We start from the raw sequence: 72,089 nt of genomic DNA on the forward strand, positions 1-72,089 counted from the left end.
GCGACGAACGTGCTCGGCACTCGGTTGTCCTTTTTGTCGGCGCAGCAAGTCTGGCCACCACAATAACCGGTAAAAAAAGGGCAAGAAAAGCTATTCGCTGTAAAGTTGTTTTCTCCCACTACTTAATTTTTGCTTTGAAAAGATAGAAACGTGGATACAGTTGACACGCTGGATATGAATCCCTTAACCAACCCGCATATGTGCTTTCACAACTGCGCAGGAAAATTACTTTCCAGAGAGTGGCACCAGCTGTACTGCCATTACACGTATCCGGCGTTACTATCTCTCGACGTGAAGCGTTGTTTCATATTATTTGGGTGCATGAGCTACATTTGCGCTGTAGCACCTTAACTGTGCAAGGTATTTGCTGTGCCTTGTGAAGACGACTGTACACACGTGTGAGTATGATAAATTTGGTGTCACTCTTATCTAACCCGTTGTCCCTTGCATACTAAAATTCTGCCGCTTTCGTGCTGATTTTTTTAGCTGTTTCGGTAATATCGCCGGTTATTGCCTTGGGAATATTAGCTATGGCGTGTAGAGCGTTTTCTGGTCATCGGACACCGTATAAAGTCATAACCAACGAAACCGTAGGCCAAGATGAGGATGCGGCTATTCCTTAGCACTGTAGTAGACACGGACTCATTTATTGTAAGATTCACTCATTGGCCAGTACGTTGTCTGCTGAAAGCTTATTAAAATATACAGCCGTCACAAATTCGGTCTTTCATAACAACATCGTGCTTTTTTTAAAAAAGCTACGGTATTGAAACAAAAGTGTTATCAACGTGCCAAAAATGACGTTATTTACTCTCACGGTTGAAAAAAAAAAAAGCCACAGTTTCGCCTGAAGGCGTAACATTGATTGCGATAGCATATTATTAGATTTCTGAAAGTAAAGGTACAATTTTTATCGACCGCATATATTACAGGAAAAACTCGCTTCCTAACTTAAAAAAACGGAAGACACTTCGTCGAGACTAAAGTGTAAAGTGTCGTCGGAAACATCACGGAGGCACCCAACTCGTACACAGTTATGTGAATGTTTGTTTGTTTATTAAATGCCTGCAACCTCGTTCTGGACGAATTGTCTGTTAAAGTAGTTTATGGCCGCCTGGAACTGTTGCAGCGCCGTTTGTGGATCAGGAGGAGACGTGTCTTCCATGGCGGTGTCGGGGTGTAGTTGGCCATCCTCATCATCCACTTCGCTCGATTGACTTGTACTTGCTCGGCTAGCCGCGGTAAGATGGCGGTCACGGCGCTTCCGAGCTTCATTTGCCTTGGTACCCGGAGATGCAGCAAGTCGCTTCAAACGCATTGCCTCTCTTCCGTTGGCCCGTTGCGTCCCTGGACTCTGTGGTGTCAGATGCGCCTCGCTGCCCTGATGCATGCGACGTATACGCTCAGCCTCTTTTGAGCGCCGCTTGCGTTCAGCGGCTGCCACGCGTCGCGTGTTGGGAGGCGCTGGTTTGGCGAGACGAGGCGTCCTTCCCACACGACACGGCAAACTGCCGTCACCGCCACCGCCTCACCACACCCAAGTAGATGGCCGCACCGCGCGCCTCGCGACAGTGACGTCAGGCCACACAGCCCCCAATCGGGAGGCCAACTCAAGCGCCTGACGACAGTGACGCCAGGGCGCACCGGCCAACACACGGCCGCCACGTGTGCTGATGTGATGAGTCATCCCGCGCGGCGCTGAACCACCCCGACACACGCACCTGACGACAGTGACGTCACGCACGCGAGCCAATCAGGAGGCGCACACCTGTGCCTAGCGACAGTGACATCACGACACAGAGGAGACCAATCAGGAGGCCGGAAAGCTGTGACCGTTTCTGCTAACGGCAAATGACCACTGACAATGAGCCATCAAAGGCTTCCGCCTTAATAACGAGCATGGTCTTACAATCGCACAAGCGAACTTGAGCACATCACACTCGAAGACCGCGGATACTTGCCGTCAAAACGCTGGCGCGATGAAGAATGCGAGCCACGGCGAGCCAACGCTTCATGGTGCCTCTAGCTTCAATGCATCTCCGAAATTTGAGGTTAGCGACCTCCAACGCCACAGGCGCGCTAGAACACGGGGCATAGGAAGCCACCAGCCATCTCTATCTCAGCTATCTCGAATGCAAAGCGCACTCGGGTGAAAGCGCATATTAAGAGTGCCCCGCATTTTAGCCCGCGCTAGTTTAGGCTAGGGAAGACAAAGCATAAACCCCTTGTCAGCAACAGTTAAATAAGACAGAACACACCACTTATTTGCTTATTTGCGGCTTTTCCATTCCGCGTCTCGGCCTCTTTGGCCTCTTTGAAGTCCTTGGGCTCAGCGAGAGCCGTGTAAAAGTAAACATGTACGCGATAGAGATTAGCAACAGGCGATTTGAAGATTAGTGGAAGAAAAGTAGGGAAACGACAGAAGAACGGAGACGTACAAAAGCAAAGTTCGCAATAGGGCATCAGAAAATTGGGTTGTAAGAGTTCATAGTTTTCTTTTTTCTTTTCTTTAGCCTAGGTAGGACATTAGGCAGTATAATAGCGAGAGCTTGGTGGCGGAACCCACCGCCCCGTTCCAACGGGGACGCTCATGACATCCATCCACATCCATCCATCCATCTAGCCGCACACTACGAACTGAAGTCCTGGCTAGAGAGGAAGAGTGATTGTGAAGTGGAAGGAGCGCTATTTTCGGCATCCCCTTACGAAGCATGGCTCTGCGACTAAAGGTCGAGCTAGAAGACGACACCCTCGCTCATCTGCCTTGTTCGTGGGCACGTGCTCAACTCATTTTCGTAATACCTCTGTGCGAAAAGATAGGTTGGGATGATGAGTGGAGGCCCCTATTCGCATGGCACAAATGCTTAATGGGAAGTATTTTAAAAATTCAGGAGGAACAGTAAGCATGTAATTGGTTGCTGAGTTTTGTTAGGAAGAAAAGGTAATTGCACTAACACAATAGGAATTTGAAAAAAAGAGGTATAGGGAGAATTTGGTGCTCCTTCTCGCATTCCGCAGCCAAAATGAAGGGACAGCCAGCGAAATTTTATTTGAGTTTTACATATATATTTTTTATCAGCACAGCCTATGCGGTGGTGGGCGATGTATTCTGTGCTGGTAAAATATTCTTCATATACAAGGTATCTCCAGGATCGTCTGGTCAGTTTGATCGTCTATCTTTAGAGTTCACGACTCATTGTGGAACTTCCTCTGCTCCCATGTTTCCAAAAGCTTTATTCTGGGAAATAAAAACGTGCATGTTTCATAACACGTCTCGGTAACCCAGTATGGCTTATGTGGTTGACTTGGCAGCCTGGACAAAGAAACTTTTTGCTGAAACTATTTTAAACTGCTTATAGCACACGTTTTTCCCGAAATGGCTGTAACATCCTGCTCAAGCAGTACAGGCACGGTGCGAGGTTCAATGGCTGAAATGCGATATGACTACCGGCCCTTCGAGCGCTGCCGGTGGTCGCTGGGGACGCATAGCTGGTGCACTGTGGTATACCACGAAAGTGATTGACGTAGTAGTTCTGCGGAAACCCGCAGGTGGAGAAAAGTAATGAATGAAGGACCAGGACGAATTTTTCTTCAACTATGAGGCGTTTTCTTTCGAGGAACCCGTGTGGGTTTCCTTTGTAGCAATTGCTACGAACGGGTGGATGTCTGATTTTCCCTTTATTCACCACGAAAGTGAGAGCCTCTGCGGCAGTGTGGGTGCATTTTCCACCCCCAGCGGTCACCAAATGACGAAAGATGCGCCAGTCGCCATGTAGACTGATAATTGCGTTTGAATCGTTGTGCAGTACACATGTCTGGCAAGGATATTAGTGCAGTCAATATAAGCGTGACAAGTAGCATTGTTCCGACTAAATAAGTATTATATTCGGACTAGGCTTGAAACTCCACCAGTTACAATATATAGACAACAGATCTCGTAAGCAGACATATCATGGGCAAATATTTTTCTATTTTACACTAAGGTTACTACCCATGGCCACAAAGTAGCTTTTTTGTATTTCTGTCATTGAAGTAGGATAAAGTTCACCAGATATTTTATTGGCGTAGGAAGTAGTGAAAAAGACGATAGTTGTTTTCCAGAATTCGTTGCAGACTCGAGCTTAGAAAAAATATGAGCAACAATTGTCACAAAGCAAGGGCAGCTGAACGGATAAAAAGAAAGTTGACAGGTACTATAAAGTTTGTAGAATGCCATGCCGGTGTATTTTATGAAGTTTACTTTAGCTGTAGTCGTTATTATGTGGGACATACAGGTGGTCGCCTCAATTGGAGACAAAATGAACACAAGTGGTCGCTGACCGTTGTCTCCAGAGTAAATGAGCGCCAATTTCTAAAGTGGCCGAAGCGTGCCTGCTCAATATAGCTGTCGTAGCACGTGCTTTGGCCAGTCTTCGATTATATTTCGTGAAGTAGAACCGTCATGCCTGAACCAATATCTGTCGAAAGTGCTCAAGCTCCATGCTTGAAGAGTTGGCGCCATCGTATCCAAAGCATGCGCAGACAATGTTTTTAGCTCTCTTTCTTGTCCACCTCCTTGCACGCTTTCATTTTATAAACGGCGAACGTGATGCTAGGTACTTTATTTCCATTCCTTCCTTGTTTTTGAAGCCTAACTTTTCAAACAATTTGCTGGAATGTGTTCCAGATGTTCTAGTGAAACGTACTAGAGCTAAGGACGGCAGACAGCCCTGTAAATGGTTCACGATGCTAGAATTTTTTTTATAGTCGCCGCAAACTACAGTGCACAGAATGCGAGGACCATATCGCCTCGGACGCTGTAATGTTGAGAGAGAAGCCCAGGTTGCTCCGTTGTCTGAAATTCTGCGCATATTTTATCTTACCGCGAAGTTTGCCATCCATATTTCAGCAATTTTGCCTTTGCGTGTTTTTACACTGAGTAGATTTCAGAATCTGTTTTCCAAGCCGCATGTCGTGTGCACGTTGAATGGCGAATGAGGACATAGTCGTCCCCGTGGTACTGCACTGCCCTTCTATAGCACTGCTCCCTTATAGCACAGCACAGGCAAAAGCTGCTTTGAAAGACACGCGTTAGTGATTGGTCCACCTTTTTTTCCCTTTTGTCGTAGGTGTGTGCACGTGCTAAGGTGTCCTTTCTATAACGTCCTACGGGAGAGGAAGCCCGTTGCACAAATGCGACACCGTTTAGTTCAGAAAGGAGACCAGGGACACGTACTACAAGCATTATGTAATACATAAAATACGTGAAACACCCTTCCAGCATTTCTTTCAAGTGCACATAATTGTGCCCCTCTAACCTTCAACGCACATCACAAATACCGCGCCCCCAATACCATCAAAATATAAACCTGCGGCAAGCATTGTTTTTCACAGTGCAACGGGGAAATCATGTAAGTGTTTCAAATCACACATTTAAAGGCTTCATTACTTTTCATGTTGCTTCTACTGCCACACAAACTTCAATATATTCCGCCACATCACTCATAATATTCCCCCTGTTTCCTTTCAACACAAACTCAACGCAGTAAGTAGTCCACTTCATGCAGCACACTATTAAACCCTTTTCAAATGCGTCTAGTCGCACTACCAGTTTTGCTGTGAAACTCTTCACACTGCAAAAGCAAATGTCAGGAATTTTTCCTAAGTTACCTTCTGATACTCGTAGCACACACATTTATGAGCAGATTAGTGCGCTGCCTGTAACAGAACTACTTTATCGAAGATTTTAGTGTTTCTATAAAATGAAAGTTGCTACAAAGGGTTCCTGCTTGTCGAATATTGAACGCTTTTGCGCAGGAGAAATCTTGACAAGACCATAATTCGGAAAGCTTTTCTGCTGCCTCAGCGTAGACCTATGGTTCTGGATGGATAAAATATAGGATACACGACTTCCTTCATGTGTCGCCGCTTCTGATATGCCTACGCGTGGAACTTACCTAATATATTGTCGTAGTGCTACCCTAATTTTACCTCCTCCAATTTTTATACATAATTCGGTGTTTTTATTGTCGCTGTATTTAATTATGCTCTATCATCTATATTTACCATAGCGGTATCCTTTCAGACTAACACTCAGTGGCTGGCTTTTCGTATAACAACCCAGTGAGGTGCCGTCTTATAACGCTGGCATACAGAGTGGACCACAACAAGGTATCCAGAAACAACGCTTCAAACACCTGGACATCGGGATCGTTGCGAAAACATTACAGCACACAGCTTTCCAGATGCCAAAGACGCTTGTGGCAACTTTCAGCTGAAGTATCTACAGGTGTGCGAAGTTAACCTGGACATCGGCATTGAAAACCATGCTGGAAGCCCTGATACTGACCTTCGTCGTCACGCTTACGACATGGTTCATTATGTAAGTGGAATTTTCCTAACCTCTTGAGCAGGCATATTCGACGAAGTTATGACCCCGCCAAGCAGAGCGTGCGTTAGATTCGGTAATGTGAATAACATACATAAAACCACTAAATTACACTGCAGCTGTTGTAATAGATCGAAATATCCAGTCGAAGAATGCAATAACTACACAGTCTACAGTCCAGGCACCTTTGTGAGGAATAGGACTGTCACTAGAGCTGTTCTTTCACAATATTAAAGATCTCGTATACGTCGACTTTTGCCACTTGTTCGGACTATAAACAAAATCGAACAGTTTGCGTGACTGTACTTCAGCAGATATCTACACTGAACTGAAAGTGATGTATTTCCTCCAAAGTTTTGTCGTCATTACGTACTGGTCTAAACTAGTTAAAACTGTCCATGTAGCATTGTTTACAGCGTACGAAATTGCGTGCGTTACAGACAACGAAAGAGACGCCTGTCGTTCTTCAAAGATCTCGGCATCACGGGACCTCCTCCAGGCTTCCTTACCGGAAACCTGTCTGAACTTGTAGAAAAGGTAAAGCTTTACTGACAAAAGCATGACGTGAAAATTTATTTATTTATATATTTATTTATTTATTTATTTATTTATTTATTCAGATTCATCACATGTTCCTATAGGAACATTATGTAAAGTGGGTCATACAAAAACTTGTCAGATCAATGGCATGGAGCGAATGTTTTCGAGTTTTCGAATATAAGTAACCCGTACATTATCAACAAAGACAACAGAACTAGTGAATGCACTGGTCATGTTGGGTTAGTATTGACGAGGGCGGTAAATTCAGATAGAAAAATTTTGCTCAATGCGAGTGCTAAAGTAAGACCAGCAAAAGCGAGACGTCTAGTAGCCATCAAAGATCGTTATACAATGGCTATATAGTTCATTAAAAAAAAGAAGAAGAAGACCACATGAGATAAGCTACGAAAACAGGACGCAGCACTTGGTAAAGCCGATAAACTAAATATTTTGTTCGGCCGAACAGGTGTTGCCAGCTTCGCTGACTATGGCGACGAAGATAAGTACGACGTGCATGAGCAAGCTGCAGCGCAGAACTGTGATGACCGTAAATTATTTTATGTAGGAGGCAGATGGGGGAGCGGAACATTTCGACGCGACTTGAGAGACGGAATGACAGTTTTGACTTCATTTCGGTCACGCTTGAGGGTCGTTTGTAATCACTAACGATAAAACATCGTTAACGTGGAAATAAGTTAGTTCACACATTCTTTGATAACCGCTGGCTAACTAAATTTACAGTATTCTCGTGAGAAAAGTTTTTTCCAGTATCTTCAACGCTTTGGCGATGCAACCTTGGGGCATTTAGTAATTAGCGTGTGGAAACTGTTCAGCAGTGACAACTGTTCTGTAAATGCACACTGTGTCTTTACAAGTACGTCCTGTGTAACAGTGCACGTCTGACAGTGAGACATAGTGTCCTTTCATTTCTTGTCGTTCTTTGCATTGTGCTGCTGATACTACAACAACCACGGCTTTTGTGTGACAGAAATCGAGGCAAGGCGGCGGTAAGATTCTTAGCGAGTGCAGTGGACGTCTCTGCTGGCTAACATTGAAGCTAGCTTAGATCACTGCCAACACATCTTTTTTTTCATGCTTAGACTATTACGCCCTGAAAATTTTCTTACGGAATTGTTAGAAACTGCGCGCAGATTACTTTTTCTTTAAACCGTCACAATTGTAACACCAGCGACTGAACACAAATACCGGCAAATTAAGTACGGCACTTTACGTTAACAGGATCTATGATGGACCAAAAGAACTTTCTTTCTACTGAACTCATTTACGTTATAATGGAACGCCAACACAAAACAGCGTCTTGAGTCCTAGTTGGACTAATATGCTTTCCATTGCCTGCAAACTGTGACTGCAGATGGATTAGAACTTCAATGTCTTTTTAGCAGCTGTAGTGTCAAAAAACTTGTGTTAGTTACTATATATACTCTGCTTCATACAAACAATAAACAAAGGCAGCTTTCTTTTTTTCATTGTTGCTACGCCACGAACAAATATAACTTGCTATGTATAGCAGTTTCCTATCGTTGCTCTATTTCAGGGAGCGCTATTGTCATTCAAGCAGTGGCTAGAGAAATATGGAGACATCGTCGGGTGCGTGTTCATTGCTATTTTTTTACTCAACCAATAAAAAGAAGAGAAATTTTAGCAACGGCAATACTCCCATCACCTATACCAACACGCCTTTAACTTAAAAAGCTTCTCTACGTCACTTACATTCGTCCGTCACTTGAATACGCATCCTATACCGGTGGTACCGCACTGACAAACGAACTTGAGAGAATGCAAAATGGTTACATTCGCTTCATGTTATCCAATATGACCCCACAACCAGTGTGGCCGTCATGGAGTCTCTAGTCAAGCTTCCAAGGCTTCCCCTTCAGCGTAAAATAGCCTGGCTCACTCTTTTACATAAAATTTACTGTCACGACAATCATCTTCGTGAACGGTCCAATAAATGTCCTCGTTTCATGTGATCTAGAATCCACCTCATCCAAAAAGTTCATCGCCGTTGTGGAGCTGTCACCTATTCACACGCATTTCTACCTCGAACCACCTATACGAGAGGAATCAGCTGCCACATGCAGCTACCGTTATTACGGATACATGGCGCTTTGAGAATCTTTCGGATAACATGCTGACCTTGCCGCATTATTTGTACTCAATTTCTTCTTCTCTTTTAGACAGCTTGTTTGTTTGCTTTCACTTTTAGATATTGAAATTACTCTGCTTTTTCTTAGTGGCAGCTCTACAATCTGTATTAATTTGTTGATTGTTCATGCTCTTTATTCTAACTGTATCAACTCTCCTTTTTTCAATCTTAGCCTGTAATACGCCCCTCCCCTCTCTAGTGTACAAACTCTAGCTGAGGGTAAAATAAATAAATAAATAAATAAATAAATAAATAAATAAATAAATAAATGCATTTTATAATGTTTAATAACAGCGCTAAAGGCGTACACCGGACAATAGAATAGAGGATGGGACACACACGGTGCAGAACTTACAACTGCGCTTATTGGAAAAAAACACGATGGCTTAAAGCCTTACATCAAGTGGACGCGCATGCTCGATGTCAACAAAAGCATTAGTCGTTCCCAAAACATTGCCTCGTGCTCGCGGGTGAGATTAACGCCGTTGTGCACCCCATTCTCTTCAAAGATAAGGCTACCGAAGGCTAACACACCCACTACCTTTTCTCGTTATGTGAAATGCTTCCGCCGCTTCCCTTGTAATGCTATCAGTGGGCACAACCAGCGTTTTTGTGTCATCAAAGAACGGCGCACGCTCGGATTCGAAACAGTGCTTTGCCAGGTTTCTAGATTTCTTGTCTGAGGAATTCTGATGCACCGATAGCCTCATATTAATGCATCAGCCTGTCTGCCCCATGTACGTAAGGCTGCAAGACAAAGGGATTTGGTTAACAACAGCAATCTTACAGGGCACGGGCTTTCTTTTCCTTCGTTTATTTTACAGCGTATGTTCTTTCCTATTCCTACTCTTTTTCTTTGGTCAGCTGCTCCCACCTTACCATTTATTAGGATCTGAAAACAAACTTTGACACCATATCTGGCAGCTATGAAGCGTAATGAAAGAGGAATGAAGCTCGGCCTTTTCAGTTTCACCTCTATATTTCTCATTAATATAGAAAAGCAAGCTGCAGCCACACAAAAGCTGATGAACTCAGTCGTTTCGTGCAGTGGCTGCCGCACGATTTTCTAATAGCATTCAGCAAAACAAGGCTCTATATATTATTTTGAACAGACATTAAAGCTATCCGCATAAATAAAACTAATAAATAACAAGAAGCCACAATAACACTGTTTGAAGAAACAGAACGCTTAACATATTAAAGAATGTAAGCATTCGCGCTTTTTTCAGTATTCAGCTTATGGAAAAGCTGTAAACACACAAGAAATGACAAACAATATAAAATTCTAGATTAAAAACCAAATCTACAATGCATATGCACTATGCATAATATGTCACCTTAAATACAATCAAGCTTCATCTATAGGCGGTGACACATTTCTAAAGTGGTGTTAAAGTAAACCTATATATTACATTGTGCCTCTCAATTTATCAAGCTGAACAGTCAGTCTAAGGGATGATGCCCCCATTTCGCTTCGTTTTACACTATGCCTTCTGAAAATAAACTTCCTTAATATCGTTTTGCTTCACAGTTTCTACAATGGGGCTCACCCATTCCTTCTCGTCAAAGACAAAGAGCTTGCCAAGATGATCCAGATAAAAGACTTCCACAATTTCCACAGCCGAGGAGTGAGTATAACTATTTGCCCTCCCTTATGCTATTTAGAGACAGTTTTGCAATTGCTCCTGACACGGCCGCAGAGGTAAGCTTGGATTTCATTGTTGAATAAAGCAAGTGGCTTTTGGACAGTTGTTCAGCGCAAGAATGAGAAAAAAATAAAGGGATTACAGAGTACATATCTACTGAAAAGGTTTTGGCGCGTGGTGACACATCGCAAAATATATCTGCATTTTTCTAAGAGCTCCTTGTGCAGAGGGAGATATCCGAACTCCGCTACGGGCCTATATGTGTAGCCTCATGCGCAGATATCCTTCATCATCATTATCACTATTAGTTATTACACCCTTAAAAGCCATTTGTGCGGTATAACGTAAGGAGCGGGGTCGATGTTCGAAAATGTTGGCGCTCATGAGTCACGTGAGATATCACATAAAATAATGCATTAGATAAACAATCTTTGACTTAATAAATAACCATAAAGAGTAGTGAATAAAGCACAGCATAATGTAAAAATCAGTTTATCTAAACAACGTAAGGAAAGGAAAGAAATATATTTGGTGTTACTACATTGAGTGTGGATTAACAAGTCACGCACGCCTGACCTGTCACCCTACTTGACAGAATTAATGCTCGGATGCAAGGGACTGTCAACGAAACAAACTTTATTGCTTCACAAACACAAGCTCACAGCATAGAAATACCGTTATAGAAGAGAAGGTAATTAAACGCAGCAGATCATTTACAATTATTTTACGTTATTGGCCGATAGCAGAAGGTTCACTTTTAATACTGCATGCATGAGAATACAATTCTTTCACTGAGCCTGATCAAGTCTCGTATGTTGCTAGCAAGCAAACCAAATCTGAGCCATCTGTGGTAAGTACACAGTATTCTGCCTTGTACATTCGCTGACGTGACACGTGGACATCTGACACTTAGCGCTTGTCTGTTGTGGAAGCGGCCAGATGGGAAGCCGAGCCCTCGTCCTTGCTGTCCACCGTGGTGCCTCACCAAGTCATGATCTTGGGCACACCTCGGTCTTGGATGACAGGGGTAGAGACAGATAAATTCTGCAGTGACCCTGCCACCTGTGCACAGTTCATGTAGTAATGCACATGCCTGTATATAATATGTTAAGCAATACACACTTGAGGGCAGCTATAATGAGGGTAGCTATAATAGAGCTACAAGAATACTTGACAGAACACGATGGTACCGTGTCATTACTGTCATGCTTGCCAACCTAATTTGTACGTAGCAATGGCGCATTTTTTTTCTGACAGCGAAATTTTACTTCAGCACTGCTCTCAAACCATATCAGCAGCTCTCAGAATCGTGATCGTCATTCTATATCATTTGGCCTTTGGCTGCTTCGTCTGTAGCTTTACATGTGGCTTTACAAAGGGCTGCCGTATGATTCACTTGTTTCTAGCTCTTTCAGAGTTCGGGAGCACCGTATGCATTCTTAGCTTCATGTCTGCTGACAGTTCAACTCAGCGTGTCCTATAATAGCGTGAACTCAGCTGCACCGCGGGAAACGCTATTGAACGCGCTCGCGGAACGCTCGTTCCGATACCATAAGGCAGAACCAGCCGGGAAAAACGCGTTCCTTGTTCAGCTGCCGAGCTGATTTAACTCTAAAAGCGAAGCTCAATGAGCGCCGCCAACGTATGAGATACGCACGGTGACATGCGTAAACTAAACGGTAGTTTCGCACTGCCAAAGCAAGGTAACTGTAGGCCGAGTGGACTATGAGTAATCGCTCACCTTGAGACTGTGTAATGATGTGACAAAATAAAACTTATTCGATCCTTTTTTTCTGTTTGCATACTGCAGATAGAATATTTTTGTGCATTTGGTCGGTTTCAGTAAAAAGAGTAGTGCCAATACGTTTTACCGAGTCTCTTAGTGCAAACATTAAGATGGCACCCTTCCATATGTCAGCGGCAAAAGTGTTTTTGGTATAAAGTATTCTTCCGCGTGTAAGAAAGAGTTCTTGTGTAAAGGTTCTTAGCCATTGCAGGGGGTACAAAAAAGTGAAAGGCTATCGGCTGATGGTAGAATGAAGTTGGCTGCCCTTCCCGCAGCAATTCCTCTTCTCATTCGCCTCGACGATTGTTCTCCTCTGCCGTCGTTGCTGATGGCTGATGTCCCAGTTACGCCAATAGCGCCCCTCCCCCTCCTTTTTTCATGTGCTGGTCCTCTTGTTTTTTATGCTGTTAATATACATGAATGACCTACCCCTGCACGTGTCATGCAACGTTCGTTAGTTCGCAGACGACTGCGTTATTTATCGTACAATTAATAGCACATCTAATCAGGACTTACTTCAGGATGACATTAACTGTTCACAGCAATGGTGTGATCTTTGGTTAATGGAACTTAATCCTAAGAAATGCAACTTGATGGTATGTTCGCGACGGCGCGACCTATTTCCTTCATCATCAGCCTGGTTACGCCCACTGCAGGGCAAAGGCCTCTCCCATACTTCTCCAACTACCCCGGTCATGTACTAATTGTAGCCATGTTGTCTCTGCAAACTTCTTAATCTTATCCGCCCACCTATCTTTCTGCCACCCCTGCTACGCTTCCTTTCCCTTGGAACCGAGTCCGTAACCCTTAATGACAATTCGGTTATCTTCCCTCCTCACTATATGTTCTGCCCATGCCCATTTTTTCTTGATTTCAACTAAGATGTCATTAACTCCCTCACCCAATCTGCTCTTTTCTTATCCCTTAACGTTACACCCATCATTCTTCTTTCCATAGCTCGTTGCGTCATTCTCAATTTAAGTAAAACCCTTTTCGTAAGCCTCTAGGTTTCTGCCCCATACGTGAGTACTGGTAAGACACAGCTGTTATACACTCTTGAGGGATAATGGCAACCTGCTCTTCATAATTTGAGAATGCCTGCCAAACGCACCTCAGCCCATTCTTATTCTTCTGATTATTTCAGTCTCATGATCCGGATCCGCGGTCACTACCTGCCCTAAGTAGATGTACTCTGTTACCGCTTCCAGTGCCTCGCTACCTATCGTAAACGTCTGTTCTCTTCCAAGACTTTAAACATTACTTTAGTTTTCTGCAGATTAATTTTTAGACCCACCCTTCTGCTTTGCCTCTCCAGGCCAGTGAGCACGCGTTGCAATCGGTCCCCTGAGTTACTAAGCACGGCAATATTATCAGCGAATCGCAAGTTACGTAGGTATTCTCTATTAACTCTTATCCCCAATTCTTCGCAATCCAGGTCTCTGAATACCTCCTGTAAACACGCTGTGAATAGCATTGGAGAGATCGTACCTACCTGCCTGACGCCTTTCTTTATTGGAATTTTGTTGCTTTTATTTACTTAACCATTTCCTTTTCCATTTCCTTAACAATACACAATAAATATAAATAGCATTCCCGTGTGTGCTGCGCAGTCTTATAAGTGCCTAGGTGTTATATATCTAACGACTTATCCTGGCGCACACCACGTCAGTATCATCATTTCATCTGTTAAAAAAGCGCTGGGTTTTCTCACGCGTCATCTAAAACGTGCCCCCAAACCTGTTAAACTGCTGGCCTACCAGTCAATAGTCCGACCGAATCTGGAATATGCATGCGCCATATGGAATCCACACCAAACATATCTCATCAACGCATTCGAAGCCGTTCAAAACCGCGCCGCAAGGTTCATCCATTCTAATTATTCAAATGACGTGAGCATATCTTACTTAAAGAAAGAATTGAATTTACTTCCCCTTTGAACACGCCGGCTCACTGCAACCCTTTCACCTCTCCATAAGTCTCATCACACCTCACTTAATCAATCAGCCTATATCCTCCCCGCAGTCCGAACATCTCATCGTACACGGCAAACTTTTCGAGTGGGCCGCCCTCGCATGCGTACTGTAACCTTTTCCGCCTCATTTTTTTCCGTGCCGCTACAGATTGGAACAACCTGCCCCACCAAATCGCCGCCATCATTTGCCCTTGTACGTTCATGGACAGTGTCACTGCGCACTTTTCACGGTGAAAATGACTTGTGTTAACAGAATTATATGCTCATGCAAATTTAGTTTGTATTATTTAGGTTTATGTATTTACGCTGACGTATGTAACACTTTAGCACGTGCAGCTTTTTGTTGTTGATTGCCTGTTCAGTGATGTATTATGCAAATTGTGTACTAATGTATCCCCACCCCTTATGTAGTACCCCTATCAAGAGGTCCTTAAGGTATTAAATTGAAGAGTGAAAAAGCGAAATTTGTTTCGTTATTAGTTCTATATGCAAAATAAATTCCGCGATTCACAGTTCTGCAAGGAAAGCTGTGGTCACATCTATTTACAGATGTCGTCAAGCTTCGCACGGAGCCACCCTATCAACAAGCATAGCCTGACTAACTCGGAGGCCGACCGATGGAAGCAAACGCGCAGCCTGATTTCGCTAGCCTTTACGACGAGAAACATGAAGAAGGTAGGCAGCTATGAATTGGGAGGAGGCTCGAGCTTGAGCATTTCTTAGCTCAAGCTCTCTTGATCACTTCAGGTCTTTGTTTTTTCCGTCAACCGATTGTACTCTTTGGACTCGATGAGAGCACAACACAAGTAAAGAGCCCACTCGCAGCTATTTGTTCTTACATTTTGTTGTTGTTATATTTAAACAGATGTAAACGTTGCTGAGATCAGTTTGAGGACACGTGATGTCACCAGGGATTGTTATTCTGCGATTAAAGAAGCAGTCCGCAGTAAACAGGCACAGTTGCGATGATATGTTAGTTGTGTAATCACTGCATACATAAAAATATTAGCAGGCCGAGTACAAAAGGCCTTGCTGCACTCCCGAGTGAATCGGCATAGTATGTGAGTGATAGCTATCGACTCATACAGACTGTTTGCGATTGGCGAGGAAGACGCGAATCCAGATAGAGATACCTTTGCGAGATACCTGTGCTTTCACAGCGTCTCGTAAGGTTTCACTCGAAATAGAGAGGCAAAGGTTTTAGATAGCAGTAGTTGTGAGGGGTGAATAAAATATGCTGCATTCTTTCTGTAATTTTATGAGTGACTGTTACGGCAAGTTCAGAAAATGTGCTTTATTCCCTGAAAAATTGTTCATATCGCCTCCTGTTGTTATGCCTCGATCACTGATCAATTTATTTTTTGTGGAAAAGCCGGTGGCGCAATCGGTGCGATTATTTTCAACTTCATCACACATGCACAACGTTCTACGCACAGATGGTGAACTTAATGGATGACAGCACCGATGATTTTCTCAGTGTCGTCGAGGACATGCGGTCGAAGCATAAAGCCATAGAGTTTCGGCAGCTCTTCCAGAGGCTTGCGGCCGAAGTCATGATTCGATCAGCGTTTGGCCTCAGATCGAACCTGCTGAAGAAAGATCAAACAAACAGCACTGCAGAATCACTCTTTCAGGAGAGTTTGGAGGCTTTTCAACAATTTCGTCACGCATGGATAAACTTTCTTACGGGTAAGTTAACAGATGGTAACTAAAGCTTTTAGACGGGCGTGTTGATTGGCGTGTTCGCGATGCGCGTAAAAGACAATACGTGGCACAAAGTATATAGGCACCATCAGCATTTGTGGTCTTTCTGTCTACTCTGTGTGCCATTTGGTTTCGCGCTGGCAATGTGATGGCGGACGATGGCGAACGCTTGTTCGAGGAATCACCACAAGGCATGGACGTACGTTTACTTAATTTAATTGATCATCGCTTCGTATTTTGACATGTCGCACCGTTGAGCGCTAATATCCGATAATTAGGTAGGGCTATAAACATAGTAAAGCCGCCTTCGCATCAGAATTATTGTATGTGTTCCCACGGCGAACTGACTTGCACATTTCGGTTGATATGCGTACTTATTGATTCACCTAATAAAGGCAGACTGCGTATTTCCGGACAATCCGAGAACAAACGAGAAACCACCGCTTTAGCCGGAAAGTTTCGCGTATTTGTGCAGTGTATATAGAAAACTGTGTAGCTTTGAACCAATGATTGCGTTAAGGTACTGTTACCGAATTCAGTTCCTTTCAAAACACTAAGATGGCATTAAGTGTTTATTTTTTTGTTGGAAAGCATTCTTACTTCATTCCAAGCACTTTTCTGTTGGTAGGTAGGCTTTTTCCTCGCCTCATTCGGACCTCTTCAAGAAACGTCAATGCTCGACCAATTAACGGCGGGATCTAACGTATGATATCCAGCACATCGACCCAGAGCTATAACCATAGGCCACGCCTGGACATTTATTCCTCTCACGCTACAGTCGAGTAACTCTCTATGACATTTGGGGACCTGAGTCACGTGCCAGTTTCTGACATTCTTCCCTCGTGTCAATCCAAGCTTTACGACGCTATGTTCGACTGCATACCTTCTGGATCGGCCCTTATTGTCCAGAAAATGTATCACTATCACACTGTCGTCCCAAGTCAGACAGGTTTTATTGTTTCGTCACTGTAGAGGCATACCATAGTCGCTACAAGATAGGCTAAATAGTAGATATAGGTATGCAGGATTGTGTAACCCCTAGTCGCAGTTGACGTCAAAATCCATGGTTCTCTCGTTCGTGTTCGCCCAGTATTTATGCAGAAACCAGCAATTCACAATACGTGAGCAGGCGGAGTAGAAATCATGCCTTCATCGTCACCGTCGCTTCGCTGCTGTCGCCAAACACACGTTCCCGTCAGACGCATAAAAGCTTGCCTTGCATAAAGACATTGGTCCAATTGGTAACACTTTGTGCAACTCAAAACGTTGCTCCGTAGCCAGCTACCCGGGAAATGCTTCGAATAACTTCGATTTTATATAAGAATCCATGGGACCTGCGACATTCCTTAACTTCTAATGGCGAAACACCGTCCCTGGCCAATGAAAGTTGGAATGAACTAATCACATATATTTATGGCAACGGAGTGTACATTTGTGAAAAAAATATTACAAAGAAGTATATTTTTTTCAATTATAATCTAATTGCTGTAGTACAAAAGTGATTACTAATTTGTTTGCTAACCTATCTACCACTGAAACTCCAGCATATCAAAACGCGACTACGGCTTCGCATTAAATTTCGCGAACTTCAATAGGCACCTTCAGGCACCAAACTCAGCGTAGTGTATATGAGACATTTAGCATCCCAGCATCACATCGCCAGTGATTCTAACAGTGTCCTTAGATTTTGATACAACCAGAGTTTACGGACTATGTGCATGAGTTATTGGCTATTCACCTAGGCGAAAACACACTCCATGTGAGGCCATAATAATATATTACTAGAAAACTCATCAAGGCATAACTGAGCAACGATTGTGACATACCGAAAAATTGTTTGGATCCGTCGTTACTCATGGTTACTTTTCTGTGCAAATGAGGGGGGGAGGTGTACCTGCAATCACATGTGAATAATGCCCACCATTCGCCATAAGAACGCGCAAATCTGCAACAGAGCAATAAAATAAGGTGTATTTCACAGGTTATACGCCTGGAAGATAGACCTCTCCTTTACTTGACAAACAAGGAAACACATCAAATGGACTCGCGCAGGAAGAACACTGCCAAGAACAAGTAAACAAGCGAAAGTGTACAATAATGATTTCTAGTACTATATGTTTGCGGAACCATCACGGTTCTTTTGTATCCCTAGTTGATTGCTCTACCAAGTTATGTGCCAAAACTGACTCATATTGTTATTTTGGAAGTTGCGTAAAGATGCTTGGCTGCCAGTCCTGTACAGCTGCGTAGAGCGCAGGACGCTGTGGTTCTAGACGTACTGCGCCCACCGCGGAAGGTTAGAAAAACTCCAACATAAGCATAGCAGAGAAGTGGTTACGTCAGGTGGTTAAACTGTTAACGGTAGAAGCGTCATTCAAAACACATGGAATCCTTCTCCACTTCTGGCGGTGTTTTCTCTACTTCGTTTGAAAATAAAAAGATGTTGATCCGTAAATAGTCTCACAAGCAAAGACTAACTTTGTTATTTTCGTTTTTCGTTCCTGTTTGGCTGTTGCTTCGGTTCTCTCCCTTAGTAGATTGCTTAATTTCTCAACTCCTTGCGACTCTTTTTTTCCAGTTGCCAACTTTGCATGAAAAGTGCTGTACAATTAGAGAAAAACCAGACGAGGTAACGGGCGACAATCATATTCCTTATGGGTTGAACAGTTATTGCAGGGTGTGATCGTGGACGCTGTCTCACATTAATTTTATTTTCTACTTTATCTAACCTAAACACCGGTATATGGTTCCGAGGATATCCCAGCGTCGCGGTAAGCAGTCACTCGAGGAAATAATGAAGCAGAAGGAAAAGTTCATTCATTCATTTATTCATTCATTCATTCATTTAAATACCTTCAGGGCCCGTGGGCATTACAGAAAACAAAAAACAACAGTCAACTATGCCGTAGCAAAATGCAGATTACTCAAAACAAACAATAACTTCCATAAGAGATTTAAATAAGTCCGTGTCGATAATTTCGGCAATTGAGGTGGGCAGCAGGTGGTTCGAATTGAGAAAACGGCACACCTACTTTATGAAGGCGATTTCTACGGGATGAAATGTACTCTGGCTCAGATAGAAGGATTTAATTAAGATGGCGATGATGATAAATCTTGTGAAAGAGTCACCGAGACACATTCCTTCGTAAGGAAAGAAGAGAAAGGTTCAAAGTAGCTTTCATGGTGGACACACTAGGCAGACGAGAGTAGTTGTGAAGTATGAATCTTGCAATGCCATTTTGCTGTTGTTGTTGTTGAGTTTAATGGCGCATAAGCAACTAAGGCTATCATGCGCCAACTACAAGGTATAAAAATTTTGCACCGATTCCAAAGTTTGAATCAGACACTCAAGAACGGGATCCCACACCGAGCCTGCGTATTCCAGTTTTGGGCGTACGAGCGATTTATAGAGTAAAAGTTTTAATGAGGATAGTGCCATAGAGAAATTGCGCCTTAAGCAACCAAGCATGGGATTGGCATTGTCGGCAACGCAACTCGCGTTGTCTCGGGCTGCAACTCGTTCCACGAGCATACAGACCAGCTTACTATGAAGTTAATCCCTTTCCTGGTCCCTGGATCAGTCTAAACAAAGAAGGTTGAACTAACAAAGTAACAGTGATGCGCGTGACCGTTGCAATAGATGGTGACAACTGAACACATCTCGAGTTAATCGCGTGGGCACCAAATCGATGAGAAAACTGGCCGTAACGCCCTAAGGGATGCCGATAACTACCGCCATCCAAAAGTAGCGAAAGAGGCAGCAAAATGTTAAACGCCGATTAGCTGTCAAATGCAAAGCTTGATTTGGCGGCGCTTTAGGAGTGTGTGAGGAGTGGTGGTAGTGGGGAGGGGGAGGGGTATGCCACGTGCCTGGGCGTAAAGCCCACAGAAAAATATCCAAAGTGTCCCACCTATCATCCACCAAGATTTCAAAATTCGCATATGCCACGTAACTTCGAGATACTGCAGGGATTATTTTGAATTGCGCCGAATTTTATAATATATATGTGTATATATATAATTGGATGAAAAGTGGGAAAGAGAAAATTGTAGAGCTACATGAAGAACTGCGGATACAGCTCTCTTTTGCTGAATACGTGTCACTTAACTGCATTTTTCCGCGTGTGAAAGCCCGCGAATACACGCAAAATTGCCGTAATGAGCAATCGAAAGCAGTGTGGGGAGTTTTTCATGTTGCTCCACAATTTTGTGATTGACATTTTTCATCCAGTTATGTTATTTGAGAAGTTTATTAATAATGAAGGCTGATTATGTAGTTAGGCAGAATGCGAGAAGGCGCGGCAATTTTCGGTGTAATCACGGGCTTTGGTGATGACTGCTTAAAGCGTTAGAGCTTTATTCGTCTGACATGTAGATTCTTGGTTACACCTTTTCTAAGTAGATTACAGTTCAATGTCACGGAACAAGTGAACGACCTCTTAAATGTAAAGTGGAGGATAGAGGCCTGTGTAATTTGTACAATTCACTGAAGTATTTTCGTCTTTGTGTTGTGATTATGAAATTGTAATCAAAATATGCATGAACTGTACAGATGCCTGGCGTTTGTGGCATGTTGGCTGCTTTCTTTTTGTGTGTGTGTGTGTGAAACAATTTGTGCGGGAGATGAATCGTGAACTTTCACGACGAAACCAGTTTGTTTTTTAATAAGCATTAGGGCAAGGCACGTTTTGCTTGCTTTTAGTATTAATTTTCTAACACCTAGTGGCTGCGCACGACATCCCCTAGACGCTAACGCGCCGTTAACTCAATTAATAATATAGCAGCTGAGCGTCGCCTTCCACACTCGATGTATCGCAGTCTTAAAGGAGGTCAGCTCACTCTTTGCCGCATTCGTATTTCACGCCGATGATCATAACCGTTCTCTTCCAGCGTGCTTTCCAGAGTTTTCAATTTTGTGGAGGGCGATCATATCATACTGCTCTCGGCATAACAAGACTGCCGCAGACAAAACTTTTGACGAAATCACACCTATCATACAGTTCCGTCGTGAAAACCCTGAGGTAGGTTCGAATGGCTATCACGACTGATGTTTTAGGGGCTGCCTTTTGCTCGGAAAAAATTATATTGTTCTGTTGTTTATAAAAAATGGAGGGAAGTGCACGTAAATAGGTTGTATGGTGACACTACCTTGGTAATTGTAAGTGCTATCCGGTCAGTAAACGAATGCTGATGAAAACAGCATTGTACTCCATAATAAACTCACGCACCACCCCGGTATCCATGGTGCCATACCGTATATTATGAAACACACTATTAAGGCTTCCGATAAAAAAGAAAACATGCACAGTCATGTGTACTATCAGTACGTACATAAGGCTAACAATGAAGCTAGAGAAGAAGCTAAGGACTACGCAGCGAGCTATGAATAAAAAACCGACAGGCGTAACGTTAAGAGACTGAAACAAAGCGACGCGGACTATAGTTAACGTGGGTAGCCCTTATTCCAGTTTATATGAGAAAAATAAATGATGTTGGGCAGGCTATGTGGGTAGAGAATTTAACGGATGGTCTAATGTAGTCACCGAGTAGATGCCGGCAGAATGAAGGCATAAGCGCGGAATGACAAGGAACAAGACTGTGTGATAAAACTTGGAAATTTGCAAGCGTAAGACGGAATCATTTTGTTCAATGCAGTGGTTTTTGGAGATCCGTGGGAGAGGCTTTCGCCCTGCGGTAGACATGCCATAATGGTTGATGACGATGAACAAAACTTGGAGCGAAGTGCGCTTCATCATTGCCGCCTACGTGAACGGAAATAGAAGCTGCTGCTGCTGCTTCAAGAGAATGTACCTCGCTACGTGATGGCTCTGCGATGCACAATCATTCTAGTATGCTCGACCAAACAGAGTCCAATTATACAGATAATAGGTGCAACAACAGCCGTTCAGTTTACCGAAAAAGTCGTCTACGTCTGAAAAATCAAAAGTATCTCAAGCGCAATGCCAACAGATTGCATGTAACTGATATATCGCTGTCACTTCAAGTGCACCTCCATTCATAAATCAATCTTTTTTAATAATTTTAGAAAGATAGGACCGATCTCCTCCAGCTGATGCTCAATGCCGAAGTAGAGGATGAAATGCCAGTCAGCGTTCACTCACTTACGGCATCCTGCGATGTTGATAGCGCATCCGAAGGTGAGAATGAATGTACCAGGCGTCTCCTGACGTGTGCCAATAATGATAGAATGATTTAATCTCTACGTAACGTGACACATTTATTCCGTGGTTTGTTTTTCAGAGAAACAGCCTGCTGAAACGGTAAACGTTAGCGCAAAGAAGCGATGTTTGACAAATGTCGAAATTCTGGCGAACGGCTTCACTCTCTTCATGGCAGGGTGAGAATGAGCCAATGGGCGAGGACCATATTTCTCAGTGTTTGATTAAAATTATGCAGCCGAATATTGCGGAAGTATCCAGCAAAAGTGCCCAGCCCTTTCCCTCCGCGCCTTAATAAAGAAAAAGTGCCGTTAAACAAGAAAGTATGCACACTCGCCGTGGTAAATGTTAGAGGAGTGCTAATAATTTGTGTAATGCGATCAGCAGGCTCAGCCTACTTCATCCATTTTGTATCTAAATATCTGCTTTGCCACCACATTGTAAAATAAAAAGAAATCCTATAAAATTTTTCTGGCGCTGGATGGATTCGAAATCGCGCCACACTAGTTTCGCGAACGCAGCAGCGTGATGCTTTAGCGCGGTGCCACAGAAGACTTTCTTTTCCTCTTTATTGCATGGAATTATGAGTAGTGTCAAACCAATATTAAAGGGGTACTAATAATTTGTGTAAAGCGATTATCAGGCTCAGCCTACGTGGTCTACTTGGTATCTAAGTATCTGCTTAGCCTCTTCACATCACTTTGTAAAATAAAAAAGAAATACCATACAATATTGCTGGCGCTGGGTGCGTTCGAACTTGCGTCATGCTATATAGCTTCCCGAACACAGCAGCGTGATGATTTAGCGCGGTGCCACACGATGACCGCCAGAAGCGAAGGAATAATTCTCAGTGTTAGCCCGCGAGTCTCGGAGGCCACAAGAAAAAGGAGTGGTACGTCGCCGGGATTGTGAGCTCGTGCACTCCAGATGAGGGGAGTGTCCCGAACTTAGTGTTCCGAACGACGTGTGATAGAGAATCCCGGCTACAGTGCACGGCTCATGGGCTCATGCTTGGCGCGTTTCGCCGCTGTAAATGTGGTGTGTCGGCTGTATTGCTTCAACGCTAATCGCATTAACGTCGACATTCATCGCCCGATGGGATCAGCGAGAATTTTTCTTAAGAAGTAAGCACCGCTGTGTGATGTCATTTTCGCGTAAACCTTGCAAACAAATGGAGCGCGATGTTACCGTAGCCCGAATATCGTTTGTAACCTTGCTTGCACGTTGTGTTTAGCTGTAAAACTTTGAAGCGGCGGGCTCATTGCAACAACTTCGCCGATATGTTGCCACTGTATGAAATGGAGGAATTTTCGTGGAGTGGAGCCGTTTTGCTCATTTAATATGCTAGCGGCCGGCGTTTCGGCACCAAAACACAGAGCTGATTGCAAGCACTGGCATGTCCGGAAGCAATGCTACTACAATCAGATCCTGTTTTGCATATTCTAACATGCATTTCGCATAAGCTTGAAACGCATATTAATGTAAGATCCCCAGCACGCGGACTTGTCAACAGCGATGCCACGAACGCTGTAGTATTTTCGCTCGTTAGAAATAGTTTTCTTTGTGAAGAAGTATTTTTCAGTAGTACTGTTGTTGGCGGCAGCTCAGTTCCAACATAGCATTGAGTTTCCCAATAGCCCATCCCAACTTGTTAATTTCTCGGAGTAAGCTTAGAATCGAGTGTTGCATGTTAGTTAGACTGAAGCCACGAAAAATTATAGCTATATAGTTCTATATATGATATATATATATATAACTATAGTTATATTAGTTATATATTTAATATATAATCATATAATTATGTAATATAAGCGTATATATATATAAGATCTACAGGACTGACTTTCGATACTTCATCATTTCTGTCGGGGAAACTTCTCTTTGAGTTGTCAACGGCAATAAAGAAAGAGTGCGTTTGTCCTTCAATCACCTACATTGCATGGCCAGAGTTTTCGCTTGCTACCTAGAACACTTGTTGCGTTTCAGCTGCACATAAATTGCAGGTTCGAGACAACTGGCACCTCTTTGGCTTTCATGGCTTACCTTCTCGCAAAACACCAAGATGTTCAAGATCGACTTCGAGAAGAAATCCTTGCTGTCCTGAATAGAGATGTATAAGTTTTTCCAGATTTGCGCTTACGATTTTTATTTGCCAGTCATAAGATTTCAACTTCACAAAAGTTTCTTTTTCTTTCAGGGAGAGTTTATGTACGACAACGTCTTTGGCATGAAATATATGGAGCAAGTAATATCTGAAACGCTTCGCTGCTTTTCGCCAGTTACAGGGTGAGTCGTTGTTTTCGGGAACTAATTCGCCTGCGTCGTCCGATATTTTATATGTCGCGCCGTCTGATCTTTGCGGCCGCTTCCGCGAGCCCCAGAGCCCTCGGCTAACAGCGCCACCTCTGGGCAGCTGAGCGTGCTCGTCAGAGTGCATTTTTGCATAAGAGTGCACCGAATGGTGCGGCCGGAGCAATATCTGCCAGCGCACGCAATCTCGCTCACCTTGGTCTACCTTAAGGTCTTAGTTTGATGAACATATGGTGTTACGTTCGACCGGCGGGGGCTGGCGATCTCCCGTGAAGCGACCAATGGAAAGGAGCCACTAGGTATGCTGCGACGACTCGCTTTGAAAGGACGACCAGACGTCAGTCCCCAGCCCTTCCGCGCCACCATGGCTGCGGTGGCGACTCGTTTTGTAGGGATGATAATGCGCCGCTTCCCCAGCCGTTCGGCGCCGGGATGCCTGCTGCGGCGACGACCTGCTTTGTGCTTTGTGGCTGTGGCAGCTCGCCCACAATCTTCCACGTCACGATTGAGTGCACTGCAAACCTCTTTCTTCCCTTGCCAACTCTCCTTTACGCCCTACGCAACAAAGAGCTGTGGGACGATTCCCACCGCGACGGACCTCCCGATGTCCTCCGAGCTGTGATACAAAGGGCTCGAAACATCGCCGGAATCATCTTAGGGACCCTGGACTGAGGGTTCCTCCCACACTGCTCTCGCCATTCAAATATTATTAATAAAGATGTTTACTCTCTCTCTCTCTCTCTTTGTGCTTTGTGAATACAAGAATGGTCGCGTCAACCGGGGGATGGCGCCGAGATGGCTAGCCGCGGTCGGCGGAGCAAGCATTGTTAGTGTGCACGCCGTCACTGTCAAGGTCTGGTTGGAGCAGGGGAATTCCTGGAACGAGATGCTTTGCGGTGCCATCTCACGCAGCTTAGAAGTCGTCGGTCAATGGACAGACGCGGTGGCCACCGACTGCAAGGTCAACTCTGGGATAAAGAGGCGCCTGCTCGGATCCGGCACTGTGTGTGCGACTAAAGCCCCTGCATCTACGCGCCACCGCCGCTTTCTTAAGTAGCGACAACCTTTGTTGTGCGCCGCTTTTCCCCTCACGCCAAATCCGGTTCCGGTATTTCCGGTTCCGGCATTTCCGGTTTAAAAATTTCCGGTTCCGGCGTTTCCGCTTCCTGGAGTTGCGCTGCGGGAATTTCCGCTTTGACTGCTGTGAGACGATGGTGAGACGCCCGCGCGTGCTTAGCAGAGCTGTAGCAGTCACCATAACAAAAATGCAAAGGAGACAAGCTGTTGTATTCCGCTGAAGTAGTAGTTCGCGGTCGCTGTTGTCCAAATGCACGAAAAACGGCAGTAGTCTCCAAGCGCCCACGCCCTACATTCGACTGTACGTTGTCGCTCGTGCCACAACCCGTCGCAGGTTGACGCGAAGCAGCGAACACGAGCAGATCGCTGGTTACAGTAGGCGGTGGTTCTTGGATGGAATCGCATTCACAGTTTCAAGCGCAGCTCGTGCAATTAAAGCCTCTCCATCGGCGCGAAAGTAAACAACGCTAAAAAACAAAGTGTCACTTCCACTCGGAACAGGAAGCTGCAGCTACGTAAGTTCCGCTTGGCGCCGGAAGCTAAGGGGGTGAGCGGGAGAGGGGCGTGGAGGAGGAGGGCAGGTTGGCGGTACTATAGAGGCTAGAAGGTCACCTTCTAGCCTCTAAAGCGGTACTTAACCCGGTCGGCGGAAACGTGTATGGAGGGGCTTTATGTGCGACAACCGACTGACCTCGGCGTGGTCAGTGCAACCTGTGCGGAAGTGAGTGCATAAACCCTCCCCCTCAAAGGCGGGTCGGCTACGATAACTTTGAACGCTCCGAATTGGTCGGCAGTGAACTGCCGTTCTCCCTCACCTAGGGATCTAGGGAGGACAGAGTGTACTTAAGGAGCCGTTGGCGGCTCCTCAGTGTGCATTCCTCTTTCAGTCATGTTAGACTGATGAACTGTAACGTTCTCAAGTAGATCCAGTAAACAAATCCCATATTCCTCGTTCTCGATGAGAACAAGTTTCTCCCTTCAACAACGTCCTCAGCGTGAATAAGTTGGACGACGGTATGGGCTACCTTCTATTTCATGCCCGACCCCAACCATTACAGAGGGCACCAATATTAATTTAGGATTACGGTGCATAAATGACAGATGTGTTATAACATGCACCCGGACGGCCCTGAACGACTCTTCGTTGTGCCTGAGCATCTGCGTCAGTCTGTTCTCGCCCAGCTTCACGACGTACCGACTGCAGGTCACCTTGCCGTGTCACGGACTTATGACCGCGTTCGTCGGCGCTTCTTTTGGCCTGGTCTATAACGTGACGTCTGCCGTTATGTCGTTGCGTGTCACTTTTGTCAACGACGCAAAAAGCCGACCACACTCCCTGCTGGTCGCCTTCAACCACTTGACATGCCATCAGACTCATTCTTCCGTGTAGGTGTTGATCTCTTGGGCCTTTTTCCTACGTCTGCTTCGGGAAACAAGTAGATTGCTGTAGAAACAGACTACGCCACACGATATGCAACCACGCGGAGTCTTCCGACAAGCTGTGCAACCAATGCCACCGATTTCCGACTAGAGAACGTCGTCCTTCACCGCGGCGCCCCTCGACAGCTCCTCACCGATCGAGGCCGCTACTTTTTTCTAAAGTTGTAAAGGACATTCTACACTCGTGCGCGACTAAACACAAACTTGCTACTGCTTACCATCCACAAACGAACGGTCTAACCGAGCGCCTTAACCGCACCATTACTGACATGCTGTCCATGTATGTCTCCGCTGACCATCGCGACTGGGACGTTGCGCTGCCGTTCGTTACTTTCGCCTATAATTCGTCTCGCCTGATACCGCAGGCTTCTCTCCATTCTTCCTCTTGTTTGTCCGCGACCCTACACTACCTGTCGACACAGTTCTGCCTGCTAGTCTGAATTACACATCCGAGTACGCCCGTAAAGCCGTACTCAAAGCACAAGAAGCACACCATATTGCCCGACGTCGACTTGGGGAGTCGCAGGACAATCAGCGGCGCTTATATGACGCCCGCCATCGCGACGTTCATTACACACCGGGCGCCCTGGTTCTCCTTTGGTCGCCGTCGCGACGCGTTGGCCCCTCGGAGAAGCTACTTTCACGCTACTCTGGCCCTTACCGTGTCTTGCATCAAGTAACTGACGTCACGTACGAAATCGTCTCTCTTGAGGCAACCGTGGCTCAGCATCGCTCCGACGTGGTCCACGTCGCGCGTCTTAAGTTGTATCACTCGCCCGTCTCCTAACCAGCACCGAGCGGGTACTTCCGCCGCCGGGGGTCATTTGACCCGCTGTCGAAGAAGATGTTTTAATCTTGGATGGAAGAAGACGACGCTCTGGACTTCGCGCGCTGTCTACCATGATTTCAGCTGCTACAATTATTGTAAATACCCTGTAAATATACGTATGACTGTTTTTAACCCCGTAACAATAATATGGTCGTAGGGAAATACCAGAATGCTCTTGCCACGTTGAGCCAGCTGATCTGGGTAATGAGGTCACGGCTTCCCTACGTGTAATGTGGACTCCAAATTTTGCTTTTCCTTTGTCGTCTCCAGTGTCAGCTATACTTGTCCGCATAATTAAACATAATTTATCAGGCAATCAATCATCCGACAGTGTGCTGTGGTATAAATGCGGCTAATTAACGCTTGGGAAGCATATTTAGCGCCAACGGACAGCGACAGAAAAAGAGGCGACAGCACAATGAACTAACTTCAATAACTTTATTTCCAGAAAACAACCACCTAATAACTGATGCACAGTGGCGCCACGTCACCCAAGTTAAGACTTCCAAAGAGACCGTGTCCTTATCTAACAAGTCGACCGAAGGTGCACTAACGCACGTTTTACTTCGTCGACAGATATCCTGAGCCTCAATTACCTCTCGCACATATTTATCTTTGTGCTTTGCAAGAACCAGGCAGGACCCAGACAACGGTGTGCAGCCGCATTCCAGACAACGGGCAGACAAATGACCACGTGCTTATTCGTCACCTTTGAACAATGTTCCCGCAGCCGGTCATTAGGACATCTTTTGTTATGTCCGATGTATTTGCTCCCACATGAAAGCGGACGCTCGTACACCACAGTTTCTACGAAATCCACAAATCTGTTACGATGATTTTTAGAGCATCCAACAGCTGACTTGCGGTACCGTTCCGTCAACCGGCATGTTTTGCTGAATTTTTTTGGTGCTGTGAAACTCGCTTTTGTGTCCACGCGACCAGCCATTTTCTTGAGACTATGTGCCTTTCTATGCAGATAGGGCACTACTGCTATCTTGCAAAGGGATATAAAGTTGGGCGATGTAATACGGTAAGATATTCTTGACTTGTAGGGGCGAAGTGACACACACACCGACTAGAAGAAGACAGGATGAGCGCTCGTCTTGTCTACAGGATATTGCTCGTCGACGCATATCGCTGCAGACAGGATAGCGCTCGTCCTATCTTCTTCTAGTCTGTGTGTGTGTCACTTCGCACTACAAATCAAGAATATGTTACCGCTACCTTCCTGCTGCTTTCCGTCCGTTGATTTGCCGCGTACCGAGCCTTACTGTCTACACGGCATCGTTATAGCGGAACCTCTGCAAGCGAAACTTGCTCTGACTCCGGAAACCCGGCTGCTGATAGCCTTCACGGCTAAGACACGTGTAGAGCTTACGGTGGCAAAATTCCTTCAACGCATCTCTAAAACACTAGCGTGCATGCTCCTCTTACGAGCTTCGAGGGAGCGCACAGATACGCGGCAGAGGCTCGTTGGTCCTTGGTTTTTACTCCCAGCACATGTGCCATTCCGTGAACTCAAGCTGAGTATCTAAGAAGCGCAGCATTTATCACTTGGCTCTTCATCCGTGAGAGTAAGCATGCTATGGCTTTCAGAAAAAAAAAACATTGAAGAGCCTATGCACTCTCGAATGTGCGTTTGGTTCGAAAAAGACTAGATATTCGTCAACTTACCAGATTACTTTAACCACCCTGTGTTTCGACAAGGTTCACCTGCAGGTTTTTGCTGTTGCGTTGTCGTCTTTCTTCCTGTCCGCGTCCTCTGGTGCTAACTCTGCCTTCCAAGCCAGTTTACCGACACGCCCAACAAACGGCCATGCTATAATTAACACTGTTTATACTTTTACTTTCATGAAGGGAAATCACTGGCAAAAGTTTGCTTTCTTTGTTCCGCAGCTTCACGACAAGAAGGTGCGCTTGTGACTACGTCCACAACGGTATCACCATACCTGCTGGAACCAGCATCGTTATTGCCAGTCATTACATGAGCAACGACCCAGCCTATTGGAACAAACCCGAAAACTTCGATCCAGAAAGGTGTTATTTTTTTCATACACTGCTTATGTTTTGGTGTCTTCGTCTCTTGCTTTCGCGAAAATGTTCTCGCAGATAATCAGATATATTGGGAGAATCGACGCGCAATAACGCAGCTTCGTCAATCTGGCGCATACAATTTTAGTCCTACATCGTGCAAAACACCTGCTTGTAGAATCTTCTCAAAAGAGGTTCTAAGCGGGGCACATTGGGTGCATCAGGTGTGGCTTTAATTATTGTGTCTATAAACCGCAGCTAGGCGAAATATTGCGCAGTCTTCTACTTCGTTATCCCTCAGAGGTTATGTGTTGATGTGCCCTAAGCCCCATATGTGTCTTTATCGTGAATCAAGCCAACTCACCCAATTTTGAAAATCGTGCTTACGCATCCTCCTGCTTGTTTTATTCTACGGCCCAGTCTTGGGAAGCCATTGTGGCGTGCCTATGTAATATGGTCGAAATGAGGATAGGCAGAGAGAACGGCATAATCAGCCTCAGGTCGACTGGAAGAGCTCGGAATGCAGGCGCTAGCAATTGCGTTGTCTGTATAAGTAATCAACAACAATCTCCTTTACCAGCATTCAAAACAAACGGCATGAAAGAGGCACAGTCTGCAAAAACTAGAGTACACATTCGAATCTCTCTGTTAGACTAGCATTCCTATACTGCGAAGTTCCATTCGTCCCCGCTCTGCTCAGCTCTCAATCCATAACTCTAATCAATAATTAGCCTAGAAGTACTGCCTAATGAAAGCAACTATTTGCTCGCCAAAGGGTTAAGATAGATCATGGACGTCGCTTCACGAAGCTTATGAAATCCCATTACAATATATTGTTGAAGATTGGTCGAATATATTGATTTCTGTTTAGAGTCGGAGGTCTTGACAAGGGAGAGGTGGTATCTACAATGGCTGGCTTGTCCCTCGTTAACCTTACAACCGCGCTAAGACGAGATTCGCGAGAGCAAGTTTTTGATACAGATAAGGTAAACCTAACATCAAGTTTCAGCTCATTGTTTACTTTGTGCTGCGTTCAAAAATATACATCCAAGAATTATCACGCACCCGCACAACGCAAACGCTGAGCTGATTCTTCACTTACAACGCTCATACCAGCAGCGGAAATACTGCCAGCGTGGAACTCAGGCACTGCGCCCCGCTGCTTAGCAGGTTCACCTGACCTTCTCGGTACGCCCACTTGGCTGCTTTCTCATTATGAACTCTCATTATGAACTTTCTCATTATGAAGATTTTGCGTCGCTTGCGTGTCTGAGAGAGGTACTCAACAAAAATGCAATGTCAATGTACAACGCAGCTTAATTGGCCCTCTTTGCCTGAAACTCCTTGCAGGTTCAGCCCAGAAAACAAATGCCAGGTAGATCCCACCGTGTACCAGCCTTTTGGTCAAGGCCCTCGGAACTGCGTAGGAATGCGCTTCGCTCAGCTCGAGATGAAACTAGCCATGGCGAAGCTACTGGCACAATACAAGCTTATTCTGGACGACCGTCACATTAAGGTGTGTGCTTCCAGTAACCATTAGCTACTGTTTCAAATACAAGGTGCAGCTCACATCGGAAGTTCATCGATAGACAAGCAAGTATTGTTAAGTATGACTCAATTCAACGTGGCAATATTATAACTACGACTATGAGACCTGTTTAGCTTAGTTGATGCATTCTTCGTCGACGTGTTCATGCAAGAGAAGCTCATCGCTGAAAACATGTGCAGGACAAACCATGTTCTCACCGTGTTTCATTGTGTGTTTTTTTTTTAGTGTGTCCAAATCTGCTCAGCTGCAAAGCAACGCGTCCTCTACTGGATTCGAAACTTATGTACGCGCCAGTTCTCAACACTGTTCGCAACCCACCACGTGCTGGTTTGATATTGAAGAGCGCCCAAAACATAACTGGTTATAATCTTAATATCTCAGTTGAAACAGCATTATCTAAGTAGTTCATTTCTAAATTTCCAAACATAGATAAATAGAGCTGTTCCACCTTTTCCATTGCAGGAAAAGCATTTGGGGATCGGATCGACATTCGCCATGGCCTACCCCAAGGACGGAGTATGGCTCAAAGTTGAAAAAATTTTGTAATGAAATCTACATTTTTCACGGACCCAAGAAATCATCAAACACAGACTATTTATCACAGTTGTGCACTCTGTGAAACATATCTCAAAATAAACTGGTTGTTTCACTTTATTAACAACCGATGGTATTCTTCATTCTTCCATTATAAATATCTTGCAAACGACCCTCGAATTCTTGCGACGGTCTCTGTCTGACACCAGCCGACGTCAAAAAAAAAAAAAAAAGAAAACTGAAAAAACAAAAGAAATTATGAGAGCACTCACTGTAAAATTACCGAACGCAAAATTCTGTGGTTGGCTTGTGCTTTAGTAGATGGTGAATTTGTGCGCGTTTTGCGAGTACTCAAAAGCAAAGAAACATCATGCTTTCTCAGCAGATGTCTCAAATGCTTTCTCAGGGGTTTTAGAGAGTGGTCGATGCGCGCGCCCTTTCTCGAGCGTGCATCGAGGCACCTCGCTTGCCTCGCTCTTTCCAAGATGGCTGCCTCCAGTGACACGTTCTCGACTCTACTTCAAGCACGGCTTTATGTTCGTCTGCGCAGCGCAAGGCAGAAAAGCGATTTATGTTTGCTAGAAGAAGTTGCAAGTGCTGACCCATTTGAAAACTCCGCAGCGTGGGAGGATGCAGTGCCCGCTGTGCAGCGCGTTGGCGTCAGAAAGGATTGGATTGGATGCGGAAGGCAAGCTCGCTGGCTATCAAATGGCGTTCCTCAATACAGCGCTTTATGTTTCACTGGAGAAAATTGTCCGGTAACGCATTACCATTACAAGCGCACGTGTAGATACTTCATGAACAAATGAGTCATATATATCGAAGCGAAGCTTTCTTTGCCTCTTCCTTAGGCTATCCCACTGCTGCTGTAGTCGCTCACACCGCGTCGGGGGTAGGGGGGGGGGGAGGTCAGAGCGAGTATAGATATGACAGCGCTAGTAACAGATGAAAGGCAACAGGAGAAAATCGTCTTCACCCCACCGCGTCGAATGTGCACGATGCCCTCTCGAGCTCCCTGGCCGTCGCCACATTAGCCACTTGGCAGCTGCAATTTCCCCTGAGAAGCATTCCCGAAACTGCAGCGCTTCCCTTTTTATTAACTGCGAGGCCAGAAGGGACGCAGAACTGTACAGAGGATAAGAAGGAGAGGGAGAAGAAGGGTCAGTTGCCGTACAAAAGTGGGGGGGGGGAGGTAATTTGAGCAAGCAAGGAAACTCCACTACTTAACAAAGGGAAAATCAGGCATCCGCCCGTTGGTAGCAGTTGCTACAAAGGAAACCTATAGGGGTTCCTCGAAAGAGAAGCCTAAGAGTTGAAGAAAAATTCGTCCTTGTCCGGGACTAGAACCAGGGAGCACCGCCTTTACGGGGCAGCCGCTCAACCATCTGAGCTAACCAGGCGGCTAGCAGTTGGCAGGGCGAAGTGGAATTTGTCGACAGCACGAAGCAAAGTATTTGACCTAATAGTTCTGCGGAATCCCGTAAGGTGGAGAGCAGTAATTAATAAAGGGAAAATAAGATATGCACCCGTTCCTAGCAGTTGCTACAAAGGAAACCCATACGGGTTCCTCGAAAGAAAAGCCCTTTATTTCTCTTTATTCTTATAGCGCACGCGTGCGAGGCGGCCCGGCTCAGTGGAGCCCTGGACTAGGGGCCCATCCATGGCTGAAGAGGACCCAAGCTTCAAGAACGAAGACTTCGGCCTCGACCCGCTAAAACCTTGAAAGAGTCAATAAAGTTTTCAATTCCATTCCATTCCCTTTATTAATTGCTTCTCTCCACCTCGCGGGGTTCTGCAGAACTATTACGTCAAACCCCACTACTATAGGACAGCGGTAGCGTGGAAACAGGGTAAGCTTAAGTTCAAAGTACAGTACACTACGTTGCTGCTATTTCTCAAAAATAAACGCTATGCAAATATGTCACGTGGGCAACTAGGGCGTGCAGAAGCAAAGCCGCACTAATTAAAGCGCACTGCAGGGTCGAGGCGACACTACGGAAGCGGTCGGCTGCAAAATCAACGCTTCTGTGCCCACCGCGTTAGCTTTGCAGCTATGGCATTGCTAGATGCCGTAAATTTGATCCCAACCGCGGCAGCCGCATTTAGAGGGGGGCGAAATAAAATACGTTCGTGCACTTGATTTAGCAACACGGTAAGAGAAGACCATGGTATGAAGATTAATCCTGAGTCCGCCACTACGGCTTGCCTCATAATCTTAGTGTGGTTTTGGCACGTACCAGCCCCGTAGTTAAAGTTTAATACTTCTGCCACGATGAAATGTTCCATGTGAGGCAATGACAATGCTGAACTCTAATAATAATATTTGGGGTTTTACGTGCCAAAACCACTTTCTGATTATGAGGCACGCCGTAGTGGAGGACTCCGGAAATTTTGACCACCTGGCGTTCTTTAACGTGCACCTAAATCTAAGCACGTGGGTGTTTTCGCATTTCGCCCCCATCGAAATGCGGCCGCCGTGGCCGGGATTCGATCCCGCGACCTCGTGCTCAGCAGCCCAACACCATAGCCACTGAGCAACCACGGCGGGTATGCTCAACTCTCTCAGAGCTTATGAAGTATGGCGCAGAACAAAGCCTCAAGCAAACACGTCTCCTCGTCTGTTCTGTGCACACAAGGTAATGTGTAACAGCAAGTCAGCACACTTTTGTTGCACTAAACGGGGATATTCGCCGTCAACACCACCACAAGTTATCGTCAGTCAAAGCAAACAGAACAGAAAGCTTCGCTTGCATCGATTCCCACAGTGCGTGAGGGTCCGCATATTTTATTTTTTTGTCCTTGCACGTTAACTTGTATCCTTATGTCCTTGTGTCCTTAAACGTCAACTTGCACGCACCACTGCTGTTTGTCTGCGTAGTACACAGAATTTAAAGGGAGAGGTGTTTGCGTGAGGCGTTGATCCGCGCCACATTTCATAACCTCTGATAGGGTTGGGCATTGTAATCGCCTCACATGGCACATCTCATAGTGGCAGAAGTATTAAACTTTATTTGAATTATGGGGCTGTACGTGTTACAACCATAATCGGATTATTGGGCACGCCGTAACAGCGGACTCTGGATTAATTTGGGCGCCATTATGTTCTCTTAATGTAGCCCTAAATCTCATTGCACAAGCGCTTGTTCATTTCGCCCCGTAGAAGTGCGGCTGCCGCAATCTGGATCAAATCCGCCACCTCAAGCAGAAACGCTACTGCGGGGACATAAGTGTTGATTTAACGTGCGACCACTTGCACAGTGTTGCCTAGACCCTGCGGAGCGTTTTATTTCCTGCGGCTTTGCTTCTGCACGCCTTGCATACAAGCTGTCCACTTGACATATTTCATGGTGTTTATTTTTCAGAAATAGTAGAAACGTAGCCTACCGTACTTTGAACTCGAATTTTTCCGGTCCTTCCGTCGTTCCTTCTCACGTCCTCTTTCCCGTATCCTCTTCCCCCCCCCCCCTTGTGTGGAACTGTGAACAAAGACAACACCTCCTAGACAAGAAGGCCTGAGTGCTCGGCGAGTGACGTCACGGAGAAGAGGCCATCGGCACGCTCGGGGATACGGGTTGAATGAAGGGATCGCGCCTCGGTTCACCTAGCAGCCGTATACTTTTGTTGACCACTCCACACTTTTTCTTCAGTCTAAACTGCGGAATGAGCAGCAGGCACCTTACAAAGCATTTATTTAGAGGAACAGATACAAAACAGCTTTGTAAAACATGTGCAGGTATTGATTCCAGCAGATTTTTATAGCGTCGCGCTTTGTCGTCTTTGTAATGTACATTTTTTGTGCATTATAATAATTATTATCATTTATTATACCCCACACTTCATACCTATTACTTCAAATAAACTGAATCCATAAAAACTTTTCCTTCCGTATTTTTGTACCAATGGTTTTTATGGCGCTGCAATGATGAATGTAACGCACTCTATTAGCTTCACAATTGCGTATGAAAAATTTTATTGGGGACACATGTACTTATTGCAATCTAGATTATGCTTAAATTAATAATTTCGCTGTCGACGCACTAATTACCACAGTGCGCTAATTTACAACAACACAAATAAGTATAGAAACGGAATATAAAACATTCGTGCAGCTATTTACAAGGAAACAGCTGCCTTATTGCGCAGAGTTTTAGCCTTTCTCTTCCTTGCCTTAGCATTGGCATCCAGTATTTTGTCATTCATCTTGCAGCAGTAGTTCTTCAATAAAATATTCGTGCTACACCGCAAAAGGTGCCTTAACGCAAATTGACATTTGTGTCCATCCTCGCAAGCGTCGAACTCTGAGGAATCATCATTGACGAGCAGTTCAAGCGTGAGGTCAGTGACTAAACGACGTTGGTTTGGCAGATTAGTAAATTCCTCTTCCTGAACGTAGACTTTTTGCTTGTTATAAATTGCATCAGGTCTTCTAGGTTTAGAATCTTATCCGCTTCCTTCTCCTTGCGGAATGCTTCAGCAGACGCTTCACACGCTTTCTTCAAAGAAGCAGCTTCAAGACGCATGCGCTTGGAATCAGAATCCTCCCTCGAGGTGCTTTGCTTCGAAAGAAAAGGTGGACATTGAGGAAACTTTGATGGGACTGCGCCTGGGCGAAGACGCAGGCATGAGAGTGGTGCAGTGACGGTGTGCCCTGTAAGGTCGTCGAGGTGAGAGAACTCCCGCACGATATCGGCCTCAATAAAGTGAAGTTCAGAAACCTAGAAGGAAGTTAAAAGTTCTAAATTTTATTCTAACATTCCTTATTTAAAGGAACTTTCTGTAATTGAGCAATGAACCTTCCCGTATTTTTCAAAACTAACTATTTAAAGAAGTGCTGAACATTTTACCCTGGGGAGTGCGGTGATACAATGAAGTCTGCACGTGGTATCGCCCTAATCCAGGCACTCTCGGCTTCTTCATCTTGCGGAAACTTGAAGACGTGATTTTTCTCCCCCGATTTGTAATTGCTCCGGCAATTGGGCACGCAGCACTTATTAGGCATATCTTGGCATGGCACTCCACATTCCGGGGCAATGAAGACTCGCGTTACACACAATCGCAAGCACAGCACAAGTGTTAAGACTGCATGCACTGGTCAAGTCTAGAAAAAAATGTGCGTTCGGAAGCATGCGGCAGCATGGCCGAGCATGCCGGTACTTGTTTAACCGCGAAGCTATTCGAGGAGCGGCACGGCTCCTGGAAATAATCGAATTGTTGTCGCCGCCGTCGTAGGCTCGGTCTTCTCCGAATAGCCGTGGTTAACTATTGTATGTTTTCCGCGCTTCATTTTCAACACAGGTACGCCGCTAGTAGCTTCGCAGCGCGCTGCACGGAACTTCTATGTTGGCCTCTTCTGCGTGACGTAGCTCAAGGGGAGAGGGTCAGCCAGAAGGCCTTAAGTTCTCTAGAGGGTGTTGGAAAAGAGCGGCAAGGCTGTTTTTTACCAGTTTCGCAGAATTCGGCTGTTCTACTCCTTTCTTGCCTCCTGTACCCCCTCCTCTCTATCAGTTTTTCTAGTTTCCTTTGGACTTGGACGTTAGTGAAAATTTCTGCCCTGAAATTTCTGGAACGATTTAGGGGGGTCATGGACAGCTGTCAAGAGGCTGATGGGGCGACGTCCAGATAGCTACAGAGGGTATTGAGCACATTCGACACGCTGCGGAGGTGAACCAAGCTAATGGCGTCGCATTTCTTTTCCGTCCCGCTCCTTCCACAGGCGAGGGTAAATGGTCTATCTCTGAAGTCTTCTTGAAAGTGCTCACAAACGGTGCCTCTTTTTTTTTTTTTTGCAAGAGGATTAGTCCCTCCCTTCCCCACGTTCACAGTTGACTCAGTCGGAGCAGGCTAATATGGTAGCGGGAGACCAAAAGAAGCTCACCACTGTCATTTGGCTCTTGCTTGCCTGAAGTGAAGCACGTGGATATTTTTGAGTTCCGCATCGCCTACAAGGAACGGGGCCACTTGCCTACGTGACAATTCTCAGCGTCCGGCACTCTTAAGGTGAGTCAAGAACTCGTGTATTTTTTTTTTTGACGCGTTATCTTCTTACGGCCACAACTTTTAGGTCCAAATTATCTGTAAAAAGGTTTTTGACTGCTCGCGCGACAAGCGCGGAAGAATGTTTCAAGATAACGAAGCTAGTGGTCAGTGTAAGTAATTTACCCCATTCTTAATTGTAACTCGTGCACATAGCCTTTGCATTTTTAGTTGCGGTGACAGAGACTAAACGTTGATGAACCGAAACATTCCACAGCAGGGTGAATTTCGTTGTTCTTCAACCTAGTACGATGAAATTGTTATGCTGTAAGCTCGATGTGGTGTGCATGAACAGAGAACGACTGTACGCACGATGTAGGCATGGTGACGGCGGCTGATAATAGTGCCCCTAATGGCGAAACGGTTGTACTGTGAAGACCTAGCTCAGTTGATTGTACGTATCCGTGTCTGTCCGTTCTTCACGAGGCTTACCCGGACGTGTATCGCGACGACGCCTGCCCCTCCTGCGGGCAGACCTCCACTCTAGCGCACATGCTGTGGGAGTGTGAGTCGACATACCCCAAGTTCATCAAGGAGGAGTGGGACTCGCTTCTGCGTAGCCCCGCTCTAGAAAAGCAAATCCTGGCTGTCCGGCGTGAACGCGACCGGGCCGGTGGGCTAGACCTGCCGGTCTCGACGTGGGACTAGCCGGGTGCGCGACGAGTTCGCGTCCTCGCCGGACCTGCAATAAAAGTTTCTTCACTCACTCACTCACTCATTGTCCGCGGAGCTATGGTGCAGTCACTTTGGGGCAACTTTCCTCGAAAAACAACTATTTGTGAGGAAGATACGAGAAATCAAAAGATTTATAAATTTGGACGCTCCCCTTTCGCCTGATAATTTACTACGGCTAAAAGATTTAACGCCGCTATCAAGATGCGTACGCTTTTCACAGTGACAATTAACTGATAACATATCTTTCGTAGCTGCGGGAATTGGTTCGCTAGATTTTATGCGACTAATTTGCGTCTCATGGTAAGTGCTTGTTAGAGTTCTTTACCCACGCAGATATCATGCCAGGTTCTGCAAGGCAGCTATCCTGTAGTAGAATAATTCCTGCCATACTGTGGCGCGACCCGATCTCGCGGCACACGATAGGTGCAATGCTGTGTCTGCATGCAGGCCCGTGTAGTTTCCGGAGACCGCTGCACGCCAGTGCAGGAATCTCCGGAAACAACCGCTTTGTGGTTTCTCTATCGGCTTGGTCGCGCCCTTACGATTCCATCGTTAGCGCTTAAATGACGCATTTACGAGCTGCTTCTGGCGCCAAGCTAAGGCAATGGCGGAAGCCATTTGTTCGTCACATTGCAACAACGGTGGCGCGGCCGCCTTTGTGCATGAATTTTCCCTGTACATGATAGCGGCTTTGAAAGAGTTTGCAACTAGAAAGGTCGGCCATATTCGGCTGTAAAGTTAGGCGGGAAAGCCACTCCCCTTACATGTAGGCGCCGCAACCATGCAAAATTGCCAGCAGCGCTTTCTGTTTTCACTTTCATTTTTATTTGCTTCTTTACTTTGTTGCGAGTACAAGTCGATCCGTCACTCCGCGTTTACGAGCTTAAATTTTACGCTTGCGTGCCGTAGCACCAAATGATTACTGAAAATACAGTACGTGACGAACAAATACACCAACGCAAGATGGTAAAGTATGGGAACCTTTCCATTTTCAATGCAATGTGTCAACAGTAGTACTAGTCCGAACAGAAGCTCTAATTATTATTAAGCATGCATGGCTCACGGCTTGTGACAGCTCAATGACTTGAATGTGTGTACTCGAAAAAAATTGTGCAGGTCCCACGCACTTTGGGAATCGATATAAGCGAAGCTTTGAATGGTGTTTGCGCCCACTGACGGTATCTGGCAGTGATGCTGATGACATTCAACAGTCGTGATGTGATGGGAAATGGTACCTTGCCTGGATCACTTGTCCACGTGGTGCACACAGAGGTGTGTTTGCTCGAGGCGTTGATACGTGCCGTTGTCCGTAGCCAGCGAGAACGTAGCACTCATTGGTTCACACGGCGATCACCGCTCAAATTACCGGCGAACACCTACCCTATCGCACTTACACCTGTGCCGTCACGACCAGGGATCAATGCCGCATATGCATGTTAAGTGAACCCGACCGCAAGGAAGCGTTTGATTTCTTTTTGCGTTGCCGAGCGGGCTAATGTTGTGCGACGTCCCCGTACTTGAGTCACACAAACGCGCTCACCAGCGACGCCGTCAAGCAGCGTGCACCTGACTTCGCAATATCGTGGTAAGGGTAACAGTGTCAGTGCAGTAGATAGATGGGCTGTCATTTCGTTCTTGTAAATGGCCACTCGAGCGCACCTGACTGACTTTCCCTTCTAGTCACAGACTCGTTGGAAACCGGCAATCGGTTGCTGGTCGGAACTGCACGTTTACTACAAGGCGATGATGTCTGCTCTCGTCATTACGCAGTCCGCTTCAATGTCCGGGGCGTGTAGACTTCGAACACTGAAGTACATGATTGGGACGTCTTCGTTTCTTGTGGCTTGTTGGAGCCTGTCGGTCGTGGGATCATGACAAGTGCTTAATGTCCGCTTGTTTAGCAGTACCCTCTCATCATGCAGAGTTAGATCCGTGGTACCATTATGATGCGGAAGTGTTAATTCATCATTTCAATTTATTACAGAAGCCGCAAAGGGTGCCTCTTATCGTAGACGTGCACAGCCTGTGCATACGTGCCTCCCTGTCATTTGCGCACGGTCATTGCATTGGCTTATGCGAGAGGAATGTTGACCTTTCTACAAGTAACGTTATCGCGCTTGTAGAAAGTTGGGCCACATTGCGCGTGTCTATATGGGCACCCACTGGGGTCGTATTGCAGGTTGGTGCTCCTTGCTGTGTTTTGCCTTGGTATTTAGGACGATACCCGCTGAAGCATTAGGACGCTCGAACTACAGGCATTGTGGATAGTCGTTCTCGTTATTTCCTACGTATCATAGCAAGCCGACATTCGCGTCAGAGGTGTCTATGTTGACAATAAGCATGTAGGGTATTGCATTGCTCAGTTTGAGTTCTCTGAACTCAGAGTCATGCGTCATTTATTGGCTGGTTCTTTTACTGAAGAAAGCCTCAATTGGCAATGCTTTCTGACGATGCATTTTCTGTCGCTCGTGTCGTGTGAGCTGAACTGACATGTGCGCAGAGAAGTGAGATAAATGGCCCGTTTACTGACCCTGTCAATATGGCACACAGGCGCCTACTCTCGCTCTCTCTCTCTCTCTACTCCCTTTCCCCACCTCCTCGCTGAACTGTCCTTGCTGATGCGCTTGAGCACGGAGGCAAGCGTGGCAGCTCCTGAAATGTTTTCGTGGGTCACGCCTAATTAAGGCGTCCAGAGGGAATTATGGCCCCGCTCTACTGAAAAATCGTTCGCGTCACTTATCTCGCCTCCCGCACCCCTGCCGTGAGCTGTCAACCACCCCTACACCTGGCGAGCAAGGCAGCTGCAGCCGTAGAAATGTTGAAGGAATAGGCAAGGAAAGGTCCCATTTAAAATGCTATGCTTCAGCGCTGTAGCGTCCCACATTCCTTATGTTTAATGCATGAAAATGAAAACATAACACGGTTCAGATGGATGATGAGCAGAATCGCATGTATTCATACCGTTGCCCTGCACAGCGATTCCAGTATGGCCTTATTTTCGTATTTGACATGTAAATGACAAAGTTCACCGTGTTATAGGTCTCTTGAAGCCGACAGGTGCAGACTAAGGCTACCGGCATCACGTGTTTCCTGTGCGCGTAAATTGTTTTTGGGCACAAGTTCTGTAAAGTCTTGCTCAGATAAAAACAACACCAGTCATCTATTTCTTCTTTTTACACAGTTCATATTGACATAGGACCCTTAAGGCGAGAACGACGAAGTTCGTGGTTGCGCCAGACGTCGCTCTTCTTATATATATATATATATATATATATATATATATATATATATATATATATATATATATATATATATATATATATATATATATATATATATATATATATATATATATATATATATATATATATATATATATATATATATATATATCGTAGCATGGGTGCATGAATTTTTAAACAACAGGGAGTTTTATTGTTTTCGAAGCGGCTATTCTTCCAGTAAATATAAGCAAACAAGAGGTGTGCCTCAGGGATCGGTACTTTCCCCAGAATTATTTATTTTACTGAGCAGAATCCCTGTTCACCCAGGTGTCAGTGAGTGAGTGAGTGAGTGAGTGAATAAACTTTATTGTAGGTCCGGCGAGGACGCGAACTCGTCGCGCACCCGGCTAGGCCCACGTCGGGACCGGCAGGTCTAGCCCACCGGCCCGGTCGCGGGCACGCCGGACAGCCAGGATTTGCTTTTCTTGAGCGGGGCTACGTTTATGCTGATGAGATTGCCTTTTTTGGTATGGCTAGCGACATATACTCTCTACGAAATACTGCAGTCGTATCTAAGGGAACTGGAAGGCTGGCTGAATAGCTTACACTTAAACCTGAAAGCTAATAACTGTGCTATCCTTGTTTTTCCCGTTAAAAGACCCAGTATACATATCGCTTAACTATCATCTCGAAGATATCCCACAAGTAGAGTCACTAAGATACCTTGGAGTTATTTACAACGGAAATCTTAACTGGCAGCCGCATATTGAATATATTGCGACAAAAGGAGCTCGTTCAATGGGCATTTTGCGCAAGTTGAGCAACCGAAGAACAGGTATGCGAAGAAAATCCCTCTTGATGGTATATAATATGTATGTTCGTCCGGTGTTAGAATTTGGATGCGTTTTATTCTCAGGTGTTCCAGCATACAACCTTCGGCCGCTAGTTTTGTTGGAACGAGAGGCGCTACGTCTGTGCTTAGGCCTCCCAAAATACGTTTCGAATGCCGTATTATACCTGGAGGCAAGAATCCCACCCATAATATGCCGTTTTCACCTTCTGACAGTTCAGACTTTCCTGAGGCTATATGAATCCCCATTAAACCGCCTTCAAATTATTTTCCTCGCTGATCCAGAATTATTTTTTTTCCTATTCATTGGCCCAGGTTTCATAGACCACAGGTTATATTTGTGCAAACATTACTTGAACCACTAAATGTGCAAATTTGCGAGGTACTTCATGATAATACGCATTCAAATTAACCAGAGATCAGGTTCGATAACATTTTCCCAAACCACGCGAAACTACTCCCTTACGGCATCTTAAACGCCATGTTGCAAGACCACCTAAGCAGCCTAGAAACAAAAGTTATCATTGCAACAGATGCATCACAGTGCGAGGAAAAAGCTGGCATTGGAATATTTTGTCCTGCACTCGACTGGTCTTTTTCTTTAAGGATGCCTGATTTTGTGCCTATTTTTCTGGCTGAGTTGTTAGCAGTAATCCTAGCTTTACGTAAATTAGACACAATGATTACAACGGCTGCCATCTTGACTCCCTTTCAGTATGCTCTTGCCTTACCGCTACTAATGAGTCACCCATGCTAAAACTCTTCCACTTACTAGTTCCAGCCCATGTGCAATGTGTTAATTTGATTTAGGTGCCAGGGCATAAAGGTTCGTTTTTTAATGAAACTGCTGATTCACTGGCAAATGCATCACTATCCGGCCCTGTTCTTCCTATTCTACCAGTGACAGCACAGATCACGGCGGCAAGATTTCGGATGCGATCAATAAGATTAGCCTTATCAAACCCACGTTTGACTGCTTCTCCAGAGTATAAGCACCTGGCATAGCGAATCTTGTGACACAAAGATGTTTGAGGTCTGCCTCCCCAAATTACGCTGCCGAATACCCTCGCTGAATTTCTATTTGCACAGGTCGGGTTTGGTTCCCTCCCCCCTCTGTTGTTTTTGTAATGCGGAAGAGACGATACACCACTTCCTTCTATCTTGTCGCCGCTTTACTGCGGTTATAAAACGATGGTTGGAAATACCTTTTCGAATTGGCCTGGACTTGACAGAACCTGCAATTCTTTCGTTCGGAGCGTCCACTTTGGTATTGAGCCACAGGGATGCATGCTTCGCTGTCCGAACATTCCTTACGGAATCTAAACGAATGCCCTGCAAAATTTCTTTGTTTTTGTTTTTACTTTTAAATTAATTATTACTCATTCAATATGACCTTCCTGATTTTATTTAACAGGTAATTATGCGCTATTCAATGCTATTTCAATAGCTATTTGGAAATTGATGCTCCATAATAATTTCCAATAATCCACCCATTTCTTGGCCAATCCCCCATCGTGGGTAGGAGCCACACGCATCACGGGCTACAACAACAGCAACAATAGTCCTTGCTTCGGCGATGTGCGGTGGGCTGCGAGGCGGCCTGAAGCTTATGTCCATTTGTTGAGTGGGGTGTACCATGCTGCACGCACTTGAGGGCGGCGGACGGCGCACTGCTTCAGCGTAACTCATTTCGGCACGCGGTCCTTGCTGTGGTGTCTCGTACTGTCCAGAAATATGGACGGCCTGTCGGACCTCGGCGCGCACCATTTCCGCAATGGAAAGTTGTCCCACAGGGGCAGTGGTCGTCTGCATCTTCTGCAGTTCCTCCTTGACGGCAGCCCTGATGAGTTCTCGCAAGGCGCCAACGTCGTTACCGAGGGTAACGGCAGAGAGCTCCCTTGAAATCAAGGCGTCGCGGTTGTTTTGCCTGGCCCGCTGTTGAAGGGCCTTTTCCATAGTAGTGGCTTCGTCATGGAACTCTGCAAGTGTCGTCGGCGGATTTCGAATGAGGCCAGCAAAGATTTCGTTTTTGACGCCGCGAATGAGATGGCGCACCTTTTTTGTCTCAGTCATAGAAGGGTCCGCACGTCTGAAAAGCCGATTCGTGTCTTCTACGTACGCCGTCACTCGCTCATTCGGGTCTTGAATTCTTGCCTCCAACGCTAACTCCGCCCTCTCCTTCCTGTCCGCCCTCGCGAAGGCATTGAGGAACTGCCTACGAAATTCTTCCCATGAAGTCAGTGTCGCCTCGTGGTTCTCAAACCATGTTTTCGCGGAATCCTCAAGAGCGAAGTACACGTAGCATAGCTTACGCTCGTGGTTCCAGTCATTGAGGTTGGCAACCCGGTAAAAATGGTCAAGCCAGTCGTCGGCGGCCTCTGAAGCACTTCCGTGGAACAGATTCGGCGTCCGGATGTGATTGACGACAACGTGCGATGCTGCAGGAGTGGCAGGAGGTGGTTGGTTCGTCATTTTAGCTCGTTCGGGTAGCAGACCGTGCTGTGGCTGGAGTCCCTGGAGACGTCGGCTGGCACATACGCGCACATGGGTAAGCTCGGCTGAACTACTCGCCGGGTTTGGGGTGTGCTCCGGAGATCTTAACATCGTCCGTACTCCGCACGTCCACAAGAAATGTCACCCGGCTATTACAACTAAAACAGTTTACCACCGCCAGATTGGCAAAAAAAAAAAGTCTGCCTTTAGCGATGGCTGGTCCTCGGAGAGCGCGCGCGCAACCACGAATTACGTCGTTCTCGCCTTCAGGGTCCCGTATCATCACGTGCAAACTTATTTCGCGTCAATATTACAACCCCTAGTGATGCGTTCTATGACACCGTTTATGCAAATTAACCACCACAGCACTTGCCAACGCACATCTTTCGGCCAGCAGCATAGCGTAGTAAACAACAAAGATTTCAGATGAGCTAGTCCATGAGCCAAACAAAGCACTTCTACGAATGAAATAAAGTCTTTAGCTTTTCTCGGTCTGTATTATATCAACACAATTTCAATGTCTCTGAGGCAAACGGAGTTTCGACACAGCAGATGTTCATCGAAATAATTATTAGCATGAAATGGAATATGTTGTCTTTTAACCAATGGTAACAATTACATTGGTGGCCTAAATGAAGACGAGCATGCCCACCCGTAGTAATTTATTGGTTCAAAGTTAAATTTGCTCGAACAGCGGAATATTTGTGCCTGTCAGGAGTCCTCAGAGACTGTGGGTTTTCATCGATCTTATGTGGTCCCCGTTGAATGCAAATACCGAACTTTCAATGCCCTAATGCTGTAAGTTAGTTTTCGTCCAGTCCACTTTTAACGATATCAAGAACGAGAAATCTGATCGTTATAACCGATCATCGCTATATCCGGACTGCTATAAAAAAAGAAAAAAAAACTGCGAAACATACCTTCCTAGCTTCAAAACCAATTTGCCAACAATACCTTGATTTAGGCGAGTTGTTTCATCTTGACAGTGTTCATAAAAACGCACTAAACACGAAGACGAAGGAACACACATGGCAGGACTGGCGCCACTTACGATGAAAAATTGACGTCGCAGAAAGTAGGCTCTGAAAAGTAGCCGCATTTAAATGAATACGGTAGAAGCGTATCGTATTATCTTGCCGTATCGCATTCCGCTGATGCACCTCCGTTTACATGTATGCGCATCTCACTGGCTGGCAAGCTAGCGCCATCTGGTGCCACATTTCAATATGAGACCCCTATTTCCGCTAAACATGCTTCCGCTGCCATACGGCCGCCTCGCTGGTTGGTTGGCCGGTTGAAATACCGCAGCGAATGCTTTCCCACAATTCCTGATGCGACACGCTTCTGTGTACATGCGCCGCTGAAATGCGCATTCTCCATCTCAAACTACCCTTGTTTCGCGTATGGTATGCGATACGCTTTCCTAGTGAATTACGTCGTTTACATGAGATGCGATACGCTGGAATGTTGATACGATACGCTTCTGTCGCATTCATGTAAACGCCGCTAGTGAAACGTTTATTCATGCCTCTAAGCAGCGTGTCGAGCGTTAGGCACGCTGAAATAGTCAGAAATCTTCACATGCCTTCGCAGAATTTTCAGGCTTGCATCCGCGGTGTGCACCACGTCCAGCGGCTGCGCACGCACTGGCGGCTATAATTTAGCGTGCATGAAATCAGTGAGCGACTCTATCGACGACAGTGCACTTCGCGTGAACATTGGGGTCGGTGTCGAAGACGGGCCACAGTCAACGTCGTAGTCACTGCCGCTGCTGTCGTCGCCTTCGTCGCACCCCGCCGCCGTCTTGGATGGATGGATGGATGTTATGAGCGTCCCTTTTAAAACGGGGAGGTGGGTTGCGCCAGCAAGCTCTTGCTATTATACTGCCTAATGTCCAACCTAGGTAAAAAATAAAAATAAATTTTACGATGAATTACCATAACCAAATTATCTTACTCCTATTGCGAACTTTGTTTTGTACGCCTCCATTTTTTTTTTGTCGTTTTCCTCCTTTTCTTCCACCAATCTTCCAATCACCTCTTACTAATCTCTACTGCACACAAGTTTACTTTCCCCCTGCTCTCGCTGAACCCAAGGGCTTCAAGGAGTCCTTTGGGGCCTAAATCAACCGTATGGGCAGATATCTTCACGTTCTAATAAAACTTGTTCCATCGTTTCTCTCTCTTTACCGCAGCAGGCATATGCGTCTTCTTGATTCCTATATCTCGCTTTATAAGTGCGTGTCACAAGGCATCCTGACCTCAATTCGAAAAGTAATGAGCTTCCCTTTGAGTTATCATAAATGGTTTCTCTCCTGATTTCGTTTTTGCCTCTTAAACGGCCCCTCACCAGGCCTCATAGCAAATTTTGGTTATACGCTGGAAGTTGTTACGTGTCCTCTAGAGAGCGTTCTGCTGCAAAAAGTTTTCAAATCGGATTATTAATAGCCGAGACAGGAATATTTCAGTGCCGCGAACCATTATTTTAGCCGACGCCCTCCACTCGCCCCGTCTAGCCTTCGCAAGCGAAATTCCTTCCCTGGGTTCTGCGATACTGAACCTCGAGGATCGCCTGACGCATACGTCACAGGCATCATCTTCATTTTTTTCTCCTTCCTTTTTTTTCCGGCGCTACGAATTTCCGCTGACGGCGTCGCGTGCGGTTACCTTCGCGCAGCGCACGATTTTTCGCGCTGTGCACAAGGAAACATGACTAGCGGTATAATTCAGTGCTACACGAATACTGAGGCAGAACAAGCGGATCGCAGAGCATGATCACGCGCTGGAGTGCGGTAGAAGATGGCATACCTTTAGTACCTACGCACGTGACCGCACGACCGTGGGAAGAAGCAGACGAAGCGGAAGTACATCTCTTTTTTCGGTGAGAAGTAAAAGAAAACGCGCAGACATTCAGTTGGTGTGTTTTATTGTTTTTCTAAACTCCAATTCGTCAATGCAAGCAACAGATCGCACAGATAACAGATATTGTCTTGAATAATTCTTGAAATCACATGTCACGACGAGCGACGTCACACTGCGGACACGACTACGTAGGAAGGAAGGAAGGAAATCAACTTTATTCAGGTCCTGCAGGCCACGAGAGCTTTGGGCTCTCATGGAGCGGGCGTCTCTCACGACGGAACCGGGAGGTTGAGTTTCCTGACGGCGTCGTGGGCCTGCTGGACAGCCCAGAGTTGGGGAGCGAGTTCTTCGCTCCGGATTGCTTTTCAAACTTGCGCTTGTCCGGTTCGGAGTTTATGTGAGCTTGCGAGCACGGCCAGAGTAATGATATACGTTAAGGGATGTATTGCAATTGGTGCAATAAGACTTGTCGTAGAGCTCAGGCATGTAATGGTGTAATCTGTTTTGCGTGGGGTATGTGTCTGTTTGTAGCATTCTGAGTGTAACCGCTTGAGCTCGAATGAGCGTGCGGTGTGGCGTGCTATACTGTCTGCGTTGTAGAGAGTAGTGTTTAGTGATTTCATTGTATGCAGTGGGCGCGTCCTTATTCTCCGAGTGGTTGGGTGAAGCCGCGCGGTCTGTAAGCGCGCGCGCAGCCTCGTGTGCCGACTCGTTAAGGTTGGGGACGTCGCCGTTATTTGGTCCTAAGTGTGGTGGGAACCAGTATATGAAGCTCTGATAGCGGCTATGGAGTCGCTGTAGATATGGGAAAGATTGTCGTCGCTGAGCGCAACAGCGATCGCAACCTGTTCGGCCTGTTCAGGCTTCCTTGCAATTACCGTGGCTGCATATCTTGTGGATCCGCGGCCGTCCACAACCGCCACTGCGAAAGCTTTGTTTCCCGTGTATGCCGCCGCGTCCACAAAAGCTGAGCGTTCACGGTTCGCCAAGGCTTGGTTAAGAAGGAATTGTCCTCTCGCGTGTCGTCTGCCCCTGTTGTTTTTGGGGTGTACGTTTCTGGGTATAGGCCGGACCGTGATCTTGGCGCGGATGTCCCGTGGGAGGTCCGCAAAGTCTTTTTCTATGTCTCCTTGAGCAAAGCCTAGCTTCTCTAGGATCGTGCGCCCCGGAGGCGTCGTCGAAAGCCTAGCAAGCTGGGCGCTCTGCTGGGCTACGGCAATTTCTTCCAGGGTGTTGTGCATGCCCAGGTGCCCCAGGTTCTCGTTGCTGGTGCTGGTTGGAATGCCGAGGGCTTGCTTGGTGACCTTTCTGATTCGGGAATTCAGCCTGTCTCTTTCGGATCGTGTCCAATTGAGCATTGCCGCAACGTATGCGAAGTGACAGGTGACGAACGCGTGTATGAGTTTGATAAGATTATGTTCCTTGAGGCCCCTGTGTCTATTGGCAATTCTTCTGATGAGCTCACTAGCGTCGTTGGTTTTGGTGATGAGCTTCTGAACCGTAGAGGCATTGACGTCTTTAGTCTCTATGATCATACCCAGGACTCTGATTTTGTCGACGCACGGTATGGCGTGTCCCGAAGTGGTTCGTACAGTAATTTCCTGATTATAATCGAAGTCTGACGAGTATGGCCTGCGACCCTTCTGCGTTGGTCTGCGTACGAGCAGCTCCGACTTGGAAGGTGAGCATCTGAGTCCTGTGGGAATTAGAAATTCCTCTATGGCGTTCACTGCTTCTTGCAAGATGTCCTGCACCATGCCCGGGGTTCCTTTGGACACCCACATGGGGATTTCATCTGCGTATATGGTGTGCTCGAGCCCATGGATCTGTCCTAGTTTCTCAGCAAGTCCCGCCATGGCAAGGTTGAAAAGCATAGGGGAGATGACCGAGCCTTGGGGGGTGCCCCTGCTCCCCAGCGAGAGTGTCTCCGTGGAGAGGTCGGCAAATCGGAGCGTAGCCGTTCTGTTATTCAAGAATGACTTGACGTACGAGTGGAATCTAGCTCCGAGGTTGCGTCCACAATGTATTGGTATTGTATTGACAATATATTTACAAGGTATGTACACCGGGCAGAAAAGATGCATACGTGATGGAGCCCGTGCGCACGACTATCGGCGATTGTCGTCCTCGTCAGTCCTCGTCCTCGTTCACTAATGCAGTGCTTCGTAGCATCACTGCCAACGGCGAAGGCGCTGTCCCGGCTCTTGGTAGGTTTGAGTGATACCGCTTCAATCAAGCGACGTGAAAAGTATCAGAGGAGGATCGCGGCGTGGAGGTATCGAGGGCGTGTAACTTGTAGTTCACGTCTGTCACTTGACGCAACACACGGTACGGGCCTGATTAGAGAGAAATCAGCTCCTCACAAAGACCAACTCGCTCTGCTGGTTTCCAAAGAAGAACTATGCCAAAATGGTTAAAGCGGGCATCGCGGTGACGAGCGCATATATGCGTCGTTGGTTTTCTTGGGCAGTGGCCACACGCAGGCGTGCAATCTCACGTGCCTCGGTCGCTCAAGATATGGCATCTCCGGGCATATTCTGACGTATCCAGAATGGCTGGGACGATTGTGTCAAATGGTAGTGTTGGATCTCGTCCGTACAAGAGAAAAAATGGAGAGAAACCAGGATAATCATGGCGGGACGTATTGTAGGCGAAGGTGACGAACAGCAGAGCGGCATTCCGGTCATGGTGCACGGTAGGTGGAGAGGAACATAGCGCGTACTTCTATGATAGTTATATTGAGCCGCTCTATGAGTCCGTTCGTCTGAGGGTGATACGTCGTTGTAAAATTGTGCTTTGGAAAGCAGGTGTACAAGACCTCCTGGACAACCTGTGAGAAAAAGTAGCAGCCTCGGTCGGTAAGGAGTTGTCGGGCAGCGCCGTGGTGGAATATCCCTGTGTCGACATAGTTCCCGATAGCTGGCGATACTCTTTCTCTTTGTTGTAAAAACATACTTTACAACAGATGGAACAGCCTTCGAGCGAACCTCGCTGGTCATCTTCCGCTGGTCAACGGAAGGAACTGTTTACTTGTCCAAACTCTTGTGCTCTTTTTTTTTTCTTTCTACGCGCAGGTTTTACGACAGAAGGACTGCATTCCCGGGCAACAGAGCGTTTCACCGAACAAGGGCCTGGTGAACCATGTCTACATCCTCGGAACCTGTCATCACCAAACCTGCCCCCGACAGGGTCAGCACCGATAGCAATGCGCTGAACATTCTATGCACTAAGAAGGATGGTGCGAGCTGTAGCTTAATGAAGCACCGTCGAGATTTCAACGAGGTCCTTCTAGGTGCTTCCCTGGAGCTTCAGGAAGATAGGCGAGGAAAGAACAGAGGGGATGTCCTAATTGCTTGTGTTCAGGCAAGCACTTGCGGGCACGCTGTACATGGCTCAGGGCAAGCCTCGCGCAAAGCGGAGGCACTGGATCTTTTTGAACATCTACTCGCCGAGCATCGCTGCATCACAGCGATGGAACTCAACTTAATATGGATGGGTCGTTGTTCCTTCCTCTCAGCATTAAAACGCAATCGATCCTTGAAAAGCATTACTATCTGTGGGGCAATTGTATCATCTTCGGACGGGGCTTTCTTGTTCCAAGTGCTCAATCCTATACCGCAGCTTGAAGATATCGCATTCAAAGTCCACCAGTTTGAAAAGGAAAAGGTACTTCGGATGTCTATGTCTGGAAGGTCACTTGACTCACGCATGCGCCATCTGACAGCACTCGATGTCTCAGACCTTCGAATGGATAAACCTCATGCGTGTTGGTTCATCCGGAAGCTCATCGAAAACAAAAGCATCACTGAACTTACCGTCGCAGAATGCGTCTTCGGCTACCGCGATGAAGCCTCCAACGCACTCTTCGCCACATACCTCACCCACTCCACGCTCCGCAAACTGACTCTCAAACCAAAGCTCTTTTCCGGCAGCGTGTCACTCCTGATGGAAATCATCGATGCCATTTGCGAGATGAATACTTTGGAAGAATTGAATGCGGACATCGTCGTGGACAACACATTATTGTAAGTATAGCTTAAATTGTATTATGAGCCGACGCTACCAATAGGGCATTTCGCAGCACATATTAGGGTGCTTTAGCTGAATCACTCCATAATGCCGAACACGTGATATAAGTATATTTGGCACTAAGTATGACGCACCAAATTCATATTAAGGGATCCAACTTAGCGCAAAACTTATAGCATAGTATTTCGTATGCCAGAGCGAGCTTTTGAATTGTGGGTGTTTCGCAAGCAAATTATTTTTACCACACCGATGAAATTTATTTAAAATAAGCTTTTTCTTGAACGTAATCACTCTTCATTGCATGAAATAAAAGTGTACCTCTTCTTATATATTTCTTTGATTTCAAACTATATGCTTGAGAATTACATATTTATAAACGAATTATATGTCACGGCGAGTTAAGTTGTTTTCTTGAATTTTGTAGTGATATTTGTTGAATTTACCATTGGTGTCTATTCAAACTCTCCTTTTATTTGTCACTCAAGACAAGAGCACTGAATGTTGATTAGCTTAAGTTAGAGTTGCTCTTAAAGGACAAAAAAGCGCTACTGAAGTGACTCAGTAAGACTGGCTATCGTTTTTAAATGATTGCTAATAGTTTCGAAGGAAAATGATGGGTCCTACCGGAAAAAGGGACAAACAAACTTGGTTCTCGTTGAATTTTGCCCCGAACCCTATGCCCCTCATTTCAATCTGACGTCATGGTTATCACTGTCTGTCCCACTTTTCATTTACGCCGCCTCGTTGACATGATGGTTGTCGAAGCCTCATGGATCTTTTGAAATAGAATGTGGTGTTTTATTTCTGGAAACGTAAATTCTTTTCTACTCGTTAAGAAACGTCGACTCCTTTTTCTAGCATAAGATAATACTGGAGCTCTAAATATTGTTTTTGTCGCGTTTTCTTACTTTAGCTATAATTTTTCTAACAAATATTTTTTTTTGTACATGTGTTTCCAGCATCAGTACGGTCACCCTCTTCGTCAAAGTCATCACACAGAGTGCCACACTACGGCGCCTGCGGCTACCTTCGACGTTGTGCGAGTGCCTTGCGTCATTCTGGTATCGAAGTATCCAGCTTCCGGATCCCCAAGCGGCGACGTGCATGAAGTCTTTGTGCGAAGCCCTACAAGAATCGAACTCGTCCCTCAGCCAACTCACCATCGATTTGCGGACCTTTGGAGAAGTAGAGTGCCATGACTTCTTCGACGCGATCGCGGGCAACGACGCCATGAAGTTCGTGGTCGTCAACTCCTTGCCCTGCATAAACGGACTCGACCGAGTCTCCACAACTATCCGGGAGCGGGGACTTGATGATCGTGTTGTCATCAAGGGCCTTTGCATTCACGACAACACCAAGCAGCTACAGCAATGTCCGCAAATCTATAATGCAACTATCAGAGCGAGCAGCGCAGTGCCCAACGTCCCGCCCTCAGTCATCACAGCTTTACGTGTCGTCAGTGGTCGTGAGCACGTAACTTCACTGCGGGTTGATTGCTATGATTTCAAGCGCGATGAATTTGCCGCCTTGGCAGCATGTATAAGGGACTCCTCAGCGCTCACTGAGGTAGACATAGACCTCAGTCCTGAATGGGACCTTCGGACAAACCAGGAACTTCGGGATCTGGAACAAGAACTGGTGTCAGCACTTGCCTCTAACCTCAAGCTAGTCAGAGTCAACGTCAAGGGTGCGCTGCTTTCCTGGGACGCCCTGAACGTGCTCGCGCATGGCGCTAGCAAGAGTCTCTGCCTCACCGAATTCACCACGACTCCTGCGTGCATCGTCGAAGCGATGCGTTATAAAGGCTATGGAGACGTGCGCCGGTGTTCTATACACAAGGCGGAAGCGTTCACGGAAGCATCCAAGCGCAAGGACAGCGCGCTGCTGGACATTCTGGTATGGCTCTGTTCTAAACTGCTGTTTGTTTGTGGCCATTACAGGGAATGCGGTGGCCTGCTAAAGACAGCGCACGCACAGGACTTTACAGATTGATGCTTCTTGGAGCATTACTAGGCGGAACTCTGATTTCCATAACATGTTGCGTCATAAACGCCACCATTCTGCATGATTACACATACGCGAAGAGACTAATTGTACTGCTTTGTTTAGAAAACTCGGAGTGCTTTGAAATTTGGAAAGCAAAATAATGTCATAAGGGGCATTACAAGAACGCTTGTGGCTGCAAGTATGTTCAAACAAATATACTTGTTAGCCATCATTCACGTCTTAGCTCAACGACCAAATCGCCAGAGTTTCCTGTAGGATACTCTATGGGACATAGAGTTTATTTTACCTCTGATTAATCGGATAGTAAGCTTGGCTTGGTCGTTGACAACTAGATTGTGGTACCTGCTCATTTTTTGTCCTGCAGCTTTTAAACCGATGAAATCGATTGTTAAATCTCCCATATATTAGGCTATTCTTTCAGAGATTTCACAAACTAAAAGTGATTTTGCCCTTATGTTCATGTCGAGACGTTTTCCGAGGTATGTTAGTCAAGTGAGACCGAACCACAGTAAAAATCACTGCTCGAAGCTGGGTTTGGCGCAACGATGATTTTCTTTCGCCGTCAGGCCGCCTCGCAATGACCAGCTTCACCACTGCCTAAGCGCGAAGAATATTAGCCCATCTACACAGCCACATATAAACTGGAATTTGAGCCAGTGCTATTTGGGCATTAAGCGTTTCTAAATAGAACGCCTTAAATGCTGAGCAATCGCGCAGCATCGAAGTGGGTAATTAATGCAAGGCTTTACGCTCCACACTGAGTCTGAGAGCAGTGGAATCTGTGCAGGTGTTTCGCCTAAAGAGGGCACCACATTATAAATAATGAAATAACAATTATCAACATGTTCCACTGGCAGCATTCGAGCACAGGCCCATTCACAGGAAAATTTATTCGAATCTTTTTTCATCGCATTTGTCCTATTGTAGAAGGACATTATAATAAAGCATGGTAGGGTAGCGAATATGCTGCTGCCAACGCTGCCAGAACATAGATCGAATACATAGGTTAGTACTGTATGATCTTACTCCATAGCGCGGAAACTATTAGATAAATTTGCGTATTAGTTTTAGTATTAGAAAGTGTTAGATTCACATGTGTGCTCTCTATTTGTGTTACAATGCGTTACCAGATGTCACTGCCACCTTGGCTCCTGTTCCTGCCATGCACCGTTATGTTATCCAGTATACCGTGAAGGATAACAAGCTTGCGGACGCGCTAAAACATGGCTAGAAAGAGAGAGAGAAAAAGAAAGGATAGGAAAGGCAGGGAGGTCAACCAGAAGAGCATCCGGTTTGCTACCCTACACTGGGGGTGAAGGAAAGGGGAATAGAAAGAGGAAAAGGGCAGAAACTGAGCACTGAGTGCGTGTGGGCGGGCACTATGCACAGGGACACTATAAACGGTCTTGTGTAAGCCGGTGCACTTCCAGTGTTGCACTAATGCACGATTCGATTTTCGTGCCAGTGACGGGTGTGGCCACAGTCCGAGTATCTTTGACTCGTTGAAAGGTCTTAAGTCCAGTCGAAAACATGGTTAAAATACTCTAAATACTCTAAAGCCAGAATGCTGCATATGGGGGTTTCTGCCCAACGAAGCCTTAAAATCGTTGTAGCAATGCACAGCTTTCCCATGAAACTAGAACCAAACTAGCTGACAAAACAGGAGTACAGATGGAGCGGTTGACAGTATGCTAGCGTGCGTCACAAGTGTGTGAGCTCACGTGATCATCGTTGCTTAGAAGCGTGCCTCCTTTGGTCAAGGGGCACAAAGTGCTCTTCAAGATTGGACAACATTGGCCTGGTCTTAAGACACGACCACATAACTAAACAATCATCGCTCGCTGGAGCAAAAAAGGTTTATTAAGCATGCTTATTAGCTCACCAACTACTGATTGAGCGCAAGGGACTTAGCCCAAAATATTATGTGTCAGTACGCCTTTAACAAACACCCTATAACTACTGTGTTCTTTTTAAGCTCCCCGTGACGTCAATGACGTGGGTAAACGTGAATATTTAAGGAAGAAGCATGCACCTCAATATCGATGTTTTGACTTACCAAGAACAATCAAACATGTGAGAAGACGTTGGCCTTCATCGGTGGGGAATGCTGCTCTCACAGTAAATATGCACAGCAGCGAAGAAATTGCTGAAGCCTGGTGCCTGTCTTAGTATCACGTACGAATAAATTTCCCGCGCTTTCCTTTAGAAGTCCACAAGGTGTCCTTTTATTTAGTATTCTTCTTTTTATGCAGTATATTACGGCCTTCAGAACGAGCGTCCGATTTGCTGAAAGCAACATTCCAGCAACATTCAAATTTTCACAGGCCCAGCACGAGGCCGTGCACATTGATGCATGCACTTCTTTATGGGAAGCATTCTTGTCCGAGTCAACGCTGTTTCTGTATTGTATAGGCAGACTGCAATCTTTTGTAATGCAGCCAGTAAAAGATCAAAACCGCAGTTTGCATAGTCGTCCTACACATCGAAGTTTTTGCATTTACTATAGGGAGCCCTGGCGCTGTGATCATTCAGCCACCATGGGAACGATGGGGTTTTACATGAATTTGTCTGATGTTCGCGTTTGGGGCTTCAGAAGTTCTTGCGGCTTTGTTTATGACGCTTAAGCTGGGCCTAAATTGTCCGATGTGCTGAAAAAAGTTCAGTTTTTTTTTTATTGTAAAACACGCATAATCACTGCTAATTGCAGTGGCTACACTCGTCCCTGTGTCGCTGCCCTAATGGTTTCGATATCGTAATTCTGTGCTTGAGGTCCTGTGCTCGAATCCTGCCAGCGGAAAATATCGATAATGGTCATCTGATTATTTATAATGCAGTGCCTTGTTTAGGAATATTAATAATGCCATAATAATTAGCAATAATAATAATACTAATAATATAACTTGAGGTCATGTTTCTAGAAATCCACATACGCAGTGGCGCTGGTCTTTATATATATATATATATATATATATATATATATATATATATATATATATATATATAGTATTTGACAATACTGCCAGCTGCTTTTTGGCAGCCAAAGCAGGAGTGGTACATAGAAAATAAAAAGGGATTCTGTACAAACAAAGAAAACGTCGACATAAAATTCAAACACAGCAAGCTCACACACAGTGCAACATATATTATACTTGTACGCTACTGCGTAGAACAAAACTAAAGACACGAGTTGAATAAAAATTCGGTATGAAACGAATTGCGTGCTTCGCTCACAACTGAGAAATAGCTGATAAGAAAGAGTCGACAGTACGCTTGTTTGTTACTTCTTGTGGAAGCCTGTTCCATTCTCTTATCGTTCTAGAAAAAAAAATGACAATTGATTGAAATGAATGAATGAAAATGGCATGTTGAAGTATCACAAATCAAGTCCCAATCTATATTAAGCATGTTGAAGTCGCCACTCATTATAACGCAACTGTAGCGCTTTTTGTTGTCGTACAGAAGGTCGTCTAGTTCCTCCAGCATAGAGATGTCAGCATTCAGTGGCCTGTAGACAGCTCCGATAAGTGCGTTTTGGCAGGAAAGTTTGGCAGCCATCCACACCATTTCAATCTCTCTATTGTGTGGGACCAGCGTATACTGAATGCATTTCTTCATCAGAAGTGCCACACGTCCCCCTCTTGAACAGCGATCATGACGGATAATTTCATGCGTTACAGGTACAACATCTGCATCATCTATGCTATCGTTAAGACCAAGTCTCTGTTACCACGGTGATGACAGGATCGTAAGCAATGAGTAAACCTTCCAGATCGTCGCTTTTATTTACAGTGCTTCTAGCGTTGACATTCATTAAGGATAAAGCTCTTCGGTCGTGAGAAACTATCGGCTGCGGTCGGGGGTAATTTAGATTGCACTGTTGGGTGCAGTCATGCCAAGAGCGTGGTCATTGCCTAGTAAACTGAATATGTTCGTTCCGCGCCTCATTCCAAAAGTAAACGGTTCCATTGAGTCTAACCTTGTAGAAAACAAGAATCACGTTATCCCCATTGGACCTGTTTACTTTGGTACTTGCTCAAAGCTTCTTGCGGATAGACTGTACCATAGGCGAAAAGTCCTCCGAAATACTGAATCACGTATCTCGCAATTTACCACACTTTTTCGAAATCCTGAATTTGTCTCTGCCATCAACAAGTTTGAAAATAACTGGACGACACTTATTTTCTGTTGGCCTACCGATTCTATGGTTTCGTTCAATGTCCACGTTGGGCAGCTTCAGCAGGTCGTCAAGAATATCTATCGATACTGTCCGCTCAAGAGAGGCATATATGCTCCCCTTTTGCTTCCTTTACTCCAAAAATGATGAGGTTACTACGTGTGCTTCGGTTCTCGAGGTCGTCAATCTTCAAAAGTAAGCTGTCAACTGTCTCTTGCAAGGCATCAACTTTACTTGTATGTATGGTGACCGTTGAAGCTATGTTATCCAATTTCGTGTCAATGGCGTTCAATTTGTCGGTACGCTCTTTAAGTTTACTGTTCGTCGTTTGCTTGAGGTCTCGTATGTCGTCGCGTATGATTTTAAGAATGTCTTCAGTAGAAGGACCCGGATTAGTGTCAATGTCTCCACAACACGGTAACAAATTAACAAAACAGTGATGTATCATCAATGTAAGATCAAGAATGGACCGTGAACACGGCAGAAGCAAGAGGCATACGTTGTTGCTACGGTAAGAATGAACCAAATGGTCTTTCCTCAGCTGCACAATAAACACGAAGGGATTCCTGAGACGCATGGTCTCGGTGCTTTCGGCGTGCCCACTGGTCGTAATCCGTGCAGTGCAGTCCCTTAAGTACACCCATGTAGGAGACGTAGATGACGTTGGTATCACGGGAACGTCTGGCATAGCTCTCCAACCGCGCAGGCTCCATAGACAATCGTCGGCACCGTGAAATGATGTGTCAAACCCGGCAACGTGATGCGCAGTCGTAGTAGCATTAGGTAGATTGGCGGTGTTCAGTGACTCGGCCGGTAGAGGTGAAGAAATGAAAAGGACGGCCTGCACAAAAAAAAGAAGGGATTCATGAGACGCATGGTCTCGGTGCGTCCGCCATGCCCACTGGTTTATATATATATATATATATATATATATATATATATATATATATATATATATATATATATATATATATATATATATATATATATTGGGAGGAGGTTTGACTCCTGGAATACGCACACCAGCGTTGGAATTGGAGATCTTTCTTCAATACGCGTTCGGTTTGGTTGTTGCGACGTCACAAAGGGGGCAGTATGCAAAATTTGGGTGAACGGGGCGGAGAGAGCAGTCAGCCGGCAAGCGGGGCACTCCCCGGAAGTTTTCTTCGCTCGTTTGTGGTCTGCTTGCAGACAGTATTTATTTATTTATTTCATAATACCCTTTAAGGCCCCCGAAGGGGTATTGCATAAGGGTAACCGATACATTAAAAAATGTGAGCTTTGCGCGTTACGGAAAAAAAAACTAAAGTACACAAAAGTTATACAAAAATTTTTAGAAAGGAAAACACAAAAGTTATACAAAAGTACGATGTCTAGCAAAATACACAAGTAAATTAATATACAAAATACATTAGCCAAGTAAAACTTAGAAAATACAAAACTGAGAAACATAAGGGAATTAAATAGGCACAATATAAAAGAAGTAAAACGAGGTGTCGCTCGAAACTGCGTCAGTTGTCACACTAACAAATTGATGAGACATGAATGCACTTGTACAATGTACACGCAGAAGGGTAAGACAGATGATCAAAACAATATATAAACTGCACAACGTATGAAGAAACAGTACATGATGGATATTTACGCGTAACTATTGCGTAAAAGTTCCTGAAAGGTTGCGAAATCGGTTTGAGTAGCACTGTGTGATGGTAGATTATTCCATGCAACAATCGTTCGGGGAACAACGAAACAAAATGTTTCTCGTCTTACAAATAATGAAATCGTTATCTAAAAAATATACTTTTTCTTCTCAAGCTTAAACACGTTTTCAAATAGTAATAACTCTGACTACTAAAATATATAACTATTAGCTTCTCTGCGTCGTCCCTATGTGGTGTCGCGCACAGCGACGGAAAAAAAGAGAAAAAACGCCGGGAACAGTGGCGGACTTTCCAAGAGGCAACAACGACATTCCAGTGGCTCGCTGGCACCCGATGACGGGGTTGAGTTCGCCGCACAACCAACGCACTATGTTTCGAGAAACGAAAGCGACGCCGGAATTTGCCTTCTGCCATATTTTCATTCGCGTTTCGCACCACCACAGGTCTCGTTCCTCCTCCCAAACGACGCCAATGAATTAATTCTCGCATTAAACCATGGATTGGATCCGAACGTGCATTCCGCGGCCTAAGCCACCGTTTGAATCCAATCCATCAGACACGCCATGCGAAGCCGGTCCCGTAACGAGGGTATGATGGCTCCAAAGTTCCCCACTCCCGTCGCGTTCGGCGCCTAGCAGACGACGTGCTCGGTTGCAGGATGATTGACAGGAGCGTGTCGTCGTTTTGACGTCACCAAAAACGTGGCCGCTCCCGCGGCTGGCGACGTCGGCGCGAAGTAGGCCAATCACGCGCGCTGGTAACCGAACGAATTCGCCGAACTGCGATCTTCGATCGTACCCCAAGGCAGACAGAGCAGTAACCTTTCGTTGCAGACACATAATTCATGAAAGCATTTTCTACGAAACCATGAAGGTCTCGAATTCCGTAGGTGTCAACTGGGGTTGAGTCTGCGCAATTTTTTATTATAGGATCAAACTATCGTGTCGGCAGATGCCGAGCCTCGTTGCCCATTGCATTTGCAACGAGGTATATATTGCTCACTACGATCCTCAACACGTGACAGCGAGCACGTGAATCACGTCGGATGGTGAGCCAACCATACGCATGGCAAAAAAAGAACCAGCAAACAACTTTCTATATTGTGCTCCCTAACTGCAATATTTGAACAAATATATCATATTTCTGGGGTGCATAAATTAGGTAATTTGCAGGCGCAAATTGGAATCAGCTAGCTCAAGACAGCGGCATTTGGAGATCGCTGGGAGAGGCATTCATCCTGCAGTACGCATAAAATAGGCTCATGATGATGTTGATTATCTTTCTGCACCCACAATGGTGTTCAGCTGTAATGCATGTTTTATTGCTCTATATGAAATCTTGTAGTTTCGCTGGATGGCGCTTTATATGAAAATGCTTATATCCCGTTGTATATGCCTCATATCGGCAATCTATGAAATTATGTCTGTGACGATATGCACGGCCACGTCCAATTTTTTTATTGATTTGTACGCGCTATGCACTTCAATTCCGTTTTCGCGTATGCAATAAAACGCTAGGAAGATTTGATTTTGCAGGCTTATCAATATTTTTTTTTTACTTTACCACCTATGGCTAATCTCTCTACATGCAGGAAGTGACCAAAAAGAATGCATCCGCCGTCTTGGACGCTGCGCAGTTCGTCCTAGGCGCTCAAGATGGCGTTGAAGGCATACGGGCCATCGAGCTGATGCGCGGCCACCCACGTGTCCTCGAAATGGTGAGGAAAGAGGCTGACGTCACAAAGGCCGAAGCGAAGATGATGATCAGCAGCGCCCTGCGTCGCGCCCAGAGCCGCAGCCTTGACGACTTCATGACAATGGTTGGCGTTGTCAAGTATGCGGTTGAGTGCCATAGGGATAATGTTGTCGGACGCCAGCTCGCCGACATTAACCACGAGTGCTGGCTCCACATTCGAAGATTCCTGAAGATAGCGGACGTGCTGCCCAAATGGGGAAGTTAAGGTCAGTGGTAACAATGTAACACAATTTGTCTTTTGTATGGGATTGGGGCTTGAAAGACCTGCTCTTTTAATACAGTAGAAAGCAAGTGAGCATGATTGCGTATAAACAACAATAAAATTTACAAAAATTTATTATAGACTTCTGAAATGCCATTCGGCAGTAAGACGATTTCTGCAGTTTTACGTGCCAAAACCACACTTTGATTATGAGGCACGCCATAGTGACGGATTCCGGATTAATTTTGACCACCAGTGTGATATTTATCGTGCCCCCCATGCAAGGGACACGGGTGTCCTTGCATTTCGACTCCATCGAAATGCGGACGCCGCGGCGGATATTGTTTCCCTAGACATCGTGGTCAGTAACTGTAGAATTCTTAAGTTTGTTATATTGCTCTTACGGTTGCCATTAGCTTTGCTACGACTTAGTCATAAACCTGAGATTGATCTTTATATATGCGAGATATTTTCTCGGATAGCTTAAGGCACAAACTCAGAAGGTGTATATGTCGTAAATAGTATGTACGTATGCTTTATTTCCACAAAAACTAAATACAGTTTTGCGGTGGTAAAATGGTGAAAAAAGCTGCTCGTAGCAGCTTGACCAGCCCCAAATACCCTTAATACAAAAAAAAAAATAAGGGAGCAGCAGAGCGGAAATACAGTTTTCCCAAGTAATTACATATTCAAGCACTACAACATATCATGCATACGCATCGAAAATTAGGCGAGGTAAAACTACAACAAAAGCAAGATGTGAGCAAGCAAGCAAAAACACAAAATCTCACTGCACTTCAAAAGCACATAGGCGTAGTACAACTCACATATGAGAGAAAAAAATCAAGAATATCAGGAGGAGAACAAGTTGCAATATCAGTTTTATTTACAATAAGATCGTTTTATAACCGAGGTAGCCTGAAGCACAGCATTTGTGATCCAATTGTTTGTGCGCGATTTTGGTACGTGCCAGTACTCTGGCTTTCTTGTGCTGTATGGAGTTTCTTGTAGCTTTAAGTTAGCCATAAAAGTAATGCAGTTTATGTTCTTTTTCTGTTCATTTTTATACGCAAGCACTAAACGATACTTTAAAAGGGCCTGTACTTTCGGTGTGTTAAGTTTATGAAATAAATAAGCTGAAGGGAAATCGTATGGTTTATTGCAAATAGCGCGAAGAGCCTTCTTTTGCACTATGTACAGCCTGTTGATATTCGTGTCAGAAGTGGTAGCCCAGACAGAACAACAATAATTTAAATGACCGAGAAAAAGTGAATTGTATAACAAGCACTTAATAGAGCGAGGGAGATAGTTCAAGGAATAAAATATTCGTGATTTGTGAAAGCTTACTAGCAAGAAAATCTATATGGCTCTGCTACGTCATAGTATGATCAAACAATACACCTAGCGATTTTAGCGAGTGTGCAAGTTCAATTTTAGCATTGTTCATTAGCAAATCTTCCTCTAGAGTAATTTGGGTGTTCTTAGCGCGAAATAACACCGCCTTAGTTTTTTGCGAATTGATAGTCAAACCGTTGTCAAATGACCATGCATATAGTTTATTCAAAATTGCATTAGCTCTTATAATCAATTCGGCAGGGCGGTTAGATGAAAAGAATAACGTAGTGTCATCAGCATAGATTACGTAACGCGAATCAACATCAATGTTTACTAAATCGTTAATAAGGATATTAAAGAGGAGGGGCCCTAAAATACTGCCCTGGGGTACACCTACATTGACCGACCGAACTTCAGATTTAAAGCTATTTACTTGTACAAACTGCTTTCTATGACCAAGATACGGACTAATCAAGTCAAGTGCATTGCCGCGTATACCGTAGTGGTTTAACTTACTAAGCAAGAGATCATGATTTATAGAATCGAAGGCTTTTGAAAAATCGACAAATACTCCCAATGCTAGCAAACGTTCCTCAAAATTATTTAGAATTAGTTCTTTCTGTTCAAGCAAAGCTAGCTATGTTGACATATTTTTCCGGAAAGCGTACTGATGCATAGTTATCAAGTTGTGCTTGTCCAGAAAGTTTGATAGTCTGCAAAAAATAATTTTTTCCAAGCACTTCAAAAATATAGGGAGAATAGACACAAGTCTATTATTAGGTAAGGCAGTTTTGTCACCTCTCTTGAACAATGCAACTACTTTTACCATCTGCATTTTATACGGGAACACACAGGCAGAAAGGCAGATATTATAAATATGGGCTAGTACTGGAGCGATTATATCTATTACAAATTTTACAGGCTTGATTTTAATGTTATCAGCCTCGCAGGAATTGCTATTGTTTAGTGCGGAGAACAGTAAAATTACTTCTGAAGTGTTTGTGGGACGCAAAAGAATTGAATGCACACAGTTCGTTGTAATGAAACGGCAGGCGTTTTCATTCACATTGCGTTTAGGTAGATTAGTGAAATAATTATTAAAACAGTCGGCCAACTTCTCGTCAGGTATGTCCGCTCCATCGGAAATTATACGCAACCCTGCCGCTGAATTAGGCACTCTATTCAGCAAAGAATTCAGCCAATGCCATATCTTATTGCTGTCATGGCTGCAAGATGCGAAGGATTGCTTATAAAATGTAGTTTTCGCAGCACGTAATTCCTTAGTTAAGCCATTTCGAAAGGATTTAAACACTCTTAAATCATCAGGATACCGAGATGTGATGAATTTATTGAATAACCTAGCCTTTTCTTTTATCTTTTTAAATAATTGAATATTAACCCAGGGTTTACGTATCCTTGATGGAGCGGACACTTTAGGAACGGAAGGAAAATGCTTAACATAATAAGAGATGAACGTTTCCAGAAAAGCACCGTAAGCGCGATCAGCACTTGTAGCAGCAACAACACTGTCCCACACTACATGACGTAAGTCATCGCGAAAACACTCTAGCCGTTCTTCAGTGATAATTTGCGAAAAGCAAACTCGTTCTGGTGATCTTTTATCTTTCCATTTGACAGTGAGAAATACAGGCATGTGATCACTCAAGCTGTATGAAATAGTGCCACATTGAACACTGTTTGATCCGTAGTTAGTAATGAACAAGTCAAGGCATGTGGACGTATCACAGGTAATTCTGGTAAGAGGATTGATAACATTAGAACACCCATATGTTTTTAAAAGCAATTCAAAATCACGTGTGATATATTGCAGTCAACCAACATGTTTATATTGAATTCGCCACCACAAATCAATTGATAGTGTAATTCAACAATGTATTTTTATAATTTCTCAAAAAAGAGAAAAAAGCCTTGGAGACTACCTCGCGGTGGTCCGTAGGCAACAGAATAAACAGTGCGCGCATGTAACACAGACAATACCTCATAGTCATCGTTAACCCAAGAAAATTCTTGAACACAGTTGACATTAAATGAGTCGCACACAATTAGGCTAATCCCGCCACCACGCGAGTTCATTCTTGATCTTGCAAAGCACTCGTACTTTGGCGGACACCAGGGGACCGTACAATCACTGTACCACGTTTCAGAAAGCATTATGAAATGAAAACGAAAGTTTAGGCTACTGAAAAAAAAAATGTCAAGTTCATCCTTTTTATTTTGCACTGACTGGCAGTTGATATGTATGCATCTAATCAATCAACCATTCTGTGAGCTTGCATTATCATGAAGATCCGACGAACACATTTTGTTTGAGTGTCCCCCCCCCCCCAACATAATTTTAACTACAACTAACTTTCGCTCCTATGCTCAAAAAACGATCTTATCCAGATCTGCAGGCGACTTTATCAAGTGTGCGCTACCGCCCTCACTCTTTCTTAGAAACACTTTTCCAGCGTCGTTCCATGCAAAGCGGAAATTATTTACACGCGCCCATCCTTTCGCAGCTCTTAGGAGCATTCGATTCTGCGCCAGCCAGGTTTTCCGTAATAGACATTCCGTGCTGAGCACCTGACAAAACCCTCTTTGTTCAGCCATTGTTTCCTTGTTGACTGGTTGGAAAAGCGTATGATAATGCCGGGAGGCCTGTCGCCTCTGGTCTTAAGCCGGTGAATCGAGCTACCAGTTTGTTCAGTCAAAGGGGCAAGTTGCAGTTTGGATGCAATGACATTCATTTTATCTATAAGACACTCGTTGTTGCCTTGATTAACACCGTGAACCTCAATATTTAGTTTTCTGCTGTGGTACTCAAGTTCATTTATCGAGGAGCGCACAGAAAGCAATTCTGCGCTCATGTTTTGCTCCTATAGTTTGCAAACATTGTTCTTGAGCGCCTTTAGTTCATTGTCATGCTTCGCAACGGCCTCAAGAATTTTGTCATAATTGGTTGATAACAGACTCACCGATTCCTCAATATCGTTTACCGTTTGCTTGAGGGGCAGTAATTCATCAAGTTTTCTGCTTATCTCGACCAGCATCGTGGCTATTTTGCCATCAGTTTCCTTTGGCACAGACGAGCTCTGTCCTACTTTGACCCTACGACATGACGAGCAACGCCAAGATTTCCTATAGTCTTCCCGGTGCCTATAGTCTTCTATAGTCTTCCCGGAGCACGTACCGGTGTAAACACCGGTACGTGCTCTCAGAAACTCCGGAGCATGCAGTTCCAATATGATAATAGGCTGAACACTCGGAGCATTCCATAAATTGGTCATCGTCCTTAAAGGCACTGCGACACTTGCCACACTCCGATTCACTTGAAGGACCCATGACGACAAATAGCAATCAGTGATTATATAAATGCAGAAAAATAAGGCACAAGTTTCAATCACAGAGATTGTTCAATGGCGGCAGCAGCAGCAACAAGAAAAAGTACAACCGAACGTGTACACAATTAACAGAAAAAGACCGTGTGTAAGAAGCACAAACCTGTAAAAGGTTGCAGAGCCACGTTAAATTGCCGTCTGTATTCCACTACCACTGCTGCCAAATGACCAGGAGAACGCAGCGCAACCCATATAAGTAGCAGCAGAAGGCGACCCTTGTGACCTATCCGCAGGATGCACGTGATTCACGGTCAAGGATAAGCCAGGCGCCAGGTAGATGAACCAGTCTTTAGGCACGAGGAGTAGCAGATTGTCTTGCGCATGCTCTTTCCATCCACGTGGTCCGGCAATCCTGTCTTCAGATCAAAAATATGGCCCCAAGCCGGTAGGCGCACAGCAGAGAAAAATCTGTAAAAGGTTGCAGAGCCACGTTAGATTGCCGTCTGTATTCCGCTGCCGCTGCTGCCAAATGACCTCAATATCATCTTGCATAGTATTTCAGTCATATGAGTGATAAAAAATATTTGATTATTTTATTTATCCCTTTTCTATACTCCATATACAATAATCAACTTGTCATGACATCAGACAACTAGATTGGTTACAGATGATCGGCTTTCTTAGTCATTGATAGCCGTACAGATGAGAGAGCTTATTGAAAGGTGAACATTCCACCCGGCTCATGCAGGCCTTATTAGCTCCTTTAGGGAGACTAAATTGGTATGAGGAGAACTAAAATGAAATGAATAATTAAGAATAAATAAGCTTGACACTTGAGGCTCCAAGCAGCATTTACCAATTTCTTTTTTATTTGTTGTTACCGCGTATCTGTAAAGCAAAACTGACATGGCATTTCATCTAGTGATCTTTTGAGGTAGTGGAACGTCTTCGGCATACAGCATATAAAATACCGGCAGTGCACAAAGAACTTGTAACATCTTGCTGTCATAGCTGGCCTACAAGCTACATTAGGTTTCATTTCTCGGGAGATCAATGCATCATCACATCATGATGCTGAAAGTGAACACATTGGAGGTGAACGTCCCGACGGTTGAAACTCGAATTTTATCTCTCGGTGCACTGCTATGTGGCCACATATGGCCGCGCAGTGAGTAGACGTGACTGAGCCTGTAACTTGAATTATTTATATTATTTTTTCTTAAATTGATTTGCTGATGACCGGCTCCTTTTCCTAACACCTTTATTTCCAATGCACACGAATCACCACAAGCTAGAGGAACTAAATAGCGACAAAAGGAGCCAGTGCTGTTCATAATTTCTTCTTGCTCTAAGAACAATACAAAAAATGGAGACTCCAAAAATGAACAGAATGCGCAAGCTTCAACTTCTTTTTTTGAGTTAGATCACGAAAATATTGTCATGACACAAAAACACAAATGGAAAGTATAAAGTCTACACAGATTGAAAGATTAAAGCTTTTGTAAAAAAAAAAAGTAAGGTTCGTCCGAAAAGCGAAGCATCGATGGTGATAGCAAATTAGTGGACAGCTATTAGTGGAATTATTAGCTACTATTAGCAATTAGTGGATAGCAAACTAGTGGAAGTTAGAACAGTAGATTTATCGGCCATATAAACTTGCAAACATACGCATGTGAACTAAATTAGGAAGCATGTTGTCACGCGCGCACAGGCCGACATGAACCCCGGAGCCTTGCGGGCAAGCCTCTCCCCCCCCCCCCCCCCTTTGCGTGCGCAAGATTGAGCCGTGGTCGCCGGCTCACCCTCGCACGCCTTCGCTCGCACATAAAGCATACAACTCGCTGCGACCATGTTATCGCCGTTGGAGTTTATCCGGAACCTGACAGCGATGGCAGAAATGCGCTTCGTGTGTCCATATAATTGCTATCGCAATAAGAAATATTTCATTCGTAACTAGAACTGTTTTGCGGTAAGCTAGAAAGTGTTGAAAGTGTAAAGTTGACGTGGCGCCATCTCTTTTGTAATATGGCATCTCTCCTGAGGTGTCAGCACTGGTTTACTTACTGAAAGCTGCAAAGTGTGTAGATGTGTGAGGGTTACGTCAACTCATCCGTTTCTTTGCGCGCAATTCAAACCGAGGAGGAGCGTCGGGATCTTCTGTGTGAATTGCTTGCGCAAGAAAGTCATAGACATAAAAGGTAGTTATAGATTTCCGGACAAATAATCTCTCGGTTTAACACTGCCTCATATTTTGTAGTGGTGTTTCCTTAAACTATCAACCTCATTCTTTGCATGTGTTTGCATGCGCGAATGCTCTAACTTTCCACACACCTGCAGTGTGAGAGTCAGACGACTATAGGGTATTTACTAATTTGGGTAACTATCGTTTCCTCGTTGTGTTGGTAATGCTCCCAATTAATTTTACCTATATATGTGCTTCATCCTGCAGTCTTCGGCAGGAGATCTTGGCATCCTGAGGGCAGAGGAAAACAACGTGGCTCCTGCTGTCGTCGAAGAAAAGCTCCTAAATAGGGGCTATCGGTTTAAACTACTAGGAGGAAGTTGTGCACCTCTTGACTCTTCTCATTCGCTATGCCGTCGAACCGAGAAACTGTTACGAAGCCATTGAACACTGCTTGCCAACGCCGATTTGAAAGTCTTCCAACTTCTATTTAATGTGTTTTGAGGTGGTGTTGTTGTTGTTTATGTTCAAGCAGCGTCCTGTCATTTTGCTTGTATAGGATAACATGGCATCAGCGGTGTTGGGTGATCAATTCACATGTGCTAATTTGGAACAGTAAGCGTTGGGCCCGTCTTTCTTATTGACCCTGATTTCGGTTCTCAAACAAGAAAGCTTACATGCATATCTCTCGATACTATCTGCTGATGCTTTAAGTTACATTCTGTACTTTGAAACGAGTCATGTTTTAGGCACTTATTTGGAGCTGGTGTTTTGCAAACCAGTGTCCATGGTTTTATTGCAGTAAAAAGCAACACGCAATAAAGCAACTGTTGCCTTCTACGTGTTTACCACCATGGCATCGTGTGCCGATACCTTTCTTACTTTTTATCTTATTCTGTCCATAAGTGTCAACTGCCAGGCGTTCATTGCTCTGCTTTATGTTGTAATCGTCATACCTGACGAAAGTAAGAAATTATCCATGTGTGTTACCACAGTGAAGCACGAGCCGCCAGCATTTGCAGCTGCGTAATCAGGTCACTACACACGCTGAATGTGAGAGGTGGGAAGCGAGAACTTGAATGCAGTAACACCGTAGGCGTCATGAGTATTTTGTTGAGAATGAAGACACGTATATGTACGCTTCTTGCGCATGCATGTTCAAGAAGCGAGTGTGACGCGATCTTTTAGTCTGAATAAAAAGTTTTCTTGCTACACAGGGCGAGTTTGATTTCCAGTGTCATGCTGACTGCAGTAGCTATAGGATACACTAAAGTTTGAGTGGCCCCAGGCCGACGCAACATAAGCAGGGCGTTGCGCTTGATGATGGAATGATGTTCAATGCCCAACGAAAATATCTGGTGCATAGTAATTGAAGCTAAATCACGGCTGCGTAGACGTAAGAAGATGGGAGAGAGTGACGGAAACACATGGGGGGCCTTTACTGCATACATGTTGCGGCGTTGGTGTTGGGTTGTACAACAGGTTCGCTTGGCCTCGCGAAGCTGAGCCATTTAACGACACACTGCGCAGACTAACAGACGGCGCCGCTGGGAAGTACGCGCAAGAAGCGGGTTCTACTCAGCCGAGCACCGGACAAATTTTATAGGATCATTTCTGTCATTCGAGAGCAGAACACACGCAGTTGCGCATGCACAGTTACATGAGTTGTCGTCGAAGAGGTTTATTGCTGTGCGGCCGTACCCAGTGGCACATAGAGAGTGACAGATATTGGTGTCAGGTTCATTGAAGAGCTGCACAAACCCAGGCAACCCAATCAGGCAATTGCAGAATTCGAGTTCTGTCGCATGGTGACAGTTGTACGAACAGTGACGCTTTTTGTTCATATACTTTTTATATAATTTCGCGTCGGGGTAAATGTATTTCAGTGTATAATGGACATGATGTGACATGATGTGAAGAAAATGGCGGCTATGTGTTTTAACAAGTTCTCGTCTTCACGGTTTCCTAAGAATGATCAAGAGAATTTAATATTTTTCAATAATGTGGACGATTACGTGAAGTAAAGATAATTTATAGAAAATTCTTCGTAACCTTTAAAGCTGTATCCTACAATTCATAGGAGACAAACTTTGTACGTATACTACAAGAACACCGCTTAGTGAGAGTGTCAAAAACAAGTAACAAGGGCTCCGACGTAAAGCGATGTAGGTTCCGCGGCTATTTTATAGACTTCCCCATAAATCCGTCTCTGCACTTTCAATCTAGCTCGACATTGGTTCCGCAAAGGGGACATAAGTGCAGAAATGCTCCACTTGATCGATGAATTTTATTTAGGCTATCAATTTATTTCACAAAACTTCTTGTAAATTGCCAAATAACAACGAGATACACGAACATTGTCTACAGCTACAACTCGGCAATAAGTAATTTGTAAACTACACGTGCAGATACATCTATAGTGGAGAATATTGACGTGGTATTTACACCGCTGATTTATGAGTATTTGATTTATGAGTATTTTTGTTGCGTGCTCACCCAAAACCTAGGGGTTTGTGTTCGACTTGTGCGTAACAGAATTATGTTTTCTCGTATATTCCAATTGCGGTCCCATGCTATCATCAATCAATCAATCAATCTTTATTTCGCATTGATTAGTTTAGAAAAATCGAACGCTGGGACAAGGACTAACAGCTGCTTTCTTGCAGCTTGACAAGGTTCTTGCCCATATTCATGACAATGGGGACATAATAAAGTTTGTACACTTTAGTGTGCGTAATGTACACTAAAGTGAAATGAAAATGTGTAAGGCGAAATGTACAATCAGTTATACAAAGCAGTGTGTTTAGTCAGTACAAATGACGTATATGAATATACAGTATATAAAAGACATACATAATTATTTTCGATTGCTGAAAAATTTATCATATAACATTCTCTTAACATAGGAAAACATGGCAAATAAAGGTGTCTATAAACGCCTGTAGGTTGTGTGTAAGTCGTACTTTACGAATTTTTCACGCAGTTTATTTTAAACATTAATTTAGTTCTCGTACGTGCCTATCGTAACGCGAAGTGCAATGTCATAAGGAGCAGAACCCGCGACTCCAACACTATCAATCAAGCAATTAATTTGTATTACAACATACAAATAATATGCAGATAGTGGTATACAGAA

The 72,089-nt window shown here is 45.0% G+C and overlaps 1 protein-coding gene across 2 annotated transcripts; it reads left to right on the plus strand.

Moving 5' to 3' along the window:
* The first annotated feature begins 291 nt into the window (after positions 1 to 291).
* LOC142590885 (cytochrome P450 3A4-like) lies at positions 292 to 32,251 on the plus strand. Of its 2 annotated transcripts, none has more exons than XM_075703284.1 (15): positions 292 to 398; positions 6,051 to 6,361; positions 6,808 to 6,904; positions 8,463 to 8,515; positions 10,606 to 10,702; positions 15,028 to 15,153; positions 15,915 to 16,167; positions 21,073 to 21,203; positions 22,229 to 22,340; positions 22,444 to 22,540; positions 24,365 to 24,473; positions 24,559 to 24,647; positions 29,914 to 30,054; positions 31,399 to 31,564; positions 32,060 to 32,251. In XM_075703284.1, exons 2-15 carry the CDS (start codon positions 6,306 to 6,308, stop codon positions 32,141 to 32,143), a joined length of 1,611 nt encoding a protein of 536 aa, XP_075559399.1. In that variant the 5' UTR covers positions 292 to 398; positions 6,051 to 6,305; the 3' UTR covers positions 32,144 to 32,251. The 2 variants fall into 2 exon arrangements, with proteins under 2 accessions (XP_075559399.1, XP_075559400.1); XM_075703285.1 differs by having other exon boundaries at positions 6,065 to 6,361.
* The last annotated feature ends 39,838 nt before the right edge of the window (positions 32,252 to 72,089 follow it).

The sequence above is a fragment of the Dermacentor variabilis genome, chromosome 8, assembly GCF_050947875.1.
Source record: "Dermacentor variabilis isolate Ectoservices chromosome 8, ASM5094787v1, whole genome shotgun sequence".
Classification (NCBI taxonomy): Eukaryota; Metazoa; Arthropoda; class Arachnida; order Ixodida; family Ixodidae; genus Dermacentor; species Dermacentor variabilis.

Bases quoted from the DNA above. Each gene is read 5' to 3' on its own strand.
- LOC142590885 (XM_075703284.1), top strand. From the start codon at position 6,306: ATGCTGGAAGCCCTGATACTGACCTTCGTCGTCACGCTTACGACATGG. The intron at 10,703-15,027 runs GTGAGTATAACT...ATCTATTTACAG, and splicing joins ACAATTTCCACAGCCGAGGA to ATGTCGTCAAGCTTCGCACG. The intron at 21,204-22,228 runs GTAGGTTCGAAT...TAATAATTTTAG, and splicing joins TCCGTCGTGAAAACCCTGAG to AAAGATAGGACCGATCTCCT.